Source organism: Vulpes vulpes, chromosome 14 (genome assembly GCF_048418805.1).
Source record: "Vulpes vulpes isolate BD-2025 chromosome 14, VulVul3, whole genome shotgun sequence".
NCBI lineage: Eukaryota > Metazoa > Chordata > Mammalia > Carnivora > Canidae > Vulpes > Vulpes vulpes.
The window spans coordinates 49,336,989-49,408,677 of record NC_132793.1 but is presented as its reverse complement, the minus strand read 5'-3'; the positions used below and the strand labels follow the sequence as shown (position 1 = coordinate 49,408,677).

General features: G+C 40.5%; 2 protein-coding genes across 2 annotated transcripts; both read left to right on the top strand.

Moving 5' to 3' along the window:
- The first annotated feature begins 7,136 nt into the window (after positions 1 to 7,136).
- TSLP (thymic stromal lymphopoietin) lies at positions 7,137 to 13,679 on the top strand. Its single transcript, XM_072735164.1, has 5 exons — positions 7,137 to 7,448; positions 8,735 to 8,908; positions 9,851 to 9,895; positions 10,683 to 10,817; positions 12,859 to 13,679. Exons 1-5 carry the CDS (start codon positions 7,137 to 7,139, stop codon positions 12,973 to 12,975), a joined length of 783 nt encoding a protein of 260 aa, XP_072591265.1. The 3' UTR covers positions 12,976 to 13,679.
- Positions 13,680 to 21,297: 7,618 nt separating this feature from the next.
- WDR36 (WD repeat domain 36) lies at positions 21,298 to 65,663 on the top strand. The gene is made up of 23 exons (XM_072736589.1): positions 21,298 to 21,703; positions 23,899 to 23,926; positions 25,481 to 25,581; positions 27,022 to 27,139; positions 29,023 to 29,155; positions 30,898 to 30,952; positions 31,983 to 32,115; positions 32,343 to 32,518; positions 32,841 to 32,961; positions 33,447 to 33,512; positions 34,789 to 34,875; positions 35,970 to 36,115; positions 43,936 to 44,050; positions 44,552 to 44,717; positions 44,952 to 45,060; positions 47,961 to 48,040; positions 55,112 to 55,219; positions 57,050 to 57,147; positions 57,541 to 57,686; positions 60,158 to 60,277; positions 60,438 to 60,519; positions 61,938 to 62,125; positions 63,360 to 65,663. Exons 1-23 carry the CDS (start codon positions 21,551 to 21,553, stop codon positions 63,507 to 63,509), a joined length of 2,679 nt encoding a protein of 892 aa, XP_072592690.1. The 5' UTR covers positions 21,298 to 21,550; the 3' UTR covers positions 63,510 to 65,663.
- Positions 65,664 to 71,689: the final 6,026 nt, after the last annotated feature.

Sequence of the window (71,689 nt, the reverse complement as noted above, 5' to 3'; positions counted from 1 at the left end):
TGCTTCTCTGTCTGCCTCTCTCTCTCTGTGTGTCTCTCATGAATAACTAAATAAAAATCTTTTTAAAAAATAGTAAAAATAAAAATAAATGCTAAAGAGAGTCCCTTACTGGGGCTCCTGGATGGCTCAGTCAGTTGGGCATCTGCCTTCAGCTCAGGTCATGATCCCAGGTTCCTGGGATCGAGCCCCACATTGGTCTCTCTGTTCATTGGGGAGCCTGCTTCTCCCTCTCCCACTCCCCCTGCTTGTGCTCTCTCTCTCTGTGTGAAATAAATAAAAAAGAAAGTCCCTTACCAAAGAGAGAAATATGAATATACAATATAAAGAAGGACACAGGAAATAATAACTACATGAGTAAATATATAAGGTAAATCTTTCTTATTTTAAAAACTCTTTGAAAGATAATTGCTTTTTAAACGTGATTAATGTGAAATTTAAAAAATATGTAGAAAGAATATGAGTGATTGGATGGAAGGGGGAAACAGAAATATACATTAATAACACATTACTACACATGAAATGGTGTATATATATATTATTTGAAAGTACACTATGATAATATAAAGATATGTAGTATAAATTCTAAGGCAGCCACACACAAAAGAACTAAGCAAATAAGGCAATAAAATGGAATTAAAAATACTGAATTAATTCAAAAGAAGGCAGAGAAAAAGAAAAAACAAAGGAAACAAAAAATTTTTAAATAATAATAAAATTATATGCATGCATATAATTTTCCCTGCAGGAAATGTTCTGTTCCTGCAACTTGTCAGATAGATATATATGGTATGTAATGAATGGCTGTGTCCCCCCAAATTCAAATGTTGAAGCCCTAATCCAAAATGTGAAGGTATTTGGAGATGGAGCATGTTGGAAATCATCAGGTCATGAGTGTGGAGCTCTCATGATGGCATTAGTGGCCTGTTGAATCCTAATCAGTGTCCCAGTAAATGTCCTAAAAAGACACACCAGAGAGATCACCTCTCTCTCCACCATGTGAGAATAGAGTTGTGTGCAAGCCAGGAAGAGAGCTCTAACCAAAACCCGAAGCAGCCAGCATCTTAGTCATTGACTCCCCGGCCTTTAGAACTGTGAGCAACAAATGTTAACAGTAGTTTCTTTGGTAGCAGCTCAAGCAGAGGAAAACACACTTAGCCTCACTCTGCAATTGAAAAATAATGACTCATGAAGACTGTTACTCCAAGACCTTTGCAAAAGGAGATAAAAATGCCCATGGCTGTTCATTACATAACTGCTCCAGAACTGTTTCTCAGGTGCATGTGATGCTACACACTCCCACTGAGACACCTAGTGGTGGGCAGTTTATCTGAAGACAAGAGGAGACCTGTATGCTCAGTGTTTTACATTTTTACTCATAAAATGCACAGTTGGGGCTTTCCCCAAATACTCAAAAGCTTTTGATATATTAATTTCTCTTTACATCACCCCAATGAGGCATAAAGAGAAAACAGACGGACGCCTGGGTGGCTCAAATGGTCAAGCATCTGCCTCAGGCTCAGGTCATGATCCCAGGGTCCTGGGATGGAGCCCTGCATCAGGCTCCCCGCTCAGCATGGAGTCTGCTTCTCCCTCTCCCTTTCCACACCCCCTGCTCCTGCTTATGCTCGCTCTCTCTCTTTCAAATGAATAAATAAAATCTTTTAAAAGGAGAGAGAGAAAAAAAAATGTGTAAGCAAACTTCCCTGGGCCAAAGACAGAACCATATACCTTCATCTCCTGACTCCTATACTAGTTGACTATTCATTAACTCACCACATTTAAATTTTAATTATTAATAATTAAATAATAATTTTAATTATTAACTCTCACATTTTAAAAAATCATGCATTTACAAAATAAAATTCCACATTATCTGAATCTTTGAATTTACTTTTGTGCAACTAATAGTTGCTTAAAAAACATTAACTAGAACTGAATTACATTAATATATAATGAGGCCATGTTCTAGACCCTAAACAGAATATGGATATAAGCATCATATCTGAATTCAAATACATAGGCTTAAAATTATCAAGATTATTCAAAAACTATTGTCCTCTAGAAGAAATCCTTTAAAAAATTAAGTCACCAATTGAAAAGCTCTGACTTTGCAAAAATTCAAGTATACATGGGAAAAGTCAGCTCATTGTATCAGGGAAGTTTGGGGGTTTAGAGCGAATGCAAGTTTTCTTCATTTAATTAAATTACAATAAACTTATATATTGGCACATTCTTGTAATAGGAATAATACTAACACCGTAATTTTATAAATTTCTTCTTTCGAATAGGTGAGAGAAGCCTATATCTCTAAAATATAGAGTTATTGAGGTTCATTTCTGGTTTTATATTTTATAAACTAACAAAGTATGAAGTACTTGCCGTAGATCTTTGTTTTCAAATTCTATCTCCTCTTTTCAAATGCATTTTTGAAAAGAGGCCTGTAAACATTTTCTGTAAAAGGCTAGACACCAAATATTTTAAGCTTTGCAGGCCAGATGGTTTCTGTCTCAACATGCGACTCCGTCCTTGTAGTGCAAAGGGAGCCAGAGACAATGCTGTTAAAAAAAAAAAAAAAGAAAGAAAGAAAGGGCATGTCTGTATTCCAAAAAGCTTTATTTACCAAACAGGCAGGTGAACAGAATTCAGCCTACAAGTTGTAGTTTGCTTACCTCCTGCTCTAAATTCCTAGCATCTGTTCTAGATGATAGTCCCACCTGAGGACAGGCGCCAGGTCAAACTCTTAGATCCCAAATTTCTTTGCTGTCCACTTATCTTTCTCAATCTTGCACAGCCTCCTCCTTCTTTTCTATTTCTTCCTCTCTTCACCATCACCCTGCATCTGGAATTCCCAGGCAGCCCTTTCTCAGAAACTCTGACTGGCTGTATGGGCTTTAATGAGGCAGTGCCATAAAATGGTTATTAAAGACTTATTACATTTTAGAGAGGAAATACTTAGGGTGATTATTTAACCCAGATACATCATTGAAAATAGTGGGATTCACGATAGGGCAAATACTTGGAGGGCCTCGGACATACCAGATGAGAAATATGCTAGTGGCTACCACCTGACTCACATAAGGATCACTTTTCTTAAAAGCATTTTATACATAAACAATGAGAGCTCAACTATGAAGCAAGTTACACAATAGAGCAAGTAGGTGTGTGTGTAGCTTACTTACAAATCCCAGCTGACGATATTACTAGGAAGAGATGTCATTTGGGGGAAAAAAAAAGGAAGGAAAATTGCAGAATCTCTTATAACTCATCTTTCACGCTTAAAATGAGTAGTAAATTAGAATTTAATTATATAAGAGCCACATTTCCTGTGTAAAAGTTGTAGAACTAGTATTCTGCCAAAAGGCAGACACAAAAGGTGATGAAGCTGATGATTTCAAGTGAGTAATATATTGGTGACCATTGTAGGCAACTGTATCAGTAAGGGTGCCCACAGGAAACCAATGGTGCACTCAAGCTGGGTAATTGCAGAAGAGTCTAACAAAGAATTATTTACAAAGGGCGTAAATAGGGAAGTCAACAATAATCATGTAATTTATTGTTTAAATTGTGCAACTTTTAAGGGTAAAAAGAAGCTTTATTAATAAATTATGCCAGGACATACATTATGTTCAGCCAAACTGCAACACTCAGCATAGAAGTGTACCCCTAGGCTAGAAAGAGAAAGGGGCCATTACCACCCTCAGGCCTAAAAACACAAAGAAAGGGAATGATTACCAAACTCTAGAAGGTAGCAGGGTGAAAAGATCAACCAACAGGAGATAGGGCCCTCAGAAGAGGAAAGCATCAGTCTATGAGGGGCCAACATGGAGGGAGTGGGTCAGTTAAGATCCCAACTTCATTGGTCTCCCTGGGTGCCGCCAAAATCTCCCACCGGCTGAACGTCACTTGAAGCTGTAGGTCAAGGGAGCCCATTCATGCAGTCCTTGTGGGCCAGCTTCCCTAGAGTACAAAGCAAGGTAGGGAAGGGTGGACGGTATATCTGGAGAAGAAAACAAGGTATTCGGTAGAGTGAATATCTTTGCAAAGGTATTGAAATTGGAGCTAACCTTCAGCTCTGACCTTTTCTACAGCTCTTTGGAAGCATTCTAAGGAAGCTCAACTGCTACCTTTTCCCTGAACAATCTTCTCCCTGTTCATTGCCTGTTAGATTGCAGAAGGGTAAAAGTAGGAAAGATCTTTTACCTCCAATTGGCTTAGGGTAAGATGGTTTCTTCACACAGAAATGAGTGCAAACCCTAGGTTTTCATGCATCTATTTGGCCTCTTTCATTCCCTAACTCAAAAATATCTGGGAACATTTCTTAGCCATAAGCTGATTATGTAGATATCATCAGCCTTAGAATAGAATAGAATAGAATAGAATAGAATAGGATAGAATAGAATAGAATAGAATAGAATAGAATAGAATAGAATAGAATAGAATAGATCTGTTTGCATTTGTCATAAGAAACTCCCTCACTCCACATTCTGGTCTAGAAGTGTCTCCAAAAGATCTTAGAGGAAGTATGGAGTTATGGAGTTTGCTAAAACCAATCAACAGTTCCAACCAATAGCAACACTGTTGTACAAATGCTTAATGCAAATTTTTTTTTTTTTTTTTTTTTGGAGGCTCCATGCACCGGGAGCCTGATATGGGATTCGATCCCGGGTCTCCAGAATCGCGCCCTGGGCCAAAGGCAGGCGCCAAACCGCTGCGCCACCCAGGGATCCCGCTTAATGCAAAATTAATGGGTGAATGGACATGTGCCAGAGTCATCACAAATCATACACTTCACATCACATAAACACTGCACCTGACTGTGACCAATGAAGGGAGAATATAAAGAAAGAATGTTTACTTCTGCAAAGTGTGGTCCTTTCTGCATAAGTGTGTGAGAACCAAGAGTTGGAGTGATTATATGACCAGCACCCTGGAAAATCCATTGAAATCACTTTACTTCCAGACTCAACTACTGGAGAAAGTGCATTTTCACACTTCCTAAAATACTACCAAGCAAAGGTTGGTGTCATCCACTTTTCTTACTCCACAGAAGATCTCTCCCCTTTCATCAGTAACCTATATGACATCCTTTTCATTTTTTAAGTCCAATGACAACAGGCACTAATAAAGTAAAAAGTTTTAATTTAAAAAAAAGCACCTCTCTTTCCTGACAGCTTGGATCTATGTCTTCAAACACAGACTGAATTTTGCATGAGGACTAGACTACCTTAAATATTCAGGATTGTTATAAGAAGAGGAGGAAGAAAGTAAGTTTAAAAGGAGGCAGGGAAAGAATAAGAGTAAGAGAATGAAAAAGAAAGAGAACTATTATTAAAAACAATAACAAAAATACTAAGAAAAGAAATGAATGACAGATGTTTCTAGTGAAGGTAAGAGAAAAGAGCTGTGTAACTGGTCATTTTCTGGCCCAGTTCTTGGGTAATCTGAGTAATCAGAGTGCTGCAAATGAACTTGCTTCTGTTTCCTAACATAAGAAAGTCACCATTCTTGACCTAACCTAGTATTTCCCTAACTACACATAGAGATACTGCTCACACCTTCAGCATGTGAACAAATGGAAAGAGAAAAAAAAAAAACAGAAATTTATTCAGCCCACCAGGAATTTTCAAAGATTCCCTTATCCGAATGGTAGCCTTAGCAAGCCATCAATGGATACTAGCAGGAAGACAGCAAAATGTTAGAAAGATCTCTCTAGAGAGATTCTTTAATATGAAATAATTTGCTTCCTAACAATGACCTTCACAGAAGGGTAATGTACTTTAATTGAGGATTTATTGAGTATCTACTACATGCAGCGCAGAAGACCAACCCCTTTGGTGGCTATGATGACAACCACAGGCATAAGATCAATTGGCTTCCCCAACAAACTTGTAGGGCCTTCCTTCCCATTGTCTCCTTTGCAGTAGTTGCTTGGAAAATTGGAACCATTTTTGAGCTTGTCTTAATTCTCCAGTTTTTTTTTTTTTAATTCGAGTATAGCTGACACGTGGTGTTACATTGGTTTCAGGAGTACAACATAGTTATTTGAACCTTTGACTATATTCCCTGTGCTGTACCTTTTATTCTCATGACTTATTCATCCATAACTGGACTCCTGTATCTCCCACTCCCCTTCACCCTTAATTCTCTAGTTCATAATAATGTTTTTCTACAGCTTCTTGTACCCAATCCACACTTCCTTTAGTTCTTTGGTTTCTTTCTTTTGCCTTATCTTGATGGTTTCTTACCTTCTGATACCAGTACATGTACTCCAAGTCACTTCAAATGGTTTTGTTAAAGGTAAATGGATGTCGAACAAATCATTTATCGTAAAACATTTCTTGCTTCTAAAGAACTCAAAGTCTAATAAAAAAAATTACATCAAAAATATTATTGAAATATTACATCATGAATGGAGATCATAAAAGAGAAGCCCAAAATAAATATGTCGGGGATCCCTGGGTGGCTCAGCGGTTTAGTGCCTGCCTTCGGCCCAGGGCATGGTCCTGGAGACCCGGGATCAAGTCCGACGACGGGCTCCCTGCATGGAAAACCTGCTTCTCCCTCTGCCTGTGTTTCTGCCTCTGTGTGTGTGTGTGTCTCCCACGAATAAAAAAAATAAAATCTTAAAAAAAAAATAAGTATGTCTTAAAGGGGAGTGACACCACATCCAGGTGGGAGACCATTTTTGGAGATGTCCAGTGAAACCAGCGTCGAATGACAGGAGAATATCAACACCTGAGGGTGTGAGGCTGGGAAGAAGAAAGCTGAGGGTTTATGTGGAGCCTATTGAAGTTGGATACTATTTGGCAGAAGCCTAAGAGAATGAAGGAGCTAAGGCTGGAAAGACAGCTTGGAGTCCAGCAATTGGAGACGTCAAGGCAACTGGGAGCCTATCAAGAGTTTGTAAGCAGAAAAGTAATCTGATCAAAGTCATCTGAGAGCTCACATAATTACAGACAAGGAGATTGGGGGTCCTGGGCATAAGGGTTTAGCAGTGTGTGTAACAGGCAAAGAGATGACTTCCAGGATGCCTGAGGAGGAGGCACTCTGCATCATCTCTACAAAGACCCCCATGGATGCAAAGTTGTAAAAGAAGCAGCAAAGGGAGGGAGGCCACTCATTCACACCCTGGAGGAATGCAAGTGGAACCTCCAGGAAGGCTGCTTTCTTCTGCCCCTACTCCCATCCGCATAGCCCAGCCTAGTGAAGAAATCCGTCTGCAGCTCCTGCTTGCTGACCTCTTGCTTGCACCTCTGATGTCACAGCAGATGAATCAAGCTTTGGCATCGTCCCACAACACCCTGGGTGTTGACGGGGGCGAGGGGCAGCCAGATTTCTTTCCCAAAAGATGCTGCCATGACCCCCCAAAAATACAACCTTGGACTTGGAAGATTCCAGAAAAGCCCGTTTGTCAGTCATGGTTGAATCAGCAGCTTACTAGGACCCGGGTTAGAGCCCCGGGCTTTCTCCCGGGGGCCTAACCAGCGACTGGGGCCAGCTGCACCGGTGCAGCTGCTGAGCGCCTGCTGCGGGGAAAGCGCCCTTCTGGCCCGAATCCCCCCACCCCCACCCCCGCCGCTGTCCCCAAGCACCCCGTGGCCCGTGACCTTTGCCGGGACTCTCGCGGGGGCCCTGCCTCGGCGGCCCGGCCGATTCCTAGGAACTTCCCCAGGACCTGGGCTCCGCAGCGGGGGGGGGGGGGGGGGGGGGGGGGGGGGGCGAGGGAGGGTGGACATCCCCGGAGCCGCTGCACCGGCCTGTCGCTCCGACCCCGCTGGCGGGCTCCTCCGGGCGCCCCCCGACTCCCTCCGCTGGGCTCCAGCTCCCTCGGTCCGCGTAGACCCGCCGCCCGCCGCCCCGCGGTCCGCGCGCTGGACAGCACCCTCCGCCGCGCCCCGCCTGGAGCGCCCAGGAGTCTCTCGACCCCTGTAGCACGTGCTAGGAGAGACCGCAGCCCCCAAGGGACCCCCAGTCACCCAAGAGCAGGCGCGCCTCGCCCCAAGATTGGTAAGGGCGGAGAGAACCAGCTGGACGTGGCCCAGAGAAGTGCTCAGGAGGCGCAGCAGGCGCGAGCATCCCTACCTGGCCCCTTGAAGTGTTTTCTAACCACGACAAAGGGGCTTAGCCATGGAAGTGGCCCCGGAGGAGAAAGGACAGGTACCTGTTTCCTAAAGCAGCTTCAGGTACAAGAGAGGGGCTTAGCCATGGAAGTGGCCCCAGAGGAGAAAGGACAGGTACCTGTTTCCTAAAGCAGCTTCAGGTACAAGAAAGGGGCTTAGCCATGGAAGTGGCCCCAGAGGAGAAAGATACAGGTATCTGTTTCCTAAAGCACCTCCAGGTACATATCAATGGTTTAGGGCCAAGATAAAAGGAGGAAGGTGAGGGAAATTCCTGATGATTTTACCAATGTGAAAATGCCACAGATTTGGCTAGTTCTATCTTTTCTTTCATGTAATCAATTGAGAATTCTATAAAGAAAGGGAATGACATCAAGGAAAATCATTGGCCTAGAAGAAAAGAGCCCGTAGGCGTTTAGGTGTTATATATGTGGAGCCAGAAAGCTCTGGAGCATCAGGGAGACTCCAACTTAAGGCAACAGCATGGGTAAATATGGGCTTCAGGAGGCAAAGAGTGGTGTCTGGGCACACACCCCTAAGGCAGGCCTCGCAGATCTAGGGGTGATGCAGGGCGGTTGGAAAGTTTCATGTGAAACTGGAGTTGAACTGGGTTTCAGAGTGTATTGCCTGATGCCTTATTATCTGTTCTGTCAGTGTTTTTCAGGAAGATCTTCGTCTTGCAGCTGGTAGGGCTGGTGCTAACCTACAATTTCATTGACTGTGACTTTGAGAAGATTAGACGGAAGTATCAGGAAGTCATTTACCAAGCCCTGGAGAAATACATGGATGGGGTAAGTGAATTAAACATTAAACATTTTTTAAAGATTATATTTATTCATGATAGACATAGAGAGGGAGAGAGAGAGAGAGAGAGGCAGAGACACAGGCAGAGGGAGAGGCAGGCTCCACGTGGGGAGCCTGACGTGGGATTCCATCCTGGAACTCCAGGATCACGCCCTGGGCCAAAGGCAGGCGCTAAACCGCTGAGCCTCCCAGGGATCCCCGAATAAACATTTTTTTAAAAAACAAATGTGTTTTCATCAAAAGAACGGGTATACACAAATATAAACTACAATCTAATTTTTAAGGAAAGAAAAATAATCTGGAAAAAGATCGCGGCCTAGCATTCTGTCAAAAACTTTTTTACAAGTGACACTTAAATATATTGGCCTCTCAAAGGACGACCTAGAAATCGGTGCACATGAGGTGTGCAGATATTGATGAGGAGCAATAGTGACAGATAACACATATCCAGGTGTGTTTTCTGGGCCCCAGCGCTGCTCCCCCAGGTGCAGGAGAGAAGACCGTGGGTGAGGGCCGGAGAGAAAAGGGAGGGTAAAAAAAAGAGGGAATTCCTGTGAGCCAAGCCCTGGCCAGGGATCGCAGCCCTGGGTTTCTAGTGTTCCAGAAGCCTCGGACTGCCGTTATGGGATACGGTGCGCTTCAGAGTTTTAATAGACAGCAGCGATCATTTTCCCCGATTATTGGTTTCTGGATGGGGCACGCATGTGAATGCACCGGTGGCCACGAGGCAGGAGGCCTCCCGGCTCCCCGGTGCCGTCGGACGGCGGCCAGCGTGCCCGGGGCGCTGGGGAGGGCGCTGTGGGCCTGGCGTCCCGGGCCCTTCCCACCGCCACGCGCGGAGGCACCGCGACGCCGGGGGGCGCGGGCGGCGGCCTCGCCAGGGACCCGGCGCCTGACCCGCGTGCCGCACACGCTTCTCCTTCCTGCAGACCAGGAGCACGGAGTTCAGCCACGCCGTGTACTGCGCGGACCCGGTGAGCGGGCGGGCTGCGCGGGCGGCGGGGGGCGGGCCGCGGGGGCACGGGCGGGGCGGGCCGCGGGGGGCGGGGCGGGCCGCGGGGGGCGGGGCGGGCCGCGGGGGGCGGGGCGGGCCGCGGGGGGCGGGGCGGGCCGCGGGGGGCGGGGCGGGCCGCGGGGGGCGGGGCGGGGCCGGCCGGGCGCTGAGTCCTGCGGCGGTCGGGGAGGGCGGGCGGAGCGGGCGCCGAGGGCGGGGAGCGGGGAGGGGCGCGGGGCGGGCGGGGACCAGGGACCAGGCTTGGAGCAAGGAGGGGCAGGGGGGGAGCGAGGAGGGGCGCGGAGCGGGAGGGGCGCGGGGAGCGGGCGGGCACCGGGGACCCACCCGGCGCGGAGCAGGGGGGAGCGGGGAGGGGCGCCAAGGGGCGGGGCCCGGGGAGCGGGCGCGGAGCAGGGGGGAGCGGGGAGGGGCGCCAAGGGGCGGGGCCCGGGGAGCGGGCGCGGAGCAGGGGGGAGCGGGGAGGGGCGCCAGGGGGCGGGGCCCGGGGAGCGGGCGCGGAGCAGGGGGGAGCGGGGAGGGGCGCCAAGGGGCGGGGCCCGGGGAGCGGGCGCGGAGCAGGGGCGCCCCTGCGGCGGAAGCGCGGTCTGGGCGCGGCGGGTGGGCTGCCGCGGGGAGCGGGGAGCGGGAACGGGCGCGGAGCGAGCCCCGCGCCGCTCCCTGCCGCTCCGGCCGTGCCCCCCGCGCCCCCACCGGTCTCCCGCCGACCGCCGCTCTCGCCCCCGCCGGGCCCCGCCCGCGCCCCGCAGCCCGACTGCCTGGCCAGGATCGAGCGGCTCACCCTGCACCGCATCCGCGGCTGCGCGTCGGGCGCCCGGGAGGCCTTCGCCGAGGGGACGGTCGCCGCGCTCGCCGCCGAGTGCCCGGGCTACGCCGCAGCGCCGGTAAGCCGCGGGCCGCGGGTCGCGCTGGGGCCTGGGCCGGGGCCGTAGGAGCCCGAGGCCCCCTGCAGGAGCAGGCCAGCGGGCGACAGCTGGCAACCAGCCCCTGGCTCGCGCGGGGACCCACACCACCTGTTTCGGGGCTTCCGAGTCTTTCGGCAGAATTAGAATTCTGAACCTCGGGCAGCGTCTCAGGCTGTCCTCAGCGAGCCGCCTACCTCCCGGCCGCCCGAGCCGGAGAGGGTGATCGTCCAAAATGCTGCCTCCCAAGGACCCAACCTTGCACGGGCCCCTAATGCCATCCTTACCCGCTGCACGCCTCGAGCGGCATTGCTTGGGTTTATCACCGACAATGCGTGCTGCTTTCTTACAATGTTAGATGATACATCAAGTCTCTACCCACACCTGCTTACTTTCTGGTACGGCTGGCTCTTTGCACAATGGATTTTTGCACACGCAGTTACCTGCCTCTGAATGGATGTGTAGCTTTAACTAGAAATAGTAGTGCGGAGTTAGGAGCAGGAAGTCTGCAGAAGGTCTGGCCTGACTTTGAATCCTAGCCCCCAAACTTTTTTTTTTTTTTTAAAGATTTTATTTATTCATGAGAGACACGGAGAGAGGCAGAGACACAGGCAGAGGGAGAAGCAGGCTCCCTAGGGTATCCAACCTGCCGGATCCCGCTCCGAGCCAAAGGCAGACACTTAACCGCTGAGCCACACCCAGGCATCCCTGGCTCCCAAACTTCTAACTTGACATCTATATGTTCAATTTCATCTGCAAAACGAGGGTCATAATAGCAAGTCCCATATAGTGTTTATGTGGATTCAATGAGTCAATAGACGTAAAAGTACCTAAGGTAGTGCCTGGCAACATAACAAGTATTCGGTAAATATTTCCATAGGCAAGCAAAATAGGGCATTTATCTCTCTGATGACAAATTTTAAAAAGACAAAAGAGACGTGAGGATATGCATGATTACTGCCTATTAACGGGTGACTTTTCTCAGTCACTATTTTAGGGATTGAAGATTGAGCCATATGGCCCATCTGGATAGGGCTTGAGTTAAGCACTCAATACCCAACAGCCATATAAAAAAGCCTGTTTGGATCAATGCCTTCTATCAGAGATCCTGACAAATCTACAAATGGCCATAGTAGCATTAGTCTATGAAAGAAGAGTATAGAAGACAGTCTAGATCAGGTTCTGGACAGCATGTGATAAAGAGAAAGTCTCAGTAATTTATTTCAGCCCTCTCCTGAGCGCAAAGGGAGAGCCTAAGACCAATAATACTCAGGACTCAGCACATTTAAGATTATAAGATTTTTGTTTAGTAACCTGATGAATTTGATTGCTCTGAACACTGTGTTTCTAGAAGGCCTACTCTGCTGCTACCCAAGAGTAATTCAGCTGAAGGAATAGGTAGGAAGATTATCACAATCTTTTCTTTTTTTTTTTTTTAAGTTTAGACTCCACCTTAGTCTTGGGCACATGTGGGTGGTAGGCGATGGGAGGGACAGAAAGCAGGAGCACTTGGGGTCCAAATTATAGTCTACTGAATTATATCCATGAAGAGGTATATACACCCTGTTTGGCAAGAACTTACGATCTTGTCAGGGAGATCATGAAACCATTAACTGAGTCATTTATTTAGCCAATCAGTAAATATTCAATGCTTCCCATGTAAAAGACATGCTCAGCACTACAGGGAATATCCATGATGCAATAGTAAAAACAGCACGTAAGTGAGAGCCCCGTTAAGTGAAACACACTCTGAAGCACCAGAAGAGTTTCCAAAAGAAAATTCTGAGCAATTAGCAGAGGCCTTGTAACAGAGGTGGAACTTGGCCCACCTCTGGCGGTAGATGAGGTAGATGGGTGAAGAGATGGCAGGGCTTCCTCTGGAGAAAGCACACTGGAGCAGCGGGGGAGCAGGTGTTCAGGGGACACGCTCGCTGAGAGATTGATTTGCATAAAGAAGACCCTGCCATTCAAGGGCTTGTTAAAGGTAGTGACAGTCCTGATGATTGATTCTCCTATTCCACAGATAAATAATACCCAGGCAAAGAAGAAAAGAAAAAAAAGAGAAGTCACAGCAAATAAATGCCAGGAACAAGTCGCACACTTAATAGGACTGTGGCGTCGTTTCAGTCGCATTTCATAGAAACAAAATACACCTTCCTTAAGGCTATATTTCACAGCAACAGAATAAATCATCTTTTATTAGGTAGATGTAATGTTAACTCTGTGACACCTGAAAGACCACCGATGTTTATTTTTTCATTGCGGTAGGGTTTCTTAACTTATTTTTGTAAGCTTTTATTGTTTGATGTACACATATAAGGCAGGGGAAATACTACCCCTCAAATGGAGGGGGAGACTCTTGTAGGGGTGATGCCTGGGGCACTGACCGTGTGTCAGTTTTCGGCTGCAACTGCAAAAGCCTTTACTTCAAGGGAAGAAACTAAATGTGTAGTAGGAGGGGAAAGGAGAAGGTCAAGGAAGGAAAAGTTTATAAAGGCAGGTGCTGCTTCTACATGTACTGATGCTTCTCGTGTTCTCATTCCAAAAGTATACAAAAGAAGAAAATAAAAGCAAAAGGGGGTGCACAAAAAAGTTGTATGTATAATGAAGCAATTTGTAAGAATTTCCAAGCAAAATATTGTGGGCATATTGTAAATCAAGTTCTAAAAATTATCTGACAAGAGTGATATGCAAATAGATCCTAAAGAAGTGCCTTTGTTAAAGCTAAAATATATATATTTTTAAATTTATGGAATATATTTTTAACTTATTTGTAAGCACTTTTTAAAAATGTACATATTACTTTGTAATTGACACTACATATTTCTTAATAAAACAGTTCTCAAATTAGCTTCTTACAAATGGTCTTTTTGATGTAGTTTGTAGACAGTCTCACACCATTTTCTGAGGGGCATCACTTTTCTTCAGTTCTTTTTTTTGTGGTCTAGCTTTAATTTTAATTTGTTCTAATTAAAAATGTTCTTTATGGAGGTATAATTGACATATAATATTATATCAGTTTCAAGTATAAGCACAGTGAATCTGTATTTGTGTGTACTGCAAAATGATCAGCACACTAAGTCTGGTCACTGTCTGCCAACGTACACAGTTAGGGACTTTTTTCTTGCGGTGATTTTTTTTTCTTCAGTTCTTTGCAGCCCCCTGGCTACTCCCCGCTTGCTTTGTGGCTTGGTCCTGCCCTTTGGAGAGAATATTAGGGGATAGGTGGCTTCCAGATGCATCCCAGTGTCCTTTCTCCTAAATTGTGCCTTTAGTCCTCTCTCCCCGTTTAATGTCCCCCACATCTAGAAGAGACAGTGGAGTCTAAGGTCAACAATGCCAAATGCTTTCTCCTATTCTGGAATGCCTGCTGCACCCTATCAATCACCTTCCAGGGGGAGGGGCCGCCCCAGCCCGGGAGCCCAGGCCAAAATAGAGCAGAGAGCAGTAGTTATTTGTTGAATTTTTCCTGGGGTGGGGGGGGGGGGGGAAACTTGTCCCTGACCACTGCCAGGAGGGCTGATGCTCACAGAAGAGGAGAGGTTTAAGGTCCCTAAATCCATCTTAACCTGCCAACAGGTAAAAGGAAGCCTACTTACATTAGGTATCCATAATGCATTTACGGAGCACCTACTGTGTGCCATGCCTTCAGCCAAGTACCAGGGATACAAAAGTAGATAGAACACAGCTTTCACCCAGGGAAGCTGAGAGTGTTATTCAATAGGCAGTTCCCTTGGCCCTGAGGGACTTTTCTTTGCCTTCTTTCCAAAGTCAAGTCCTTCAAAGAAAGACCGAGCAGGGGGCCCTAAATGCCACATAAGAGAAACTCCTTTGGGTCTAGTGAAGGCTAGTTGGTACTCATTAATTTCCAAAGTACAAGGTGGGGAAACAGATGGCAGTTTAAGTCCATTAACCCCATTTTACTAGGGGTTAACTGATGAGATTTTAGTAACCCATGGAAAGAAATGCTTTCAGAATTTTTCTCAAGGTTTTTTCCAATCCCCTTATGAACAGAGAGGAGTGAAGAACTGAGGATAGATGAGGCCGCTCACAGTCATCCGATTGAATGCAGTTTCTTTGAGTTTTCTGCTTTATCTTTAAAATCCTGGGTGATTTATATATTTTATTTTTCTATGTTTTAATATAAAAATAATCATTTAAATTACTATCAATAAAAGTAATGTGCAAGAAGACACGCCACATTAATCTACTAAGAGCTTTTCCAAATATAAAGAAAGTGTGGCAGATGTGCCTACTTTTTAATTTTTTTTTATGTGTCTACTTTTGAAATGCACTGAGGTTTCCCGGGTGGATTCATATACAGTCAGTTTTATTTCCGTGGTCAGTGGAAAGTAGGTTGCAAATTGTGGTTTAAGCATATACCTACTGGGGATCCTTTGTTAATCAGGCTGTTGACATCATCTGGATCCTCATCTCATGAGCTGGAAACAACCATGTCACAGCAATTGCAGGTGGCAGTTACTCTATGATCATCTTTCAGATGAAGCTGTGGATGGCAGAGAAATAAGATGGAAAGGACCTGAGGCTTCAGGTGTACAATTGAATGGGCAGATCAACCAAACTTGAAGTTCACCCTGTTTCTTCATTTGCCGTTGTGGGAGCTAGCTGAGTTGAGTAAAGGTTTTGTTTCCTCTTTGGTTTTGAACCTGTGTGGTTATTGTTACTTCTTGCTGAAAGATGCAATTTATCCAAATGCAGACAAGAGATAAGTGAGGCTTTGGTTTAAGGAATAATTTGAATTGAGGTGGGAGGTAGGAGGTGGTGAGTATCATGGGGAGCAAAGCCTCCTCCTCCGTGACCTGGGATGGGAGGGGTGGTATGAGACAAGTTTGCATGTGAGAGGATACCTCTCTTTAGCATATTTCATCTTGCTTCCTCTAAACAAGTCTCTTTTTGCCTTGGAGAGCATAGCCAAGCTGCTACTTTTCCAGAATGTGCCCACTGGTGCACTGCTTTTGGGAACCTGTTCCTCCCCTTCTATTCTCCGTTCCACTATTTAAGCTTCTTCTGAGGAAGGAGACAGTAAGGGATTTCAGATTGTGTTGAGGATGAATTTAGACTGTTTGGAGCAGATATCTTGGATAGGAAAATTGGTGGAGTCATTGGGAGTAAATAGATCACATGGATGTGGACTTTGAGGAAGACCTGGTGAAATCTTAGGAGTATGGCTCACACTTAATCCTGAAACAATATCTAATACATAGTGGATTCTCAGTAAATATGCCAGGTAAATGAATACATGAATTAAACTGAAATTGAAAGTTAAATACCTGTGTCCCAAGAACAAACTGTTCCTTAAAGGCTGTCATGTATCAGAAATGGAACTGGCGGTGGCAGCAGCTATCAGATAGATGAGCTATCTGGTGTCTGCCACTTGCTTTCTCTCCCCACCCCATTACTTCTGTATGTATCTAAAAGATAAAAAGAAAAAAATTATCATATTACAAAATGAATCAATGTTGTTGCAGTCTGCCTGTATTCTCCACAGGCTTTTTTTTTTTTTCTTAACAACCCTCCTCTATAAACTTCAAAGGCAAAGTCAGTCAATAGAGGTCTCCCTGGCTTCCCTCGTCAAGAATCACTACTCCACCCACACCAGTGGCACAGACTTGGGCCACACTGTTGTGCTGCTGCAATACATACCTACGTTGAGCACATCTACATTAAATTGACAATTAGTGCCAGTGAATGAAAACTAATATTGCAAGAGAAATTTGGAATCATGAATAATGTTGCCTTTGTAGGTGATGTGCTTGCTCGTACTGAGTCAGAACACAACATCACATTGTTAAAATAAAGTAGCATTTTATTTTCAACTGTTGAGAACATTCAACTGTTCTTAACCAGTTGGTATGAAAAAACGCCTACTGCAAAAGTATTTTCTCAGTTTTCCATAAATAGTGTTAATTTTAACATTCTTTTAGGGGCGCCTGGGTGGTTCAGTCTGATTTTGGCTCACGTCGTGACCTCAGGGTCAAAAGATGGAGCCCTGCATCAGGCTCCATGATCAATGCAGTCTGCTTGAGATTCTCTCTCTCTCTCTCTCCCTCTCCCTCTACTTCTCCCCCAGGTCATGCTTGCTCATGTGCTCACACTCTCTCTCTCTCAAATACATACATACATACACACATACATAAAATCTTTTAAAAATATATGAATTTTTTACTAGAAAAAGAGAAATCATATTCAACTCTATTTCTGCAAGTTAAATTGACCTCTATAGCTCATCTCTGTGTTGCTAATGCTAACTAATAAAACCTCAGAGTCTAGCCTTAAAATGCAACAATGTAGAATGCATTTTTTAAAAAAGATTATTTATTTCTTCATGAGAGACAGAGAGAAAGGCAGAGACACAAGCAGAGGGAGAAGCAGGCCCCATGCAGGGAGCCCAAAGTGGGACTCGATCCTGGGACTCCAGGATCACACCCTGGGCCAAAGGCAGATGTTAAGCCACTGAGTCACCCAGGGATCCCCCAGAATGCTTTTTATATTACAGAAGGAAGCTTAGACAAAGATGAAGGAGCTCTCTCAACCCTGTACCCACAGAGGAGGAGAGATCATTCTTTGTCATTAAGTATTCCAAAGAATTTTATTTGAAAGAACATTGTAATATATATTTGTACAAGAATAATCTGATTTTCCTATGAAATATTTGGATGTAAGTAAATAATCATAAATTTTATCAATGTCTTTTTTTCCCTTGTTACTATCAATCTGGTTTTGGAAGTAGTTTTTGGTTGGAAAGCTCTTGTAAGATTGAAAATTTTAGAAATTGTCAGGATCCCTGGGTGGCTCAGTGGTGGAGTGTCTACCTTCGGCTCAGGGCGTGATCCTGGAGTCCCGGGTTCGAGTCCCACGTCGGGCTCCCTGCATGGAGCCTGCTTCTCCTTCTGCCTGTGTCTCTGCCTCTCTGTGTGTGTCTCTCATGAATAAATAAATACAATCTTAAAGAAAAAAAAGAAGGGAAAGAGAGTGTGTATCTGTCCCAGAAAACGAGCACTGGAGGAAGTGATACTTGGAAGTTCAGAGAAAGGAGAGCTTCTTACGGGCTGAAAAACTCATAGAAGCCTTTGTGGAGGAGGGAGAACTTGAGCTGGGTTTGGAATAAAAGGGAGACTCTTATCCAGAAGGAAGGGGTGAGGACGCTGCGCAGAGAACAGAGCCTAAGCCACGGCCTGAATGTGGTAACGGGATGTGTCGAGTGTCCCAGGCACCGCCGCTGCAGGATAAGCCACTCTGGAACACACACCGTGTCGTGTTACGGCTCCTGTGTGCAGAAAGAGCACAGCAGAGATGCTGTGCCAGCTGAGAGAGCAGAAATCTGGGGGTGGCTCAGCACCCCCCCCCCCCCCCCCCCCCCCGGTCTGAAACAGTCTAGAGGCATCGGAGCTGTCGCACCTCGTAGTTAGCGCTGGTTGTGAGCTGCGACCACGGCTGGTGACAGGGCGTAGGACCTGTCCACGCTCTTCACAGGGTCTCTCCACGCGAGTTTGGGCTTTCTCTCTGCATGGAGGCTGGCTCTGACAGTGGGCACCGCCAGGGAGCAAGGTGGGAATGCAAGGGGTTTTTATGATCCGATCTTGAAAGTCACATGCTCACCACGCTTCATTATTCAAAGCAGTTAAAAAGATTCACCAGGCTCAAAGGGGAGGAGATAAAGATACCAAGACTGGATAGTAGTAGTGTCAAGATCACATTTTCGTAGGAGTGTAAGGATGGGCAATTGTGTTGCCATCACTTTTGGAATCTCAATCTGCTACAGCATGAAACTTCTTCTAAAGTCTCAAAGCTGGGAACAAGTAACTCTTCTCTCTCCCTGTCTAAGGAAACCTTGCAAGTCATTAATTGAGGACTTGCTTAAGAGATGGCCAGTGACTGTAACCAGATCACGACCCGAGAAAGACAGTTGTAATTAGAGGATTCTTTTAAAGAGAATTTGTAGATGTAGGGAGAGCTGTGGTTTCCCCAGCAATCCTTACCAAGAAGGGGGTACCTGCGTTGCCCAGTGCCTGCAATTCTTAAGCTAAATGATGTGCCCTCTCCAAAAAATTATAGAGATTAAGGGTATGGACAAGCAAGTGAGACTGATGATTTACTCCCGGTCTACTAGGCTGTAGAATTTTGTAGGCTCACCCCAAGCCTACCTAAACAAAACACAAGATGGTACTTGGAAGATCTTGTATTTTGAGGATGAGTCAGAGTACATTAAAAAAAAAAAGTTCTCATTGGGAGAATTCAATGGGGGGAAAACTAGTCATAATAGACTGCAATGCCTAGGATCTTGAGCTAGATCAAGAGTTGGTCAAGATGCATGAGACAGAGGACACTTGACAGTCAAGAGAGCACTACCAAGAGTACCTCGTGAATATGATGTCTGCTTTACATTTTCCTTTTCCTGATCCAAACGGAGCGGACTCAAAGTCGTGGGGGCAAGGAGAGTAGAAGAAGACGTTAGTAGGAGTGGGTCCAGCTCCTGTCCTTCTGAAGCATGGTTCTCTAATTTTTCCTTTGGTTCTGTAAGCATTCTCAGCCCTTACTCCCACCTCATGGATGAGGCAGAATCATTTTGTTTTAAAGTTTGCTTGCTTCTCTATGCTTCTGACCCAGACATTTCTAACCAATACGGATATAAGGGATATTAGGAGGGTGGGGAGGATGTGGGGGTGAAACAAGAGAGTCTTAGGAAAATTAGTTTCTTATTTTTGAAATATTTGGATATATCTCTCCTGTAGCGTGAGGTTGCTGTCAAGACGTGTCAACAAGGCAGCTGTCATCTGAAGCCTACAGGCTTGATGGGGGCTGAAGGATCTGGCCTCAGGGTGCTTCTATTCACATATCTAGCAAGGTGTCCTGGTGGGTGGCAGGAGGCTCTCAATGCCTTGCCATGCGGAACCCTCTGTGGGACTCCTTGAGTATCCTCCCAACACGGCTGTTGAGTTCCTTCAGAGCAACTGACCCAAAAGGGAGCAAGTCAACATCTTGAATTGTCTTCATCTGTTGTGCTCAAGATTGCGAATCCGAGACACCACCAAAGAGCCGACACCAATGCAAGTACACGAGGGTTTATTAACAAGCTCGAGCTTGGGTCCAAGTATACCCAACACAGCGGAGCAGGGACTTGGACCCCAAGGTAGGTTACAGCTGGGTTTTTATGGGCTGGTCTAGGGGGTTTTCAGGTGGAGGAATTTTTTTCATTCTGATATGGGGGAAAGGGTGGGGGAGTTTCTTAAGATCTGTTTTCCTTCCAACACAGGACTTTCTGTCTCTTCTTTCTGATATAGGACTCTCTGTCAAGGGCGTTCTGCGGTTTTTCCTGTAAAGTTCAGCTCTTATTCACAGGGGCCTGAGATGGCTGTACTTGTGCTAATGTTAAACTTGAGATGGAATGGCCTTAATTTTCTCGGCCTCCACATACCTTCATCGTCTTTTACAACCCAGCCTGGTTACACAAACCAACCCTATTTTGTGTGAGAGGGAACGAGGGCATTGAATACCAGGAGGTAAGAATCACGCAGGGCCATCTTGGAGGCTGGTGGTCACCATCCATTGAGTCACCCTCAGAAAAAAAAGAAATGGTCTTTGTTATATACCCTACTCAGAAACCGTCCTATTTAACCTTTTTTAAAAAGCTGGAAATGACTACATAGCACAGCTGTAGACTTAATGTACCTAAATATTGTGAAGCCCTAGTGTGTTGAATCAAATTGGAAATGATCATTTGCCAACGGTCTACTATGCACACATTTTCTTGTATTCTAACTGGGGGGCGTCTCTAAGCAAAGAGTGAGAGCTGGTCCTTTCTCCCACTGCACATTCACACAGGTCACTGGCAGCTGAAGAGCAAGCAACTAAGGGAGCCCACTGATGGGAAGGGGCGACCTGGGGCCCTTGTTGACCCAGTTAAGCCATCAGCCTGCCACCCTCCCCGTAAGAGCTCGCTGCTGTGCTGCATCATCTGTCACTGTGCCCATGCTCCTGTACATCCCTATACTACTGGATTTTCCAGGATAACTCTCATTTTTTAGACTTTTGCCTTCCTGTCCAGATGTAGGTTAAAGAACATGAATGTGATTGTGGGAGAGACCCCAGTTCAAACTGCTACACGACCGTCAAGTAAGCGACCCTCCACAGGTTAGGTAATCTCCGGGCACTTCGGTTCCTTGTCTTTTTCTTTTTCTCTTTTCTTTTCTTTTCTTTCTCTCTCTTTTCTTTCTTTCTTTTTCTTTCTCTCTCTTTCATTTCATTTCATTTCATTTCATTTCATTTCATTTCATTTCATTATTTCATTTCATATTTATTCCCGAGACCCCCAGAGAGAGGCAGGGTCCCCGCGGGAGCCTGGCGCGGGGCTTGATCCCGGGACCCCGAGGGCGGAGGCTCCGCTGAGCGCCCGCGCCGGCCTCCCTCCCGGTTTTCTGCAGGTGTGACCAGGCCCCTAACGTGGCTGCACGTGTCGGGCCCCCCGCGACCGCCCGCTGCCGGCGCGACCCCTCCCATCGGCGGGGGCGGAGGCACAGCCCTGGGCCGTGGCGCGGAACCCAGGTCGCGCGGCCCTGGGCGCTCGGGGGAGCGGTTTGTCGGGCGCACGGGGCACCGCCCCCGCGGAGGTCATTGGCCGGGGCCCCGGAAGTGCGGTGCGGCGCGCGAGGCGGGGTCGGGCCGCCGCTTCCGCCGGGCCGGGCGCGGAGGCCGCCATGGAGCGCGGCGGCGCGGGCAGCGCGCTCTTCGCGGGGTTCCGGGCCTTGGGGCTCTTCAGCACCGACGTCGCGCACGTGCTGCGGTTCAGTGCGCTGAAGCGCCGCTTCTTCGTGACCACCTGCGTGGGCAAGAGCTTCCACACCTATGACGTGAGTGGCCTCCCGCGTCGCCCGCTGCCCGGGACCCCGCGCCTCCCCGCTCCCCCCCCCCCCCACCTGCCCTGGGTCAGCCCCTCCCTCCTCCATGCCCTGGGTCAGCCCTTCCTCCTCCCCGGTCAGCCCCTCCCCCCACCCCCCGCCCTGTCAGCCCGCCTCCCTTCCTGGTGCTGCCGGCCAGGCCCAGGCGGGCCACGGGGCCGCGGGGGAACCCCACGGGGACACCCGGTTCCGTGACGTCACGGCTGTTCCTCACACCTGTGAAGGTGTCCTGAAGGTGTACATGTGATCCTGGGCACACACACACCCCGAGTTCTGCACGAGAAACACTCGTAAGACACTCGGCTGTGCAGCTCTGACCCAGGCTGGATTAGGCCCCCACGTGGGAGAGCGGGAGGGGGAGGCCCTCCTCCCGGAGGCCCCCTGCGTCCGTCCTCCCACGTGCAGTGTCTGGCCCCCAGCCTCCTGGCCTAAGCCGGGCAGCGATTTCTCTTTACCATACGGGTGGTCCTTCCGGAGCGCCCTGCTGTAAATCCCGAAAACGTTTCAGAAATCAAGGTGCCTGCCCCGGGCCCTCCTGCCTGTGAGTTGAGGGCTTTTCTCCTTTAACTTCTCTCGGTCAGTTGTCCTAATCACCTTTGTTGCTGTTTCCCTTTATCTGCAAGTAAATGTGTGGGGCCGACAGCCAGTGTTGTGGTTTTTTTTTTTCTTTTTTTTACGATTTCATTTATTTATTCATGAGACGCAGAGATGGAGAGGAAGAGACGCAGGCAGACGGAGGAGCAGGGAGCCCGATGCAGGTCTCCATCCGAGGACCCGGGGTCAGGTCCTGAGCCGAAGGCAGACGCTCCCCGGATGAGCCCCCAGGTGCCCCGAGCCAGTGTCAATTAAGTACTTTTTCTGGAAACCAAGCTGCAATCCTTCTTTGAAGGATTGTGGAAAGCAAAGGGGTTATTAGTAAGAAGAGGTGGTTGCTGGTAGCTGTTTGGGGTAGCGGAAGAGGAAAGGAAAGTGAGGGCCATGCCCACCGTGCAGGTGGCGCTGGTGATGGCAGCTGAGGTTTATTGGGCATTAGCTATGACTAGCTCCTTTCTAACTGTTCAACACAAATTTTACACAAGAATACTGCTAATCTAATAACCCCATAAGGCAGAAGTCTGTTTTAATTCTTATTTTATAGTTGAGGACTTTGAGGAGGGGGGCGGGGGGTGGTTCGGGTAACTGTCCAGGTCCTACTGCTGGGTCAGTAACCAAAGACTGGGGTCAGCCAACTACAGGCTGCAAGCCAGTGCTGCCCACCATTTGTTTTTGTATACTCCTGACATTTTTATTTATTTTACAGGTATGTTGGTGTTTTTCTAATATTAACACTCCCCCAGTAAAATTTGCATGCTAGTAGGATGCAGTGTAATTAAGCTTTGTCTTGGGATGGAGACTTGCGTCTACCTCATTTAAAAAATAAGATCTGGGACGCCTGGGTGGCTCAGTGGTTGGGCATCTGCCTTTGGCTCAGGGCATGATCCTGGAGTTCTGGGATCGAGTCCCACATCGGGCTCCCTGCATGGAGCCTGCTTCTCCCTCTGCCTGTGTCTCTGCCTCTCTCTCTGTCTCTCGTGAATAAATAAATAAAATCCTAAAAAAATAAAAATAAAAAATAAGGTATTTAATATGACCTCCAAGGGCCTTTTCAATCTTAGGATCCTATCAGATCTGGGATTTGAATTTCCATTTATACCCCTCCGAGCTCTGTGCTTCAGAGATGGGTGGTTTTGACATTTATAAATGCCTGGGGAAAAAGTCAGAAGACGAGTCATATGTCATGGCATATACAAGTTACGTGAAAATCAAATTTCTGTATTCATAATTGGAATAGAGCCATACACATTTATTTATAAGTGGTTGTTTTCATGTTTTATTAGCAGTTCAGGAAAGACCAGATAGCCTATGAAGCCCTAAATATTTACTGTATGACTCATTATAGAAAACGTTTGCCTATACCTTCCATTAGTACTCCTGATGAAATAGTGGAAAAAATACGCTTTTCTAATAATGAAAAATTAGGATCAGTAAGTGTCTTTTTGACGAAAGATAGCATAGCAAACTTATGTATGAGATTATATTTCAGTTTTCAGGTGTTCAGTTTTCATTAACAAAAGCAATTACATTCTAATTTTTTTTTTTTTAAACAGGTTCAGAAACTTAGTCTGGTTGCAGTGAGTAAGTGTAAACTCTTTTGAATTTATACGTTTGGTGTCTTTTAAAAATCTTAGAAATGTTGACATTAATTTAAGACTTAGAAGTATATAAGAAATCTAGTATTTAGTTCTGATAAACTTACATAGTGAAAAAAAGAATCCAGGGTAGGATCATATGTTGGATTTAGTTGTCCTGTCTCCTGAGTGTCTTTAAATTTGTGTTTCACAGCATTGACACTTTTAGAATATGGGTTCTTTTTTAGAATGTCCTTCAATTGGACTTTTTTAATGTTTCCTCATGATTAGATTCAGGTTATGCCCTGTGGCAAGAAGAACATAGAAATAATGCAGAATTCTCAGTGAATTGTATCAGCAGGCATATGCTGTTGGTTAGTTCTTTTCCTGGCAGTGATAACTGATCATTTTATTAAGGTGACATTTGTCAGGTGGCTCCATTTTAAAGTTTTAGCTGTTGTAATTAATAAGTATCTTGTGGTAAGATCCACTGATCAATACCCTATTACTCTTCAAAGTTTTACTCATTTAGGGATGATTCTTGCTGGAGCCAGGTATTATAATGATGATTACCAAATAGTGATTTTCTGATTCCATTATTCCTTCTACTGTAAGGAAGAGTTTTCCCTTTTCCTCCATTTTGATATTTTTTCCAATAGAAGGAGCATTTATTTTTTTTGAAAACTATTGAACAGAATAAAGGGCTTGCTGGGGCTAAGAGAGTAGTTTTACCATCAAATATCACTGTAACAGAAACAGGATTTTTATAAGTCTGATAAACAGGAAATTTAAAAAAGATTATAAAAGGCAAAGAAGGGCACTGTAACTTAAGTTGAATACAAAGTGAATAATAAACTTATAAAAGTAGTATTTGGGAAGTGGAATATGCAGCATGAAAAATACTTGAAACAATCTTTTATCTTTAACTCTCTTCCCAAAACAGGTAATAAAAAGAAAAGGCCAGGGTGAGCATGATAGAGAAGAGTGAAAAAATCACATCCTCTGAGAAATGGCTAGAGATGATAGGCATATTTACCTTGGAGACTGAATAGATACCGTATTGTTCACTTTAAGGTCAGAAGGTAGAGTATCATAGAGTTTTTCTGAGGTTTTTCCAAAAGATCAAGTTAAATAGGGTTCTAGGTTTTGATTAACTTTAAAAATTTTCTTTGAGTGTTAGTTTGATATTCCTGAAGGCATTTATATGAAAGGTGGATGACTGTCTGCCAGTTTTTTTATATTAAGTGAGGATATTTTTTCATAGAACCTCAAAAAACTTCTCATTTCTTTAGGATTGTTTTTATGTCTGTAAGTCCTATACATTAACTCTCTTAGGGAAGGTCAAGATGATTTTATATTCTCAATCTGGTAGTTAATATTAGATGCATAAAATAACATTAAAGTCAAGTTTATCCTGATTCTCAGCTTTTACTTATATATACACACATTTAGATTTTTAAAAAATTATAGACATGAAAAATGTTCTGTGTGTATTATTGAGGTTTCTATTTGTGCCAAGATCTTAAAATTTCATATTTATTTCATATTTCTCTTTACCTAGGTAACTCTCTTCCACAGGATATCTGCTGTATGGCAGCTGATGGGAGGCTAGTCTTTGCTGCTTATGGGAATGTTTTCTCTGCATTTGCCCGTAATAAAGAGGTTTGTATCACTGAACTATTTAAATTGTCCTTTGCAGTCAATAGTTGTCATAAAAGTAGGAGAAACTTTATTGTTGGCATTCTTCATCTGGGACATTCTGGACATGTACTTTTTTTAATGTAAACATTTATTTTTCTGGAAGAGGAGAAAGCTGATTTCATCAAATTCTCAAAATTAGTTAAAGCTTGTGCTTAAGTTCAGTTTTATTTGTCATGGATGAACATCAGAATTATTTGGGCAGCTTCTTCAAACTTTTCTTGCCCAGTTGGGTCCCATCTCTTGAGCTCTCTACTTTGTATATTGGGTTGAAATAGGATTTAGGAAATGCCTTTGAAAATGCTTTCCCCCAAGAGTTTCATATTTATACCACTGTTTTATGTGGATTGACTTTTTCATTATAAACAACTCAACCCATGACTCCTTTTCTAAGAACCAAATGCTTCTTTTCTGTGGAGAGAAAACTAGCTTCTTTCTTGTACCCTGGTCTTTTCTAGTCTTAATTTATCAGCTGGCTTTTAAGTTTGTCCTGAAACAACTGATTTGAGAGATGACCTGGCTCTGGTGGCCCAGAATGAAAGGGAAAGTAGTAGTAGAGCTGCCTAAATAGCCAAGTAATTGAATCACTGTACTTGTGAAGTCCTGACTTGGACTGACATTTGTTCCCAGAGTCCTCCATCATCACTGTCTGTGGCAGAGGGAGGTAGTTTACCTGTGGAATGCTTTAATGGGACTTGTTTGGGTTTTTAGAGAGTCGGGGAAAATGTCCTCTTCTCCGCTCCGCCCCCCCCCCCCCCCCCTACTCAAGTTTGTAGTTTCCCCTGTCTATATATAGAGAGAAGGGAGGAGGGCGGGGGAAATAAGGTTGGCAAGGCATCAGAGACTTAACTGTAGGAATCTAGGGTCAGAAGGACAAGGAGAAGAAATAGTGTTTCTGGACCCTGGTGTGAACTGAATCCATGGTGTGAACTGAATCCATGGCTGTAGTTCTTGAGGGATGTAGCTGCTGTAAAGATAAGGATCTCTGTCTAAACAGAAAGCTATGCAGAAGAAGTGCTCTATCTCCCCCATCATCTGGAAGCCAGCGTGGTGATGGAGTCTGTAATGGTCAGCCTTTTAGAACATAACCACTATATTAGGATGCATGGAGTTGTGCTGGTTGGATCAGGTGAAAGACCCAGCTATGTGGAGGCGTCCTCCCTAAGCTCAGAGGTCTCATTTCGGTGTTTCTACTCCATGCCTCCTCATTATTGGACTGACTGAGGAAGCAGGTGAAAATGCCTGGTTCCTTGCTATTTGTTAATCTAACCTTGGACAGTCAAAAGTTGGACCTCATTTCTCAGCATAAGCATCTTTAAGATTAGCATGTTTTTGGTTAATATGAATAATACTACATGGTGAATGAGTAATAATATGAAATTCTTTTGAACTTTGACATTGTAGGTAGTACACACCTATAAGGGTCATAAGGCAGAGATCCGTCTTTTGCAACCTTTTGGGGATCATGTTATTTCGGTTGATACCGACAGCGTTATTATTATTTGGCACATATATTCAGAAGGTAAGAATGAACTAATTTATTGCATTAAATTGGTGGGTAGTATATGTATAGCTAAAGTTAAAAACGTATGTAGGGCAGCCCAGGTGGCTCAGCGGTTTAGTGCCACCTTCAGTCCAGGGCCTGATCCTGGAGACCCAGGATCGAGTCCTGCATTGGGCTCCCTGCATGGAGCCTGCTTCTCCTTCTGTCTGTGTTCCTGCCCCCCGCCCCCCACTCTCTCTGTGTGTGTGTCTCATGAATAAATAAATAAAATCTTAAAAAAAAAAAGGTATGTAAACACAACTTCCATGTCAAAGGTTTCACATGTAATCAGAAAAAAATTCAGACTTTTTAATGTGTATTAGGAAAAAGATTTTAAGTAAAAAAATGCATAAAGTTTTAGTCAGCCAGTGAGCTCACCTTTATAATCTGCTTAATGTGTTTCTCTCAGCTAAAAACATTTTCTATTGCAGTTCTCCAAGTTTAGGGACATGTTAATTATTTTCTTTGTGGAGTGAATTTTGGTATATGTTCTTAGTTCGTATTTTCAACTTTCAGTAAAGGAGATTATAGTAGTAAACTAAGATCCTATAATCTGAAGAAAAGAACCCATCTTTTTTCTGAGAATATGAATCCATGTCCTTTAACTGTGATACTCTTCTACGGTGGCCCTGAGCTATGTCTGTAGGACGGTGTTACCCTCAAAGAATTTATCCCTAAAATATCCCTGGCTTTCCTCAGTAAAGGACTGTGGCTCTCCCATGAATTCAAGCTTTTATGTTTTTAAAATCTGTTTATATTTTTTAGCTTATATTACCTCTTGTTTAACCCATGGTTCTATGAGGTATATTTTTAGTAAAAATTGCTCTCCTGGGAGTTAATCCATGTTCTTCAAATTAGACCTTCTTTGTTCTGTCTTTGCCCAGGTAAGAGAGCAGAATTCCTGAAGTAGTCCTTGTGCAGATGGGTGTTAAGAGGTCTTAATAAAGTCAGAGAATTGGTTTCTTATAGTCCAGGAGGCTTTCTGTTGTTGCTGGTGCTAGCTTTTTATTATTAGAGCAGCGCATTGAACCAGTGTCTTCAGGGAGCTATTTATATTGGTTATAAGTAAAATTGCTTGCAAATAGAGGCAAAGATCTTACAAAGTTTAAATGATTTTCATCATTTTCTTTGCTTTTTAAACTGAAGACAAATATCTCTGGGAAAGTGAAGCAGTGTGCTAAACTAAAAATTAAGTGAAATTTACCTTTGATACTGAAATTTTGGGGAAAATTCAGTGAAAAATAGTTTTCATCATGTATGAACTATGAAGTAGGAATAAAAATTTACACGTAAGAATTTTAAATATAGATAAGATTTCAAAAAATGACTGGATTTACTATTTTCTACTCCACAAGGCTGTAAGTTTTTTCTCACATTTATTAGAGGCTCTATGGAAATGTTTGAAAAGCACTATTCTTAGTTTCACCAGGGTTTGCCTCTTTCTTTTTACATCTTTGAGTGGTCCGTCAATCTCCCTAGATATTTGAGAGCTCAGTACAATACAAGCACTTCACTTAGAATATTCACTCTGCCTCTTGATCAAATTAGAAATATGGCAAAGCTGATCCCTAAAGTCACTTCTTTTAATCCTTGTTTTTTATTCCTGTAAACCAGTTTAGCAATAAGTGAAATTTTTAATAGTATTGATATCAGAACTTTTAGAAAAATTTTTGACAGTCCGTTATAGTTACAAGTTGCTCCTCATCATGTTTAATTTTTTCAAGGAATGTGGGAATGGGTTAGTATATAAGTCTTTGGTTTATATTAGGACATAAATTTTTTATATGGTAGACTTACGTTAAGGACTAAATATACAGGTACATGAAAAATAATTACGTTATTTTTAACTTTTACTTTTGTAGAGGAATATCTACAATTGACTTTTGATAAATCAGTATTTAAAATTTCTGCAATTTTGCACCCAAGTACCTACTTGAATAAAATACTTCTTGGCAGTGAACAAGGAACCCTACAGCTGTGGAATATAAAATCCAAGTAAGTTATTTAGAATATAACGTGAGTGGTTCCCATCTTATCCTTATCTATTACTCCCTAATGCGTACTTAAGTCTTACAGTTCTCCCTGACTTTATATGTTTACTTGAAGGGCTTTCAATAAATATATCTGCTTTTGGAGTTGTTACTCATGACATGTGAAAGGTGGCACATGGTCCTGACACAGGGCAGCTTCATAATACCCATTGAAAAGTATATACTTAGAGCTCTAATCTGCTGTAAAGAGTCCGTATAGCTATAGAGAAGACTCTGGCAAGGTAAGTTAAGAAAATAATTATGCTGGACAGCATCTAGTTTTCAATAAACTGAAAAGTTTGAAGAAGCCAAAGTAGGTCAGTGTTAATTTAGTATTAGCATTTAGGAATCATTTTTAGGGTAAAAGTACATTTGTTACCAACCACAAACTTGATGGACATCTATTATTATATTATTGGTAAAATTAGCTAGAGGGCTAGATAAATGGTTTTGAGTAACCTCTGCCTCTTACTTGAACATTTATCTGGAGCAAAAAGTGACAGCTCAGTTTTTGTATAGCATTAAAAAAACAAATATTTACCATCCAAATTGTTTTTTTTAAAGCCCTTATAAATTTGAAAAGGAAAAAAATTATTAGAGGTTTATCCTAATTCTTAGATTTTTTTAAAAAATTATTTTTTATTTTTTTTAAAAGATTTTATTTATTTATTCATGAGAGACACAGAGAGAGACAGAGACACAGGCAGAGGGAGAAGCAGGCTCCATGCAGGGAGCCTGATGTGGGACTTGATTCCAGGACTTCAGGATCACGCCCTGAGCTCTAGGCAGGCGCTTAACTGCTGAGCCACCCAGGCGTCCCTAATTCTTAGTTTTAAATCTGTGTTTTTAGTTTAACAAATAACGTTGGCTATCTACTCTGTGCTCAGCTTCAGTGATAATGACTGAGAGATATTTTCTCTGCCCCTAATGTTATCTGTTGAGACTCTTTATGTGATGTTTAGACTATTATGCATTAAGTATCCCTTGGATAATCATTGAGTAAACTAATTTGTGCCCACTTACTGAATTTACTACGTGACTTAATACTTTATTGAATATTGATATAATTTCAGAATATCTGTTTCTTCAAGGACTTATATATCATTTGTGGCTTGATTCTGAAATTTAGAGCACCATCACTACTGTCATGCAGCAGTTCTACAACATTATGTATATGATACATTATATCATATATATGATACATTATATTGTATACAGTTATACAATATATAACAAGTTATACAATATGTAACAAGATTACAGTTATAATCCTTTCTGTAATATTTTCCTAGAGATCTGTCTACAGAGTATGATGGTTTTTTATGATCTGTAATACAAAATGGATTTTAGTCATGTTTTTTTCTTTTTTTTCTTTTTTTTTTCTATTTCCTACAGAGTTGGTATAGTATAATAGTTACTAGCAGCATGGGGCATTGGATCTGGAATTGTCTGTCTGGGCTCTGAATTGTTAGCCATATAACCTTAGCTTGATTGTGTCACATAAATTTTCTTAGTTTCTGTGTCTGAAAAATGGTGATAGTATCTATCTTGTATTTTTTTTTTTGAGTATTAAATAAGTTAACATGTATACTTAGAATAGTGTGGGGCAGAGTAATAACTTAGATGTCTTCTATTATTTCACTTTTTAATATGTAGTAGATTTTGTTTTCCTAAAATTAAAACTTTTCACCTATTTTCTTCTTGTAGTAAACTACTATATACATTTCAGGGATGGAAGTTTGGAGTAACAGCTCTCCAGCAGGTAAGAAAAATACTTTTCTTGTTAAGTCAACCATATTTTTAGACCTGAAGACAAAAATAACATACAAAACTAGCTTATTTTTACAAATATTACCTAAAAAATTGTATTTTGGAAATGTAATTGAAAACAAATAATAATGCTTTTGCCTATAAACATTTGTGGAAATCTTTTTGCCTGGAATTAGGCTCTAAACATATAGTTGGTATGGGACTGTGTTTACCAATCATTTTGCAAGCTTGTAGTCCAGGGCCTGTGTAGAGTAAAGATGATAGAGATGAGTTAGTTGTTCAGTAAAGCAATCTAATGATTAGGTACCTTGAGGACAAGGAGTCATAACTTGTTTTAGAAAACAAAACAAAACAAAAACTTGTTTTAGTATCCCCAGGGTCTAGTGCATAATAGTCACTTGATGGTAAATTAATAAAATATTGAGACTGATTCTATTCTGTAATAGTGTGGGACATTGATCTTCTGTGCTAAAATAGAGATTTTATTATGGAGCCTGTTCGTAAGACCATTGTATAAAATGAAGATTATAGTCATAGAATATTAGAGCTGGAACAGACTAATTGTAAAACTTTTTTGCCTTTTAATGTATTTTATAGGCTTTTCCTGTTTTCCTTGGATAAGTAATTCTCCACTTTCTTTATAGTTGGCCTTTTATGGCATTTATGTTATGTTTTCTAAGAGTTGTCTCTTTTTTCTGTTTCCATCCAGTTCGTGATCTGTAGTGATATATAGGAGATTCTTTTTCTTTTACAGTTGTTTTCTGTGTCAACTATGTTTTAGTGGTAAGGAGGTTGATGGTGGCTACCAGATTTGAAACTGGAAAGTAACTTCAAAACATCATTCTTTAAAACATGTGAAATAGCAATCAAAGTATGCTAGAGTGGTAATGTTGTTTTTTTGCCATCCTTCAGAGGGTATTTCATTATTTGTTTCAATAACACACAAGTAATGACTGTTAACATCAGGATTATTAAAGCTGTTTTGATTAAGAAAATAAAAAGCTGAGTAATTTAATTTTCAGGCACCAGCTGTGGATGTTGTTGCTGTTGGTCTTACATCAGGTCAGGTTATCATTCACAACATTAAATTTGATGAAACATTAATGAAATTTCGTCAAGACTGGGGACCTATTACTTCAATTTCATTTCGCACAGGTAACTTTTAATTTATTGATAAATATTAACATTTAAAATGCATAACTTCGAGGCTCATGGAAGTTTTCCAAATGGTTGTTTTCTTAGAATTTAATATATTTGGAAGAAATGAGTGAAATATTACATCACAAATAGCCAAAGGAATAAGAATAGTTTAATAGTAGATAGTAATAGTTCGGTTGTTTTATGGTGCATTTTTTTTTAATGTATTTTATTTTTGGTAACAGATGGTCATCCAATAATGGCAGCTGGAAGCCCGTGTGGCCACATTGGACTCTGGGATCTAGAAGACAAAAAATTAATCAATCAAATGAGAAATGCACATTCTACAGCAATTGCCGGGCTGACATTTCTCCATAGAGAGCCACTTCTTGTCACAAATGGTGCTGACAATGCTCTGAGGGTATTATGATTATTATTATCATTTTCTTGGCTTCTATCCTTGGAATTATAATAAGGCTATTGTAATGTATCAGCCTGAAACTTAGAAGATGAAAGGAAAATGGAATAAGATAGTGGTATAGATGAAACAAAAAGCATAGCAGGTTACATGATTGTAGTGAAGTGAGACAGTTACAGTTTATCTTTTCCCCCTGCCCCCCTCTCCAGGGTCAGAAGCCTGGCAAGCACTACCCAGTGCCAGTTGATATATGTGAAATTGATCTCACTGCTTGAAGATCATTTAACACATTGCAGAATAACTCTGTCTTTTTATTTCTTGGCAGATATGGATATTTGATGGTCCCATGGGTGAAGGTCGGCTTTTGAGATTCAGAATGGGGCATAGTGCTCCTCTTACCAAAATCAGATATTATGGACAAAACGGACAGCAAATTCTTAGTGCAAGTGAGTTTCTGCTTTGTGCTTTTAGTTTATTCAAACAATTATTGAGAATAATTTAATTTGATTAATATTTATTAGGTTTGACATTTATGAATTTTTGAGTTTAGGTACTCCTTAGAGTGATTTGGAAATCTGGGGAAATGAGATTTTTTTGGAATACTTCAGGAAGCATTGTAAATTATATTATCTTCATTTGGAGTGTTATTTTATTTACTAATTCTCAGAGATGGTCAGATTCTGAAACTGCGGCCCTTCCCTAGTGTAATAATCTGAAAATTATTAGTACCTCATTTTATCCTTTGTTCTTACTAAATGGCATTCTGTGCACAGGTGAATATGGTAATGAAGTAGTTGCAACACAGCTCTCCTTTTAAAGTGTCCCAGACTGTAACTTCAGGTTTTAATAATCTAATTTTATAAGATCTGTCATTCAAATGATCCACTGTTGTGATGAAGTTTGACTAGGTATTTTCTGTCTGTATCAACAGGTCAAGATGGAACTCTTCAATCATTTTCCACAATACATGAGAAATTTAACAAGAGTTTGGGACATGGTAGGTCACTTGCTAGGTGAAAATAAAGCTGCTGGTCATAAAAGAAACATTTCAAGATACTAGGAGACAACCAGAGGAGGTTTCATTGATAAATTTCCCCTTTTCTTGGATAAAATTAAAAAACCTCTGTATAGAAGAGTAGTAGTAAGACTCTTAAGATCAGTGTTGCTATAGAAGTGGTTGACGTATTGCGATAAGATTATTGAAAAGAATTAGATTTCTTGGGTGGTAAAAACATACTCCTGCCACCCAGAAGATACCAGTGGTCTCACTGGACCCATGTTTAGAGTGCACAATTTTAAACATGGAAGGGACCTTAGAGAAAGCATCAAAGTAAGCAGTGTCCCATCTTTTTGCAGAAAGGACTTTATTCTTTCTTTCTCTATCCCTTCCCATTGTTTCCAACATTTGAAAGATTTTGTATATTAAACAAAAATGTTTTTCTGTTTTATTCATAATTAGCCTTCTTTTTAGCTACTATCCTGGCTATTCATGCATATATGTACTTCCAAATGAGTTTCAAAGTCTTTTTTTTTTTTTTTCTTTTTTTTGGATCACTTTTTAATAATCCAAAGTGATACTTGAAATTACGTTGGAGAGATTTGCTATCTTTAAGAATCTTCACATCTAGGGATACAATATATCCTCATTCAAGTTGTGTTTTACATTCCTTAGTGAAGTTCTTTTAGTTTTCCTCTTGTTGGTCCTACGTATTTGAGATAATTCAGTGGTATTTTATGTATTTTACTATAATTTTCTAATTTTCTTTTTTTGCTAGTATTATGGGTGTGATCTTTGCTCATTATATTTCGACCTTGCAGTATTTAATATTTAGTAACTAGTATATAAGAATACATAATATTATTATAATTACAAAATAATTGTATAATTACAAAATAATAATTATAATATTAAATACTGCATCATAGGGAACTCACTGTTTTTTTATTTCTGTGTTTGGTTATAAAATGATTGATTATGAAATGATTGTTACTGCAAATAGTTATTTGATTGTTTATCTTAATTGACATGACTATGTGACCATCATCTAAAAAATTATTTTTACCTTTGTTTTTCAATTTATATTTTCTTATGCAATTATATGCATTAAATTTCATAAATGATTAACTAATAGTGGTAATAACATCTTTATTTGGCTCTTGACTTAAATAAGAATATCTTGAACTTTATAATTCTGTGATAAGGAATAGCTTTCTGTTACGTACATTTTTCATTAGGAAGAGTTCATAGCTATATTCCCTCCTTCAACCCCCAGGATTAATAAATAAAAAAAAAGTCAAGCGGAAAGGACTTCAGAATGCCATGTCAATGAGGCTTCCACCCATCACAAAGTTTGCAGCTGGTAAGTAACTTCTTTGTTTCAAGAAGTTCTGCTTTTTTTATTTTTCCCACTATTTATGTTTAAATTTTCTTCATTTTAAAAAATGTTTTTGCAAGTGTTTGAAAATAATGCAAGTGCGTGCAAATCTAATGTGAAGACTAAAGTTATTTATTTATTTTTTCTAAAGTTATTTATAATTTGAAATTATTACCTTTTAATTTCAATTTGTTCTTTGTAAGACCTATTGATAAACAGTATTTGATATTCCATTTTGTAACCTTTCTTATTGTATTATATGGTTTGTATAATGAAAGTGACTAATGTTAAAATGGTAAGAATGGAGAACATGTATCTCTAATCAAAATCAAAATATACTGAGGTCTTAGTATGCTACATCACTTGAGCAATGTTTCATTCAAAGAAGTGATTTTAAGGAAAATGTAGGTAGGTGATGGGATTGTTGAGTGAAAGCTATCATAGATAAAGTTCAAATAAAGTTGAGGTTGTTGTATCAACCACATGATGGTTTTTTCCTTTTTTTAACTTTAGTTTTGACCACCCTCCTGTCTTTTTTATCTTAGAGCCTGAGTGATCTTCCTAAAACATCTAAATCCTGTCATTCACCTGCTTAAAAATCTTTTAGACTCCCCTTATTACTTGTAGGATGCATTCTCCTCTCTTTAACATGGCTTTCAAGACAACTTTTGTGATGTGTGGCCCCAGTTGCCTTGCCTGCTACCCATCCTTCTCAGGAAGATGCATCACTTAACTTGCTGGGCTTCATTTTGTTCAAGTTACTCTTGGACCTGTTTGTCCCCCTGCTTCCCCGTTAATTGCTGTTGGTTTGACTGCTTCTTTCAGGAAGCCATTTATTACTGTCCTCCTATCTTCTTAGTAAACTCTTCCTGAGTGCTTTTATAAGATACTATCATTTTTTTTATTATAGTTTTTTCTAATCAGAATCTCTTGTTATATTGGAAGCTCAGAGCTATCTAAAATTACCTGTAAACCATCAATCATATCTCTAGTGCTTAATGGTAACATAAATATTATATGTTTTATAAATAATGAGGGAATGAAAAATAATGTGATTTATGATTTTTATTATGTTTTAGAGGAAGCTCGTGAAAGTGACTGGGATAGTATCATTGCTTGCCATCAAGGTAAATTATCATGTTCAACCTGGAACTATCAGAGATCTACAATAGGCGCTTACTTTCTCAAACCAAAAGAGCTGAAGAAAGATGACATAACTGCAACAGTAAGTGAGCTTGTTGATAAGAGCATTTCCTCCTATAAAACTGTCCGGTAGTAATCTTGTTATACTCAAGTTTATTAATGATAATGTTGGTTGAAAGAACATAGTTTAACATTTTGAAATTATTCCCTAATAATGTTATGTTTTGCAACTATAGAGAATTACTTTTGGTTTAAGTTAAGCTTTGATTAATCAGATGTAGTATATTATTTTAGTCTTATAATTAATATAGGATTACTCAGAATACCCTTTGAAGATTTGGAGGGAATTCAGCATTTATCAGTGAACTTCTTACCTTAATTATATTGAGTATACAGTACTGTACTCAATGAATGTGTATCTTCAGGTTTCTTTTTTTTTTTTTCTTGATTTCCTTTGACAATAGGGATTAAGATTTAGCCAACTCTTGAAAGAGTTATAGATGTAGAAGTTATTTAAAGCCTTTATGTCTTTTCTTATGTTTGTCTCTTGAGAAGTGCCTTGAAGAGAAATTCTGAGTCCTAAACTTTTCTTAAATATAGCTTTTAAATGCCAGTGTTTACTTAAAAGTTTATTTCCATTAAATTTTGTTTTTGTTTGCTTTTGTTAATACGTATGTCTACTTTTGTTGAGTTCAGATTTTAAGATATAAAGTAGTAGTGTCAAATTTGGTTTGCAGAATTGTTGCTCCTGTTTTTTAATAAAGTTAATTGATATAATTCACATACTAGAAAATTCTCTCATTTAAAGTGTATACAGTTCAGTGATTCTTAGTATATTTATAGGATTGTGTGGGTCATCACTATAATCAGTCTAATTTTAGAACATTCTTATCACCTCAAAAAGAAACCCCATTCTCTCACTTCCCTTTTTGTATCTCCTTTTTTTGTTTTATTATTATTTTAGCTTTTTAAAAAATTTATTTAAATTCAGTTAATTAACATATAATGTATCATTGGTTTCAGAGGTAGAGTTCAGTGATTCATCAGTCTTATATAACCCTGGTGCTCATCACATCACGTGCCTTCCTTAATGTCCATCCCCCAGGTACCCCATCCCCTCCCCTCCCTCCCCTCCAGTGATCCTGTTTGTTTCCAATGATTAAGAGTCTCTTATGGTTTGTCTCCCTCTGATTTTGTCTTGTTTTATTTTTTTCCTCTCTTCCCCTTTGTTTGTTAAATTCCACGTGAGTAAGATCATAAAATTGTCTTTGATTGACTTATTTTACTTAGCATAATACCGTCTAGTTCCATCCACATCATTGCAAATGGCAAGATTTTTTTTGATGGCTGAGTAGTAGTCCATTATATATGTATATACCACATCTTTATCCATTCATCTGTCATTGGACATCAGGGCTCTTTCCATAGTTTGACTATTGTGGACATTGCTGCTGTAAACATTGGGGTGCAGGATCCCCTTCACATCACTACATTTGTATCTTTGGGGTAAATATCTAGTAGAGCAATTGCTGGGTCATAGGGTAGCTCTATTCTCAACTCTTTAAGGAACCCCCATACTGTTTTCCAGACTGACTGCACCAGCTTGCATTCCCACCAGCAGTGTAAGAGAATCCTCTTTTCTCTGCCTCCTTGCCAACGTCTGTCATTTCCTGATTTGTTACTTTTAGCCATTCTGACTGGTGTGAGGCAGTATCATTGTGGCTGTGATTAGTATTTCCCTAATGAGAGATGTCGAGCATTTTTTCATGTTTTGTTGGCCATTTGTATCTTTGGAGAAATGTCTGTTCATGTCTTTTGCCCATTTCTTTTTTTTTTTTTCTTTTGCCCATTTCTTGACTGGATTATTTGTTCTGTAGGTGTTGAGTTTGAGAAGTTCTTTATAGATTTTAGATACTAGACCTTTAATACATCATTTGCAAGTATCTTCTCCCATTCTGTTGGTTATCTTTTGGTTTTGTCAACTGTTTTCTTCGCTGTGTAAAAGCTTTTTATCCTGATGAAGTGCCAATAGTTCATTTTTGCCTTTGTTTCTGTTGCCTTTGGAAGTGTGTCTAACAAGAAATTGCTGTGGCCAAGGGCAGAGTTTGCTGCCTGTGTTCTCCTTTAGGTTTTTGATGGATTCCTGTCTCACATTTAGGTCTTTCATCCATTTTGAGTCCGTTTTTGTGTATGGCATAAGAAAGTGGCTCAATTTCATTCTTCTGCATGTGGCTGTCCAATTTTCCCAACACTATTTGTTGAAGAGATTGTCCTTTTTCCAGTGGATTTTCTTTCCTGCTTTGTTGAAGATTAGTTGACCGTAGAGTTGAAGGCCCATTTCTGAGTTCTCTGTTCTGTTCCACTGATCTATGTGTCTGCTTTTGTGCCAAATACCATACTGTCTTGATGATCACAGCTTTGAAATACAGTTTGAAATCTGGAATTGTGATGCCACCAGTTTTGGTTTACTTTTTCAACATTCCTTTGGCTATTTGGGGTCTTTCCTGGTTCCATACAAATTTTAGGATTATTTGTTCCAACTCTGTGAAATAAGTTGATGGTATTTTGATAGGGATTACATTGAATGTATAGATCGCTCTAGGTAATATAGACATTTTAACAATATTTGTTCTTCCAATCCATGAGCATGGAACATTTTTCCGTTTCTTTGTGTCTACCTCAATTTCTTCCATGAATGTTCTATAGTTTTCTGAATATAGATCTTTTGCCTCCTTGGTTAGATTTATTCCTAGATGTCTTAAGGTTCTGACTGCACTTGTAAATAGGATTGACTCCTTAATTTCGCTATATTCTCATTGTTAGTGTTCTGTGCAGTGATTTTATATCCTGCCATTTTTCTGAATTCCTGTATGAGTTCCAGCAATTTTAGGGTGGAGTCTTTTGGATTTTCCATATAGAGTATCATGTCATCTGTGAAGAATGAGAGTTTAATTTCTTTGCCGATTCGGATGCCCTTTATTTCTTTTTATTGTCTGATGCTGAGGCTAGGACTTCTAGTACTACGTTGTGTAGCAGTGGTGAGAGTGGATGTCCTTGCTGTGTTCTTGACCTTGGGGGATAAGCTCTCAGTTTTTCCCCATTGAGAATGGTATTGACTGTGGGCTTTTTCTATATGGCTCTTATGATATTGTGGTATGTTCCTTCTATCCTTACACTGTGAAGAGCTTCAATCAAGAAAGGATACTGTACTTCATCAAATGCATTTTCTGCATCCATTGAGAAGATTGTATGGTTCTTGTCCTTTCTTTTATTAAAGTAGTGTATCACATTGGTTGATTTGCAGATGTTGAACCACATTGTAGCCCAGGAATAAATTCCACTTTGTCGTGGTAAATAATCCTTTTAATGTACTGTAGGATACTATTGGCTAGTATTTTGGTGAGAATTTTGGCATCCACGTTCATCAGAGATACTGGTCTGTAATTCTCCTTTTTTGTGGCATCTTTGTCTAGTTTTGGGATCAGGTAATGCTGGCCACATAGAGTTTGGAAGTTTTCCTTCCATTTCTGTTTTTTTGAAACAGCTTCAGAAGAATAGGTATTAATTGTTTTTTAAATGTTTGGTAGAATTCCCCTGGGAAGCCTTCTAGCCCTGGACTCTTGTTTGTTGGGAGATTTTTGATTACTGCTTCAATATCCTTGCTGGTTATGGGTGTGTTCAGATTTTCTATTTCTTCCTGTTTCAGTTTTGGTAGTTTATATGTATCTAGGAACGCATCCATTTCTTCCAGATTGCCTAATTTGTTGGCTTATAGTTGGTCATAATATGTTCTTATAATTGTTTGTATTTATTTGGTGTTGGTTGTGATCTCTCCTCTTTCATTCACGATTATATTTATTTGGGTCCTTTTTCTTTTCTTTTTTTTTTTTTGATAAGTCCATGGGTTTATCAATCTTATTATTTCTTTCAAAGAACCAGCTCTTAGTTTCATTGATCTTTTTTCTACTGTTCTTTTGGTTTCTATTTCATTGATTTCTGTTTTAATCTTTATTACTTCTCTCTCCTGCTAGGTTTATGCTTTATTTGCTGTTCCTCCTCCAGCCCCTTTAGCTGTAAAGTTAGGTGTGTATTTGAGACCTTTCTTATTTTTTGAGAAAGGCTTGTATTGCTATGTACTTCCCTCTTAGGACCATTAGGACCACCTTTTGCTGCATCTGAAAGATTTTGAACCATTATGCTTTCATTTTCATTTGTTTCATGGTTGACCCACTCATTCTTTAATAGGATGCTCTTTAGTGTCCATGTACTTGAGTTCTTTCCAAATTTCCTCTTGTGATTAAGTTAAGGTTTTAAAGCATGTGGCCCAAAAATATGCAGGGAATGATCCCAGTCTTTTGGTGCCAGTTGAGACTGATTTGTGATCCAGTATGTGATCTATTCTGGAGAATGTGCGATGTGCACTAGAGAATGTGTATTCTGTTGCTGTAGAATGGAATGTTCTGAATATATCCGTGAAGTCCATCTGGCCCTGCATGTCATTCAAAGCCCTTGGTTTCCTTGATTTTCTGCTTAGATGCTTTGTCCATTGATGTTAAAGTCCTCTACTATTATTGTATTATTATCAATGTGTTTCTTTAATTTTATTATTAATTGGCCTGTATAACTGGCTGCTTCCGTGTTAGGGGCATAAATATGTACAGTTGTTAGATCTTCTTGTTGGATAGAACCATTAATTATGATATAGTGTCTTTCCGCGTCTCTTATTACAGTCTTTGGTTTTAAATTTAGTTTGTCTGATAGAAGGTTTACCACACCAGTTTCCTTTTGATATCCATTATCATGAGAAATGGTTTTCCACCCCCTCACTTTAAATCTGGAGGTGTCCTTGGGTCTGAAATGAGTCTCTTACAGACAGCATGCATATCGATGGGTCTTGCTTTCTTATCCAATCTGATACCCTATGTCTTTTGATTGGGGCATTTAGCCCATTTACGTTCAGAGTAACTATTGAAAAGTATGAATTTAGTGCCTTGTATTACCTGTAAAGTCACTGTTTCTGTATATTGTCTCTGTTCCTTTCTGGTCTGTGTTACTTTTGAGCTCTCTTCATTTAAAGGATCATTTTTAATATTTCTTATAGGGCTGGTTTAGTGATCACAAATTCTTTTAGTTTGTTTGTCCTGGAAGCTTTTTATCTCTCCTTCTATTTGAATAACATCCTAGTGGGATAAAGTATTCTTGGCTGTATGTTTTTCTCATTTAGCACCCTGAATATATCATGCCAGTCCTTTCTGGCCTGCCAGGTCTCTGTGGAGAGGTCTGCTGCCAGTCTATTGTTTCTACCCTTGTAGGTTATGGACCTCTTGTCCCAAGCTGCTTTCAGGATTTTCTCTTTGATTCTGAGATTTGCAAGTTTCACCATTATATGTCAGGGCATGGACCTATTTTTATTGATTTTAACGGGGGGCGGGGGGGATTCTCTGTGCCTCCTAGACTCAGATGCCTGTTTCCTTTCCCAGATTAGGGAAGTTCTCTACTATGATTTGCTCCAGTATACCTTCTGCCCCTCTCTCTTTGATTTTCTTCTGGGATCCCAATTATTGTAATATTGTTTTGTTTTATGTTATCACTTGTCTTTTGGATTCTCCCCTCATCCAGTATTTGTTTCTTTTTCTCAGCTTCTTTATTCTCCATCATTTTGTCTTCTGTATCATTAATTCTCTCTTCTGCCTCATTTATCCTGCCTGTTAGAGCCTCCATTTGTTATTGCATCTCATTACTAGCCTTTTTTATTTGACTTGGTTAGTTCTTTTATTTCTCCAGAAAGGGATTCTCTGGTGTCTTTTATGCTTTTTTTCAAGCTCTGCTAGTATCTTTATAATTGTGATTCTGAACTCTACTTCTGACATCTACTTATATTCTTATTGATTAGGTCCTTGGCAGTAAGTATTATCTCTTGTTCTCTTTTTTTTGAGATAAATTTTTCCATCTTGTCATCCTGCCCAGTGGAGAATAGATGAAGGAGAGAACAAAATACTAAAATGGCAACAGTGATCCCAGAGAAATATGCACTAAACAAATCAGGAGAGACTTGAAACCGAAAAACAAAAAACAACCAAGAATTTAGACAGACAGGTGAACAGAATAGTATAATACACTGGATCCAGCATGTATTTTGGTCCATTTGTTAGAAAACTGGATCCCAAAATTGTAATGAGAAAAACTTCTATGTACAAAATAAATAAATATAATGAAAGGATAGAATGTAACTGTAAAAATGAAACTTTAAAGACAAAAAAAGAATATAAACAGATGAATAAAACAGAGCAATACACTATATCCAGAGTATGTTTTGGTTGGTTTTTTAGAAGAAAGTGTATCCCAAAATTGTAAAGAAAGAAAAGTGTGTGTGTGTGTGTGTGTGTGTGTGTGTGTGTGTGTGTGTGTTAAAAACAACGAAAGAGTAGAACGTAACCGTAAAAATGGGGGGGAAAGGAGAGAGAACAAAGTAAAAATGGAAGGACTAAACAGTCGGGGTGGGGACCCCATGAATTCTATATGCTCTCTTCCCCCTAGCGCTGGAGTTTTGCAGCTGTCAGTGATCAGTAAACTTGGTCTTGGCTGGATCTTCTTGCAGATCTTCTGGAGGAGGGACCTGTTGTGTTGATTCTCAAGTGTCTGCCCCGGGCAGAACTGCACTGCTCTTGCCAGGGGCCAGGGGAAGTCATCTGCTCTGGATTGCTTAATGTGGCTTGTGTTCCCTGAAGGCTTTCTGTGCCGCTTTAGAGGAGGAGAGGAAAATGGGGGCCTCCCAGTCTCTATCCTCAGAGCCAAAGGTCCCGGCCCCACTCTTCAGCATGACCTCAGGAAAAAGCAATCATTCTCATCTCCCTGGTCTCCATCTACACCCTAGGACTGAGCATTTCTAAGATCTCAGGCACATGACCAGGTTTGGAGTCCCCAAACCGTGCAGACTCCTGTCGTGCGCTTCCCTGCCACTCTTCCCTGGGGTCTCGCTGGTTCTGCCACTTGCTGGGCTCCTGTGTGGAGAGTGGTGGTCACCTGACTGTGCTGTGGTTTGTGGTTTATGGCAACGCTGAGCTGAAAGCCCCCCCGCGCCGCCCCCCCCTCGCCCCGGCCTGCTGATGGCAGTTCTCAGATTCCTGGGAATCTGCCGCACACAGGCACCCCCGGTATTCCTGTGATCCTGAGACTACACTGTCCCACCTAGGATTCCCCATCCCCGCTTCGCTGCTTGAGCACCTTTCAGGCAAGTTTGTCCCGGGAGCAGACTTTTAAAAATTCTGATTTGCTCTTTGCTGCTATGTACTTTCCAATGGCCAGCTTACAGAAGCTCCCTACCCCTCCCCCGTTTATTTTCCATATATCATTTTGGATTCACTTCTCCACACCTCCTACCTTGCAGAAAGTGGTCACTTTTCAGTTGGTAGAGTTGCAGCGATTCTCTTCTTAGATCGCCAGTTGAGTTCACAGGTGTTCAGAATGACTCAATAGCCATCCAGCCGAATTCCTGGGACCAGATGAAACAAAGGTCTCCTAGTCCTCTGCCATCTTGGACTCTCCCGTGTCCCATCTCCTTAACCTAGGCAACCACAATGTGCTTTTTATTTCTATAGATTTTCCTCTTTTCAAGGTTTATTCATGTTGTAGTATGTATCAGTACTTTGCTCCTTTTATTGCTAAATCATATTCAATTTTGTGAATAAACCACGTTTTATTTAGGCATAGATCAGTTGATGGCATATATGTTGTTTCTATATGCCCAAGTGTAATTACATTATGTTTAAGAAAATTAGACAATTCATTTAACATGTTTTTTTTAATGAGATAATTGGTAGATAAAAAGATATTTGGGAAATCATACAGTACAGTAAAAATGTTATTTTCTGTATCATTTGTCTTTAAATTTTGTTTTCTAAGGCGGTAGATATAACTTCTTGCGGAAACTTTGCTGTAATTGGTCTCTCATCAGGAACAGTAGATGTATATAACATGCAGTCTGGTATACATCGAGGAAGTTTTGGAGAGGATCAAGGTATTGAATTTATTTCCTTTTTCTTACTTAAAAAATAATAATATGGAAAGAAACAAAGCTAATGACTGTCTCTGGCATTTATTAAATTCTTGAGTGAGTGCCAGGCATTTTGCCAAGGTTATAGATGGGTTATTGTCAAACCTACCTGGCGGTTACTGCCATTACACTTACTATATAAACCATGTTGAAATACTTAAAGAGAATGAAGCCATTGATAGATTAGGGAAAGCAGATATTAGACAGAATTAAAATTTTTGTTTTCTTCCCGTTGCACGAAACAGAAAATCTTAACCTTTGTGGCATCAACCTGATGGGTGTGTTTTCACTAGAGCAATATAATAACTTTCTCCTTATTCCCTGAAATCCAGCTTAATTTTAAGATTTTAAGGGAACTAAATAGTAGGAACTTAGATATTTAATTGAACGAATCATTCTTTGTGTACTGTTCAGAGAGGCAGTGCCAATTCTTACTTCTTTTTTCTTTTAAACATATGCTTAAAGCTCATAAAGGATCTGTTAGAGGTGTTGCAGTGGATGGATTAAACCAGTTGATTATTACAGCTGGTAGTGAAGGATTACTCAAGTTCTGGAACTTTAAAAACAAAATTTTAATCCATTCTATGAGCCTCAATTCATCTCCAAATATGATGCTGCTACATAGAGACAGGTAAAGTTTTTCCTTTAATGATTATGGATTTTCTTCTTGATGTTTTTGGTAAAAGTCTTAATGTGAGTACGTAATTTTCCAAGTGAGAAAATCAGACATTTAATGTAAAAGGACAGAATTTTGCTTAATTTCCCCACAGATATACTTGAATATTAGCAAAATTAAAATGACTATGAGATTTTAGTTAAAAGTTTGTTGGTTTGTTTACTAAAACTAGTATATTTATCTTACTAGTGGCATTCTGGGACTTGCCTTGGATGACTTCTCCATTTGTGTTCTGGACATTGAAACTAGGAAGATTGTCAGAGAGTTTTCTGGACATCAAGGCCAAATAAATGACCTGGTAAAATGAATGAACCTTTGATGTTTAAATACAACTTGAATAATTTGTTTCTATTTGGGTTAAAAATTTTCAGATTAATGAAATTGTTATCTTTTGGTAGCATTAAATTTATCATGAGGTATTCAAAATAAATAATTCAGAAACTAATTTTTACAGAATAGATTTTTAAAGAAAATTTAGAAGTTAAAGAAGTTTAATATTTCTTAGGGAGTTAATGCTATCAGGTTAAAGCATAAATCCCAGAGTTCATCTTTTTCTGTTAAACTCTAAACAAAGCTGAAGTATACTTTGGAGAATGAATGACCTATTGAAACATCAGTATATCATTTTTAGCTTAATATTAATCTAGGGTGAAAGAACTCATTTCTGATTTTTTGCATGCATAACAAATTAATAGTAGGGAACCTGCAGTATCTGATACCTGGTTTATTCTACTTTAGTGTAACTTCTAGTTTATATTTAACTGTAAAAGTTTAATCAATAAAAATGTATTTTAGCTTACTATTAGGTACTTAAAGTGGGATGAACGGTATATGTGATATGACATTTTATTCTTATAGTGGGATATGTAATTACATGATACAATGTAGTGGGATATGATAGTTGGAAAACTATATATTGAGAACTACATTAAGTATATATTGTAACTTTTTATTAATCACAGTCACTGTGATTTACTTGAAAACAAAAAAGTTAAAATCTGAGCGATTCAATGGCAATTCCAATAGCTACATTATGTATCTGTTCTCGCATCAAAAATCAGAACTTGCAGTGGTTATCCATTCCCTTAAAAATATGGGGAAAAGGGCAGCCTGGGTGGCTCAGCGGTTTAGCGCCACCCTCAGCCCAGGGTGTGATCCTGGAGACCCGGGATTGAGTCCCACGAGTCCCACGCCGGGCTCCCTGCAGGGAGCCTGCTTCTTCCTCTGCCTGTGTCTCTGCCTCTCTCCCTTTGACTCTCATGAATAAATAAATAAAATCTTTAAAGTGGGGGGTGGTCAGGAAATCGTGTTGTTCTGCAGGTGGAGATTGGCAGGACTACCTGTTGACAGAATATGTTGTGATAGCCTCTATAGAAATGAAAGCAGGAGTGGAGTAATTTTTTTTTTTATTTTATTATTATTTTTTTATTATAAATTTATTTTTTATTGGTGTTCAATTTGCCAACATATAGAATAACACCCAGTGCTCATCCTGTCAAGTGCCCACCTCAGTGCCCATCACCCAGTCACCCCCCACCCCCTGCCCACACCTCCCCTTTCACCACCCCTAGTTTGTTTCCCAGAGTTAGGAGTCTTTCGTGTTCTGTCTGGAGTGGAGTAATTTGGAGTGGAGTAATTTTGATGAAAATCTTTTTAAAACTTTTCTTTCATCTTTTTTTTTAAGGATTTTATTTATTTATTCATGGGAGACCCAGAGAGAGAGGAGGCAGAGACATAGGCAGAGGGAGAAGCAGTCCCCCATGTGGGACTTGATCCCGGGACCCCAGGGTCACGCCCTGAGTTGAAGGCAGACGCTCAACCTCTGAGCCACCCAGGTGTCCCTTGATGAAATTTTTTGAGGCATTTTTGAAACCAGACAGTGTCAGCTTGTTCTTTGTATTTCTTTCCTTTTCAAACCTTACTTTGACCTTGTGTATCTGGAATATCTCCTACTTAATAATAAGTTACTCCTAAAAAAAAAAAAAAATAATAATAATAAGTTACTCCTGTTTAATTAAACCTCTGAGCATTTATAACATGACTTTACCTATCAGCGTCATTTTTCCTCTTCCTTTGTTAATGTGCACTATTTTGTAAATTGAGTTCATTGTACCTTAAGATTTGCGTTTCCACAGTATCACTGCAACCCGGTGAACATCTGTTCATCTGTTTAGCCCATTATCATCTGTCAGTATTGAAGGTCATAATCCTGGTGGTATTTAGACTCCTGGATAAAAATTAAATAAAATTTTGTTTTGGGTCTTGTTTCACATACGATCTGATCTAAGCTTCACAATACTTTTATGCTACAGGGAAATGAGAACGGTTTCTCCACTATGTCAATAAAATAGATACAGCTTCTTTAAGGTGACATAAGTAATCTATTATTTATTTTGAAATTCTGATTATTACAGGTTTTTTTTTTTAAGATTTTATCTATCTATTCATGAGAGATACAGAGAGAGGCAGAGGCACAGGCAGAGGGAGAAGCAGGCTCCATGTGGGGAATTTGATGGTGGGACTCAATCCCAGGACCTGGGATCACAACCCTGAGCTGAAGGCAGACGCTCAACCACTGAGCCACCCAGAAGTCCCAGATTATTATAGTTTTAAATTTTATTTTGGAAATAAAACATCATTTATAAAAGTTTTTTAATTGAAACTACAAGAAAAAGTTACTCATTAGTAACTTTAGTATTTTAAGAGTATTTACATTCTTCAGAATCACTTTGGATTCTTAGAAAGTCAGTCGAAATATATAGACTCTTCAGTAGAACTTTTGTTTCTTCCACATAACTTTATAAATGAAATTAGGCTAACAAAATATTTGTAATGAATGTTCTTGGAATAGCAGTTTTATGCTAAAAATGTTTTGTAGTTAGTTAACTGTCTATAAGTATAGGAGACTATGGAGTAAATTGAAAATTGGATACTGTTAACTTGTAAAACTTCTTGTAATTCATATAAAAGCTTAATTATATTTATCCAACCAATGGTATATAAGAAGTGATACTTTTTTATACAATAAGGTATAGTCTAAATTTTACGCAGGCTTATTTTTAATGAAACCTACATCTTGTTTTTATTTCTTACATTTTTTAAGCTTTAAATATACAGACACAAGCATATGTATGTAAATACGCACACATGTTGTATATATATATTCTTTTTTTTTTTTTTTTTTTTTTTAATTTGAAGGCTTTCAGTCCTGATGGTCGTTGGTTAATAAGTGCTTCAATGGATTGTTCTGTTAGAACTTGGGACCTTCCATCTGGGTGGTGAGTTTATTTTTAAATCCCTAACCTCTGTCAGAAGATTTCTCAATAATTGTCTTTACATGTAACTTTTACCTATAGTTCAATAATTGTATGCCTTTGAATGTAAATATATTTGGAGATTTTTCTGACCTTACTCTATTTTGTCCTTGGAGTGTTTTTGATCTTTTAAACAGCAGGGAGTAGTGCTGTAAAAGATAGTAGTAAGGAAATGCGGTGTCTCTTAGGTTTTCTGTTCCTGCAGAATTGAGATACAGAAGTGAGTTGCATAAACTTTAAGAAAGCTTACTTGACCCTTTTGATACTCCAGATACTGGTAGAGTTCAGATTTTAGAACTGCAAACTTCTGTTGAGTGTGTTTTTGTTGTTTATAGTGAATTTAGTTAAAAGGCCAAAAACCCTAACTTTCCTTTGTGTATATTATATCTTTTCTGAAAAGATTCTAACAAAATTCTTGAAAAAAGATGTTTGAGAGACCTTAAAGTAACGAAAATGTGTTAAGATTTGGGCAAAACCCGGGGCAGCCCAGGTGGCTCAGTGGTTTAGCGCCGCCTTCAGGCCAGGGCGTGATCCTGGAGACCCGGGATCAAGGCCCACATCAGACTTTCCTGCACAGAGTCTGCTTCTCCCTCTGCCTGTGTTTCTGCCCCCCCCCCCCCCCATGTGTCTCTCATGAATAAATAAATAAAATCTTTAAAAGAAAAGAAAAAAAGATTTGGGCAAAACCCAGCAGTGTTCAGAAATCTGTTTCACATGAAACTTGTTAGAAAAAGAAGCACTTAGAAAAATTATCTACTTCTGTTACATAATTGGAACAGTGGAGACCTACAGAAAAGAGCAAGGGAGCTAGCTTTGTTGTTAAAAATTATGTAGGAATAGACAGAGTTTAAAATCATCTCACTTAACAGAATTGCTTGGACGAATATGAAGATGTTGATGGGAATAGTGAAGTGTCCATTTTAACAGGAACATAGTTTAAGGAAATGTGGGGAAAATGAGAAGGAAGATGGCACTTTCTAAGCCTCTGAAATATTCCTAAATTAATCTCTGTCCAATTGTACTTCCTCTTTTCTTAGGAATTGATAAGTTTATACCTGAAAGCAACTTGACCTTTAGAAAGGAAAAACCCTGATGTGCTCATTTCCCTTTAACTTTGATGCAGGAATGAGGCACAGCTACTGTCTAGAACACGTAAAAGATTTGGAATATGCACTTCAACAGTGTCTAATGGGTCCAGCCCTAATAACAGGGACCTTTGTCCACAGGGCTCTTTTTCACTTAAAATACAGTAAAACAAAATATAACTAGTTGGTTGTGTCTTCTGGCTTTAAAAAGTTCACATAAAGTTGGTATTTTCTTATTTTTAAAACCTTTTTTCGAAGGCTACATTAGAAATGCTAGTAGTCCTTTGTTTCTTGGAGTTTCACTGTCTTCTAAAAATGAATATTATAATTGAATTTCTTTACAGTAGAAAAGTTGTAGAAGTAGTAGAGTTAGTATAATTTACCTTTCACTTACCTTTTTCACATTAGATGGGAGAGATGGGTTAATATTTTTAAAGTGGTAAGCTTATATTTGGATCTGAAAGTAGTATTCAAACCCACCAGTCTTTGACTCAACCTTAGCCTTTTTGCTGAATTTCTTCAGTAGAAAGTTGAACACATTTAAATCTGGCAGGTTTTCCACTCTGATATCTTACTTTTAGATGAGCACTGAGATAGTATTAAGTGAATACAGAGGGAAGCTAGGAGACACACATGAGCAAGAAATGAGTCACAAAGAGATAGTTAAAAGAAAATGTAATAATTTCTACACCGGTTGATTGAACCAAAATATATTTTAATAAAGAAAAACATTATTAAGTGCTTTTTGGTTCAGCCATGAGGCAGGTCGAATGAGAGTTTGAAAAGCAGTATCACATAGCTGCTGCTGCTGCCTGATTTCAACTAAGCTGAAGTTTACCATGAGTGCTAGGCACTTAATATAGCTGTAGATACTACTACTGTTATTAGTTCCATTTTACATATGAGGAAATGGAGGCTCAGAGAGAAGTGATTTTACCCAAGGTAGCATAGTTTGTAAGTGACATTTTGCTATAATAAGCGTAGGAGAAAGAAACAGATTTCCCAATAGTTGGTGATAATCAACTTTGGTTGCATCATGTTCTAAGGATGAATTACTTTTGTTGATGTAGAAGATAATAAGGAAGTGAGGATTAGTATTTCATCATATGACCATAGGTTACTGTTGGGTTTTTTGGTTTCCCCCCCTTTTTAAAAACATAATTACTGGAGCAATCCTTGAATACTCCTAGTTCTTTTTTCAGTAAGCAGGTTCATCATTTACCTAACATGTTAAAGAGTGAGTTTACTTATTACATAGTCTGAAAAGTGAAGCCATCTGTGAGCAGACCTTTGAGTGTGGTTACATACAGGTGTATCCATTTGTTGTAATACCTATCTAAAGCAGATTGCATGGATTTTGAACTGTTTCCATAAAATGTTTTTAAGTGCTGAAAATTTTCATGTGTTTGTAGGATTCTCAGAGAAGCAGAGTTGAAATTTTTTATCCCTGAAATTATCTGGCATCCCCTATCACTACCACCTCTTATTTCTGGTTGTTTTTAACCTATTAAGAAGTTCAAATTGAACCCCTTTGGAGTGAGAAAAATGTAAAAGGAAATAGTTTAATAGAAATTTACATTTTCTTCTTTCTCACCCTCTGACCTCTGCTTTCAATGGAGCATTACATGAATATAGTTGGAATAGAACATTGTTTTGGGTTTCTCACTGAGGCAAAACCATCCCTTTTGTTCTGTTCATTAAAGATACCAGTGTGAGATAATTCTGATACTTTGGAGATTGAACATCTAGACGCTGTTTACATTAGTTTAGAATATAGTAAAAAATTACTTAAGGGTGCCTGGGTGGCACAGTTAGTTAAGCAAAAAGGTTCAGTCCAATGTGAGCTTTGTATAATACTGAGTTAATAATGGTCAAATGAATCTTAAGGTAAACAGAATTGCAAAAAGACAAAAGCACTTTAAGAAAAGATTAGCGGAGTTTGGGTAGATCATCAATTTTAACAGAAACTTGCCATAAGGGCAGCCTGGGTGGCTCAGTGGTTTAGCGCCACCTTCAGCCCAGAGCATGATCCTGGAGACCCGGGATCGAGTACCACATCGGGCTCCCTGCATGGAGCCTGCTTCTCCCTCTACCTGTGTCTCTGCCCCTCTCTCTCTGTGTCGGTCTCTCATGAATAAATTTAAAAAAGAGAGAGAGAAACTTGCCATAAATACTCCCTTTCCAACCACCACTGATTTTTTGGGTAGCAGAGAGCCATTGGAATCTTACAGCAGTAAATGGATACAGGGAATGGGATGACTGTAGTTAAGTGACCATACATGGGGAGTTCAGGCAGATAAGGCAAAAGGGAAGAGGCAGGGAGTGAAAACCAAACTCAAAGAGATACTCTTCAAACACAAGGCTGTCCTATCATTGTCTGTACAGCACTGAAGCTGTGCTTGCATGTGGTGGAAACAAGCATCAGCTCGCATGTGGACCGAAGTGAAGTGAAATAAAGCAAAGCTTTATTTTAAAGAGAACAGAAACATGGGAACAAAACAAATAATGGCTCAACAGTCAGTGTTGGAATGAAAAACAAATTGAACTGGGATAAGAAACTTTTATAACCAAATAATAAAGCAACAGTAAGATCAAATTTCTGATTGCAAGTACAAGCAAAGTTGCAGTGACCAAGGCAACATAAAACCAATCCAGGGGCACCTCGGTGATGCAGTCAGTTAAGTGGCTGACCCCAGATTTTGGCTGGGATCAGGATCTGGGGGTCATGAGATCAAGCCCCATGTGGGACTCCACACTCAGGAGTTTGCTTGAGATTCTCTCTCTCTCTCTCTCTCTGCCCCTCCTGCTCATGCTCTCTCTCTCTCTAAAAATAAATAAATCTTAAAAAAATTACTTCCTTAATGTTACTTGTATATGCAATTTTCTGTGCTTAAAAATCTGATCCCTTAGAATGGGAATTTTAATGTTCTCAAAAATATGTATCATTTACCTAGGGCATTTCATTTTGTGGGATTAGCAGAAGACTATGTGGTAGTTTGGTGTAGCATTAAGCCTGTTCACTTAAACTTTATGAACTAATGTGGCAATGTAAAATAAGCTGTGTATGTGGAAATCACCTTTCTCTGTTTGATATTTTTACATAATGTAGAGCCAATCCACACAAAACAGCTGTGGAACCCAGGTTACACAATGAATTTGGTGAAATAATTTCAGTATCAAGTAAAATAAATTTGTTCAAGCATTAGATTCTCTTTTTAACAGATTGTAAATATGTTAGGAAGTTTTAATGTTCACGGAAGTTTTAATGATCAAATATTGATCGAGACACAAGAAATGGTAAGATCTGAAATTGTGTTTAGTTTTGATCTTCATCTATATACACTGAGGTAATGTTTCTGTTCTGGATTGCTAGGATTAAGTGAATTAGTATAAATAATTTAACTGCTTCTGTTAATATAGTAATTGTTTAGCACATGTTTTGTTTTTCCCCAAATCCCCTTGATTTCTAAGAGAAGCCATTCTTATGAGCTTCCAAAGTAGGTTTGAACAGAAATTAGACAGGTTCTTACTCACTTTTTTCCCATAACTAACAATTAAACATTGTCCTGAGCACACTTTGCTGTGTGTTTGTGTGTGTGTGTGTGTGTGTCTTTAGTACTAATTTTAGTCTTATTTTCCTGTCTTGCGTTCATTACTGAAAGTTACATTTTTAATCATTCTGAACAAATTCAGAAAGATTTTGTCATGAAAAAGTCACTTAATATCATCACTGGAGAATCTTCATTTACATTTGAGCTGTTTAGAGTATGTTCCAGGGATCACCAGTGTAAGGATCCTCTGGGTCTCTATATGCCCTTGAACTGTTTATTGTATCTTTAGTTTTAGTAGTTTTGCTGAGTTTATAGAGATGAAGAGTTCAGCTGCTTGGATGACAGTCCTTAGCTCAGTTGCTTTCTACCTTGAGCCGGTTTTTAAATCTTACTAGACCTCATTTTTCTGATCTATGTAGGACAGATCTGCCTCAGAGAGTTGTAAGGATTAAATTAAGTGGACTCAAGCACTCAGGTTACTTCCTAGCATGGAGCACTAAAAAAGTGTTCACTGCTATTAATTTTTTCTTGAAATAATGTTTTATTTCATGTGGATTTTTTCTTTGTTTTAGAGAGGTGAGGAGAAAAGGGAGGGGTGGGCAGGAGGAGAGACAGAACCTTAAGCAGGTGCCACATTCAGCGTGGAGCCTGACACGGGTCTCCATCTCCGGACTCCGAGATCATGACCCGAGCTGAAATCAAGAGTCAGACACTTAGCTGACAGCCACCCAGGCGCCCCTTAATGTGGATTTTAAACTTCAGTCACTTTGCAGAGTTTTCCCATGGATAATGTATTGACTTCAGTGAATAACGTAGTTTGCTGTGATTAAAACCAGTATGCTTCTCTTAAAATACAAAGTATTCACACTCAGCCAGCGTAAGAAGCCTCCTTTACAAGATGCCAGTGGGTTAGACTTTTCTTTACTCCTTAGATCCACCTTGTTTCATTTCCTCCTGCCGCCATTGGTCAGGTGACTACTACCATAATCTCACTGTACTTCCTGTTCAGATGTATTCGACATTTTGATGGCAGATTTTCTTAGGAAGGTGAAGATTACACCACTATCTGCTGAAAAGCCTTTAGTGACTTTTCCATTGATTTAAAGATAAACTCATATGGTTGAATTCAAGGTGCCGTACTCAGCCTTATGCTTATGCACCTGTTTATATACCAAACCAACACTCACTTGTACCTATTTGCATTTTCCTTCCCTTTGTGCCCACATTTTCCTCAGCCAGGAAGTACTTTCTGTATCAACAACATCTGTGGAGACCTTGTTCATATGTAAGGCTCAATCTCAATCTCTTTGAGATTTGAGATGGGCAACTTACCGACTGAGCCACGATGGGGGCGGGGGGTGGGGACGACGGGGGATGACTGGCTATCATATTTGGCTTTTATTTGCAGAATAGCTCAGTGAATTTTACAATGTTAGGGAAAAGGAGTCTCTAGCCAGGCCCTGGCCTTCAAGCCACAGCCCAGGACTACTTTATGACTTTGGCCAACTTTTTAACTCCTCTCTGTTCTTTGAAAAATCCTCTTTTGGGGATCCCTGGGTGGCTCAGCGGTTTGGCACCTGCCTTTGGCCCAGGGCCCGATCCTGGAGTCCTGGGATCGAGTCCTGCGTCAGGCTCCCAGCATGGAGCCTGCTTCTCCCTCTGCCTATGTCTCTGCCTCTCTCTCTCTCTCTCTCTCTCATAAATAAAAAATAAAAAAATCTTAAAAAAAGAAAATCCTCTTTTGTGTCTCCTACAGAGGTGTGATCACTCCCTTTTCCTCCCCAATTTTTAACTCTTTCAGCATTTTAAAGTTGTGAGACTGGCTTCCATAAGCTGTTCTGCGGTTATGGTCTGCAAACCGAATTTTCATGTTTCGCATATAGTACAGTTACCTATTTGAAAAATAGTTAGAATTACTCAAAAAGTTTTTTCCATTATTATTTTCTTATTCTTACTTACAGCTATTTTATTTTATTACTTCCTTGTGTTGACTAAGCCTTTTTAAAATTTCAATGGAATAACAAATATACAGGAGAATACTGGTAATCAGATTTATTTTAAATGTGTTACATCTTCAGAATTTGTCTCCAATTCAGTCTACCAAAATGGTATTCCAGAAAAATAGAGCATTTCCTTTAGTACACAGTAGGGAATATTGTTCAAACTTTCTTCAGTTAATTGGTCTGTTTAGTGTTCTTGGTCTTACTCATCAAGAGAAATTATTATTACATATTAACTTAATAAAGCTCTTTGTTAGTGATGGCTTTCTGGTGTTCATTTGTGAACGTCAAAAATGAGTTTTCTTCATCTCTGATCCCTTGTTCTTTTACAAAGATATATTTTGTGAGTTATTTCCTTGTTTGGTACAAATACTTTATAATTTTTTTTTTTTTTTATAGCCTTATAGACAGCTTTTTGGTGGACTCCGCTCCTCTCAATGTTACCATGTCCCCTACTGGAGACTTTCTGGCCACTTCCCATGTGGACCACCTTGGAATTTATCTCTGGTAAGTTATTTCATACATTTTTGTTCTAGGTAAGGAGGATGACGATATTGTCAGAAAGTCATGTTGCTAACATTGTCATTTAGTTTTGGCTTTTTTAATTTATAAAATAGAAATTTCACATAGAGTTAATTGACCATAAGTTTGTGACTGATTCAGCATCTGCTTGATAATTTAGGTATCTTTGCCTGTGTGTGAAATTCTAAACCATATGACTGATTTTTATTTATCATGTTTGGCTTTTTTTTTTTTTTTTTTTTTTTTTAAGATTTGTCAGTCTTAGAGCTGACTCCCTGCTGAGTGTAGAGCTCCAACCATGGCTCAATCCCAGGATTCCAAGACTTGAAGCAAAATCAAGAGTCGGCCACTTAACGACTGAGCCACGGGGCGTGGGGGGGGACGATGGGGGATCACTGGTTATCATATTTGGCTTTTATTTGCAGAATAGCTCAAGTGAATTTTACAATGTTAGGGAAAGGGAGTCCCTAGCCAGGCCCTGGCCTTCTGCCACAGCCCAGGACTACTTTATGTCTTTGGCCAACTTTTCAACTCAGCCTTCTTTATCTACAAAGTAAGCTATAAGTATGGGCAAAATGCTTTCTAAGATTCATTCTTTCTAGTTACGTAACTCTTCATAACCATGTAAAGATATTTATGGTGGTGATGATGAACACTGAGTTCATCAATGATGAACACCAAGAGTTCAAGGTAAGTGGTCCATCATCTGAGTCTAGAAAAATTTTACCTATTTTCTGAATTCAGATGTCTAATTCCTTTAATTCTTATTAAAGAGAAAAAAGTGGATTCCTTTAAAATTTTATGGATTTTTAGGATGTGAAAATAAAGGTGCCATTTAGGATGTGAAAATAAATATATAATAGAAATAGACTCTGGCCACTCTAATATACAAAATAGAGTATCTGCTAGAATCTAAGAAGCTTGAACAGTCAAGACAAGAGAAAAATAGTAGAGTACCTGTGGGACCTCAGCAAGAGTATAAGAGTATATAGTGCCACTATTAATGAAACTCAGGATCTGATATTCCCAATTGTTATTTTATATTCCAGATTTATAATGTATGGGAAAGAGAATCTGATTAGCCCACTTTGGGAGAGTTCTCTACATCTTGATTAGTCATCCAAGGCCATGGTACAGGGTTAACACATGACCACTTTAGAGGATCATCCTAAAGAAGGGAAAGTCCGTAACTTCAGCAACGCAAAGTATCTAATCAGCATATTCTCTCTCTGACTTAATTCTCTGAGTCCATCTTTCCTTCAGTAATGATTTCCCTAAATGGAGGTGTTGCCATTTGTCAAAACAATACAGATATATGTTATCTTATAAAATTTTATCTATTACTGATCTCTCAAAAAAATACTTTTTGTATTACATTGAAAATAAAGACTCTGGGGATCCCTGGGTGGCGCAGCGATTTAGCGCCTGCCTTTGGCCCAGGGCACGATCCTGGAGACCCGGGATCAAATCCCATGTCGGGCTCCCGGTGCATGGAGCCTGCTTCTCCCTCTGCCTGTGTGTGTCTCTGCCTCTCTCTCTCTCTCTCTCTCTCTCTCTCTCTCTCTGTGACTATCATAAATAAATAAATAAATAAGACTCTGTTTATAATGTTTATGCACAGCTTTCTTGTGATGACATCTGTGACACAAATTGAGGCATTTTCAAAATAATACTTTGAGATTTTTTTTTTTTACTTCAAAATGATGGAATCTGACGCTGAGCGCAGGATAGTAGAGATTATTGCCAGTAACTGAAGTTTCTCAGAAAAATCTATTTTTGTAAGTTTTTAAAATTGTTTATATGTTTATTTCTCAGGTCCAATATTTCCCTGTATTCAGTTGTTTCACTACGGCCACTTCCCACAGATTATGTTCCTTTAGTAGTGATGCTTCCTGGTACTTGTCAAAACGAAGGTAATCACAAAATAGTAGTTTTGAAGTATAATATCATAAACCTAACATGAGGGATATTACTACTGAAGGCAAAGTTTAATGCATTCCTTCAAAGTATTTTCTAACTGTTAGGAAATATTTTGAATGACTTCATGAATTAATTGCAAAAATATAATTGATACAGTATTGATAAGAAATTAAATAGTATACCAGTGGATAAGTGTTTTGGAACTGGTCATGGGAGTTGTAGACAATATGAGAAGGTCAGGAAATGAAGTCAGTAGAGTTTATAAGGCTATGCTCAGTTAACATGGTATGAAATACTAATGGATTTAGAATAAATAAGTTGCTTTTTATCTGACAGAAATCTTATTCTGCATTAATTTGTTTCACCTGAAAATTTTTTGTTTTAAGATGTGGAATTTTCAGAAGAAACCATAGAACCAAGTGATGAAATGATAGAGTATGATTCCCCAGAACAGTTGAATGAGCAGTTGGTGACACTGTCACTCCTCCCTGAATCACGGTGGAAAAATCTTCTTAATCTTGATGTTATTAAGGTAATGCTTAGAACGCTTAATATTGTCTCCTAAAGACACATTCCAGAAGCATTTTCTTTAGTAGAGATAGCTCCTCTATTTGGAGAGTTTCAGAAGGAACAGTTAATGCCTAAGGTAGTAGAAAATACTAGTTGAATACTGTTTGATCCAATATGATTATTATAGGATTCTTTCCCTATAGAAATTGACTTTGAGGGCCCTGAACAAAAGTACAGCCTACAACTAGAGAACCATTAAAAATTGGGTGTTTTAAATCTAATAAACTTTTTTTGACTTTTTTTTTTTTTTTTAAATGGCTGCTATGATGTGTGATATTTCTATTGCTAGGTACTTGGGGATGAAAAGAAGACTTTTGCTGGTCTTTTAATTAAGCTTCATTTACTATTCCATATCTGTCAACTCCAAGAATATTTTTATAGCTTGCTGTGTTGAGTCCAGGCACATAAATTAATATGAACTAAGTACTGGGTAATGTCCTAAGGACAACAGCAGTGAAAAAAATCCTAGTTCCTTTGTCCTTGAGGAATTTATAGTTTTACATGAGAAATGGAAAATTATGGCATAAGTTAGTATTTTCCAAAGCATATTTTATGACTCCATATTTGTGAGTAGCAAAAATAATTTAATAGAATAGAAAACTTCAAAGATTATCCTCTGATAGTAAGGATAAATGTTGTTTTATGAAACTTGATTGTTTAGATATACATCTCCACATGCATTAGAGGTTATGTGTATACTAAGTGACATGGTGGGCCGGGCATAAAATAGTGTGAGAACTGACATAGATAACTATGACAAGATAGGGTGTTTTTGTAATTGATTACTTAGCACCAAAAAAGATAGGTGTGTCTTGGATAAGAAGAGTTTTCATGTGTTAATTTTTCTCTCAGAAGTTAAATATTCTTGTTTCTACTTGCTCACTTTGTGAGAGATTAGGCATTAGCTTTAGTGTGCATCGTGTCGGAACATAGTTATGAAATCTGTCCATCATGTTGCCCAGGGTGTCAGCTGTAAAGGGAATACTTTATGGGATAGCTTTAAAAGCAATGCATTAAGAAGTCCCAAGTAGACTAGTGTGAAGGGAGCAATCAGAATAATGCCCAATTCATTGAGCTAAGGTGTTGGACAGCTCTGTTCTGTGCTCAGATACAGTTTTGTTCTGCATAAAAACTTACCTAGAAACCTGAGTGAAGGGACCCTTGGGGAGCTCAGCGGTTGAGTGTCTGCCTTTGGCCTGGGACATGATCCGGGGTCATGGGATCGAGTCCTGCATCGGGCTCCCTGCATGGAGCCTACTTCTCCCTCTGCCTGTGTCTCTGCCTCTCTCTCTCTGTCTCTCATGAATAAATAAAATCTTCAAAAAACAAAACAAAACAAAACAACAACAAAAGCCCCTGAGTGAATGATCTTTATGGGAGAAATATGCTAAAAACCCCAATATTTTTATTTCTTATTGAATGAAAGAAGTTAGAATTTTTACATTTGCCCTGTGGGTAACTTTTCTCCTTTTGGTTTTCCTTGTGAGGTTAGATAATTTCTAGAGCCCTATGGAGCACCTGCAGAAGCCTTTTGTTCTTATTTACATCTCGGTGTCTCTCCTTTCTAACTCAGTGTGACTGTGATCCTTATTGCAGTCTCCACCGTCATCAGGAAGGGCTGTGCTTACGCTGCAGACAGCAGTACCTTGTCCTGCTTGCGCGCAGGAATTTTCTTTTATGATATGCCTCCACAAGGACACCAGTATCCCTGGTGATAGCCCTGGTGGAATCAGGGCTATTCTTCACACACACAAAAAATTTCACCAAATTTTTTCTAGTGGCAAAGTCTACCCCTGGTTCCAAATTTCTTTTGGAGAAAAAAAAAAAAATTGAGAAACTGTTGAGCACTTATCTAAGTTTTGCTTTCTAGCCCATTTTGCGAAAAAGGTTGTAAAAGTTCAAAATTACTTGATTGTTACTTGTTTACCAAAATATTCCTATAAATATGTTTGAGGAAAATGAGAACGCTCAGAACTTCTCCACAACCCTGTCATTCTTCTTCTCCCTCGTCAGCAAGGGCACTGGAGGTCTGCCTTGAGAAGCCCAGTTTATTTTTTTACTTATTTTTTATTTATTTTTTTTTAAAGATTTTATTTATTTATTAATGAGACACAGAGAGAAAGAGGCAGACAGGGAAGCAGGCTCCACACAGGAAGCCTGACGCGGAACCCGATCCCGGGTCCCCAGGATCACATCCCGGGCTGAAGGCAGCACCAAAACCGCTGAGCCACCTGGGCTGCCTGAGACGCCCAGTTTAATCTGTAATCTTGGTCAGTTGGGACTTTATTTTGGTATTCGAATTTGAGGAAGTTCATTCCTTCCGTTTACTTTTTGCACTTTGTTTTAAAATTGATTTGGAATTAAATATTAGAAACTGTTGGCAAGGTAATTACTAATTAGTCCTTTTTCCCTTTCTCATTTCCTTTTAATCAGAAAAAGAATAAACCAAAGGAACCACCCAAAGTACCCAAATCAGCACCATTTTTTATTCCAACAGTTCCTGGCCTTGTACCCAGATATGCTGTACCTGAGCAAAATAATGATCCCCATCAGGTAAAAACGAAATTGAAGCATTCTGTGTTCTACATTTATAGTTCTTTATCAAGACCTAGTTTTACAGATATAAAGCAAAATGTATGACAGCTTTTAATTATAAGCTATAATTTTGTTACACTCGTATTCTTGGAATAATGTATTTTTGCTTTTGTTTAAGTCTAAAGTGGTAAATCTTGGAGTTTTAGCTCAAAAATCAGATTTCTGCTTGAAACTTGAAGAAGGACTGGTAAATAATAAATGTAAGTTAAATTATGAAATCTTTCACCAAATATCATCAATGTATTATATGATACATTTTATGAAGAGAAACTGAGTGAAATATTAGCAAGTTTTCCAGTAGTTGAAGAAAGATAGTAAAAATTTGAAAGGAGTGAAATTTTGATTTTAATATGAAATAATTTTAGCTTTTGTATTGTTAATGTTAGACAAGTGACACTAAACACAAATGAGTATCAATATTATAATAACCTTTTGAGAACCTTTCACATTTTCCATACGGAAAATTAGTGGGTTTTTTCTTCCTGTCTTTTTTGTTGTTATTTACAAATACAGTTTATAATACAGTGACTTTGATCTTAGGTGATTTTTAGATAGTCCCAAGTTACCCCATTAAGACAGTTTTTAAATTTATTTATTATGATAATAGATTGAAATTTTGAAAGCTAGAGTTTGTAGCTAATGGTGATCAACAATACGAACTATAAGCAATTAACAAAATCACGGTCATTCTCCTTTTCGATTTATCCTCTTGTTTTTTGGATCCAAATCCTTTGTTTTCATACTGGCATTACTTCAGTCCACCTTGGCAAAAGTCAAATAATGGTACTGATGGGCCATTATATAGATGACTAAAGAATAGCAGAATCATTAAAGAGTAACTTGTTATATTTCTGAAGGGACAAAGAGGAAAAGCACTATTATTTAGTATAGACTGAAGGACAGAAAATAAAATTTATTAATTTTTGTCATTGGTGTTACTCCTTTTCTAAAAGCTAAAAGCATAGTTATTGCCATTATAATATCAAATGCCTGTTTTAAAAATAGTTGTAAGTGTATAGAATATGTACTTGTAGGATGCATATAAAACAAGAGTGCTTCTTTCTGGAAAAAAGGAGTAAATTTAGGTGGGTAAGAATAAGGTGTAGAGTCTTCCCCCTCTTGGATATTTCTGTATTGTTAGTGTTTCTTAATGATCATATGGTGCTTTAAAAAATTTTATAGCAATAAAAGGAAAGAAAAATAAATACCCTCACCTCATCCTGTTCTTGCAACTACTGTTAATTTGGTGTGTACCTTACAGCCTTCTTATATTTGGGTTTGTTCTGATTGATATGTGACCATCTGATTGATGTAAGACCATCTTGAAGTGTCTGTTGCTAGGCATTAATTAGATTTTAACAGCTTGAACAGCAGGGGAAAAAAACTTAGAATGCAAAAATTTTAGTGCTTTTAGTACTTTTTATTGTATTTCTCTCATCATTTGTATTGATTGTTACTTAATTTGGGGTTCATTCTACTACTTGAGTAAAAAATAAAGTCATGGGAAGACTTTCCTGTGTAATTTAAATAGATGTTGCTTGGGCATGAAATGAAACTATAGTTTTTTAAGTGAAGTGATTGTAGGTAATAACTGGATTCTTCTTCAAACTTAATGCAGATGAAGCTGCTCTTAACCTTCTAAAAGAATTAGGCCCATCAGGAATTGAAACAGAGCTGCGAAGCCTGTCTCCTGATTGTGGTGGGTCTGTAGACATTATGCAGAGCTTCTTAAAGATGATCGGGATGATGTTGGACAAGAAGCGTGACTTTGAATTAGCCCAGGCCTATCTTGCATTGTTTCTAAAGGTAAGTCCAACATAAGGCAGGAATCCTCAGCTTGCCTTCCTCTAGGGTGACGTCGTCTGATGGAATTGTCTGCAAGGATGGCAGTGTTCTCTGTCTGCTCTGTCCAGCATGCCAGCCCCTCGACACATTTCACTACCGAGCGCTGAGAAATGTAGCTAATGTGACTGAGAAACTGGATTCCTTATTTTACGGAAATTTAATTAAATAGCCATCTTTACCTAGTGATTATTGTATTGGACAGCTGAACAGCACAGCTTTGTAGTCTTTTCCTTTACTCAACACAATTTTGATACATTGCCCTGACTTTTCTGTGTCGTCCATTTGATTCAATATACTAAGCTATTAACTTTTTAAAGTCATTATATTTTGGCACTCTTTCTATTATCATGAAGAGAAAATTAGGTTTCATGTTTACTTTTTGTTTTTTTCTGCTGCTGAAATCAAGTACATCTATCCTGGTTGAAGGGGTTTTAAGTCATTTGGCAAGAACAGTGGTTTTTATGACTAACGTAATGGAGAAATCATGTTTATTTCAATAGTATATTGTATTGAAGAAAGATGATGATGTGACTTAGTGTTAACGGATGATATACTCCATATAGCCTATTAATATATATAAAATCAGTTTTCACTTGATCTAATTATTTAAAATTATTTTAAAAGTAAATATGTAGATGATACCATGTAGGTTGAAAAAACAAATGCTACAAATTTTTTCTGTATCCCTTCCCAAATTTACCAACTATAGTTCCTGAATATAAATTTACTTTAATCTTTAGAAGATAAAGCCAAAGGCCATCAGTCATTCATTACCAGTGAGTTCCAGTGAAAGGAGAAACCTAAAGATACAGAAATATGGAGTTAGTGTTAGAACTAGGACTTTGTTTCTCTATTTGTATCAGGGCGTTCCTTAGGTGGAGGAGAGTGATGACAACTTAAGTTCTCATAAGGGAGAGACAGTACCAGAAACGAACTCGTAAGAAAGTTTGATAGAGGGGCTCCTGGGTGGCTCAGTGGTTGAGCGTCTGCCTTCTGCTCAGGTCATGGTCCTGGGATCAAGTCCTGCATCGGGCTCCTCCAGGGAGCTTGCTTCTCCCTCTGCCTGTGTCTCTCATGAATAAATAAATAAATCTTAAAAAGAAAAAATAGTATCTTGCAATGTTCCTTGGTAAGAAGGTTGAATCTAGAATAAACAAAAATTTAATTTTCTCAAATGTTCTATTTTTCTTTTCAGTTACACCTTAAAATGCTTCCTTCAGAGCCAGTACTTCTAGAAGAAATAACAAAGTTATCATCACAGGTGGAAGAAAATTGGATCCATTTACAGTCACTCTTCAATCAAAGCATGTGTATTTTAAATTATATAAAAAGTGCTTTGTTATAAAAATAAAATTATGTGAGTAAATAAAGACTTTTATATTAAATGGGTTCAGTTTAACTCATGTCTTGTTTTCTAAGTTTCACCATGAAAAGAAAATAATTGTCAAAACTACTAACTAGTAGTCACTTTTCACTCTAAATGCTAAATAGTTTCTTGAAATAAAATGATACCCACCTTTTGTTTTAAATACTTACAGAATCTAGTCAAAATACTTATTTTCTGAGTCTCTTCACATCAGTTACTTGTGTATGACTTCTTTGAACTGTTGTCATCGGCTCCTGTTTTTTGAATATGTGTAACGTAAGAGGTGTTAGGTGTTTCATGTAAAATATTGCTGAATGAAGATAAAACTGGTGTTTAATAGAGTTGTAAAAGTGCCTTCATGATATGAAGTAAAAAGGCCTGTTTCTTTGGTGGCCTGTGGTGAAGACAGTTTGGATCGTGGAGTCTTAGAGCTTAGGTCCCTGACTCAGACCTTAACGCAGCCAGAGCTCTTAGAAGGCAGGAGGGGAAGTTCCCCGGTGGTTGTGGGATCTCAGCAGCAGAGCAGGTTTATGACCCTGCCCCAGGCTCTCCCACTGGAGCCCTTTCTCACAGGGACTTGTTCTAAGGAAGGTGAGAGGCACTTTCCCGAGGCAAACCCGCCTTTGCCTCTGTAGGAGAGCGCTGACTGGGTACTTAGGGCGGGGCAGGGAAATTCTGAATTCCACTGGAGAGGTGGTTCTTCCTCACGGATGACCTCTTCATTTGGGAGAAACTACTGCCCATATACTTTCTCTCCTAACCGTTGTGAAACCAGATCGTTCTGGCAGGGTCTCTTACCTTTATTTTCGTGAGTTAAGACTTCAGCAATACACGAATTCAAAGTCAGCAATTCCTCTGCCTGGAAAAGTGCTAGAGGTCATCACGGCAGCTGCTTGGGCCTGCTGTGTGTGTCCCCTTTCCCTGCTGCCAAAGAAGTCTTCCAAGGGTGCAGCTAAGGTCACCAATGAGTGAACAAGCTGTCAGTCTTTGCATCTATTAACTGAAGCTCCCTCAGAATGAGAGGTTGATAGAGGACTTTATGGTGGGATTGTGCTGTCCCAAACATAGATACTTTCCTAATTAGCAGAAAAAGGCGGGGACAAGTTACGCTAGTTACACTGCAGGTCTTCAAGATACAATAGGACTGCTGTGGTGGTGTCTTAACTCGGTCCCTATTGCTACAGGCAATTTATTTAGTAATTGGAAACCATATTGTTAATGGATGTATTAATATTTGTCAAGTTTAATCTACTTAAAGTGATTCTAAGAGCACAGTCCTCTGAAAACAATTTTTAGTTTATACATTCAAGTGTAGTGTTATTCATAAAATGCAGCTTGTACTCGAATGCCAGTGTCATTCTCATTAGAATAAGGTTTTACAGAATAATCTCCAGAAAGAACAATGCTCACAAGGAGTTGATCAGTTGGTGACTTTAAATATCAAAGGATTTTTGTTTAAATGGTTGAGGTGGAATTAGTAAACTGCTAAAGAAATACGCCAATCTGGATTTCAGAGATGTGTATAAATTTAATAAAAAACTGACTGAAATGCTCATGACTTAAGTTTAGCCTTAAAAATTGTATTTCCCTCTGCCCCAAATACTGCCTTCTAAATATAAGCAGAATTTCAGTGTACAATCATGTACGTGGATGTCAGAAATCACTAAAAATAATAGGAGCTCTAAACAGATCATGTATTGCTTTTACAAATCTTGAACTGAATTTTCCTTTCTTTCAAATAAGAATATAGGAGTTGAGTGTATCATTTCTACTGGAGATATCTTTGTACAGAATTAGCATCATTGTGGCAGGTAATCTCCCAGAACCTCACCTGTATGTTTACATCAAGGAAGGAAAGGAGGAAGAAATACAAATAATTCTGTGTATTTGTTTCTTAAAATGTGTGTTTGTGCCTACTGCTTTTTCTTTACCTTTGAAATTACAAATGTAGTATTATGACTACACTTTACTAGTAAAAACATCAGAGATAAATCTATTTTCGGCCATCACCTTCAATCCTAATGCCTTCCCTGTAAGTACCAGTCGTTAACTTTCTACCTAGACCTTTGTCCATGGATGTACATACATGTTCTATGTAAGCACAGGAAATAAAATATATAGTTTCCATTTTTACATAAATGTATGCTTTTTGTTCTGCAACTTTTCTACTTGGCTTATTTCAGTATAATCACACCTAATCTCTTTACTTTTATAAAAATAAGTTGTTCCGTAATCTAGTCTAAAATGGACGCTTAAGAGAGTTTCCCCATTTTTGTCCGGAATTACAAATGATACTGAAAGAACACAGCACATCATCCTGTATGGCTCTTCGGGTGCATATAAGGATCTCTCTGCAGGAGATAGTTTTTGAATCGTTGGACCAGAGTTAGGCAGTTTTAAAGAGATACCTCAGTTGGCTCCCAGAATGGCTTGTCAATTTATGGTTTATCTGCAGTGAGTGAGTACCCGTTCCCCATATTACTAAGCACATTTGATACCAGATTTCTTAATTTTTTATTTAATGAGTGAAAAAATATTTTTACTTTAATTACAAACTGGCACTAGTAGGGATGGGCATCTTTTCATGTTTATTTTAGACCATTTTTATGTTAGGTGAAGTGCCTTTTCTAACATGACCCATTTTTCTGTTGAATGATTGTCTTTCTCTTTTTTGTTGGTTTTTTCATATAGTGTAGAGATTAGTCTTTTATGTTACCCATGTTTACTGATTGGTCACTTGTATTTGACTTATGCGGTCTTTTTTTTTAATAGATGTTTTATATTTCTGTGTATTCAGATGGATACATTTTTTACTAATTTCAAAATATGAAGTATATTCTCTAAGACATCATGTATGCATCCAGCTAGATCTTCATCAAGAATTGATTTTTTTTAAAGATTTTAAAATTTTATTTATTCATGACGGGGGGGGGGGGGGCGGGCAGAGACACAGGCAGAGGCAAAGGGAGAGGGAGAGAAGCAGGTTCCATGGAGGGAGCCTGATGTGGGACTCGATCCCGGGCCTCCAGGATCACATCCCGAGCTGAAGGCAGCGCTAAACCACTGGGCTACTGGGGCTGCCCAAGAATTGATTTTTTGAAGAGTAAGGTATAGAGCTATTGTTATTCAAAAGTTCAAAAACCAATTATTGAAGTCCACTCTTCTGATTTGAAATGCTATTATGTACTAAATTCTTTGAGGTATTTGATATCCCAAATAAAATAATTGCTTTGATTCTGGTTTTCTGGTGTATTGTCAGATTTGATGGAGATAACACCCTACTAATGTATTTTGCGAAAATTTTCTTGACTATTGGTGAACATATCTTGGGAGGTTTTTGGTTGTGCTAATAAATTCATGGGATTTGGAGAGATTTACAATCGTATTTCTCTTGAAGAACAACATACGTTTTCATTAAACCAGAGCTTTTTGTGGGCTTGGTTTTGTAAGATTTCTTACATTTTGTAACATTTTCTGGGCATTTAATTTTTGTTGCTGTACTGAAATATACCTTTTTCCTAATATATCTTATAACTGGCCATTGCTGTCATGGTAAAAGCAGTTTGGTTTTTATGCTAATCCGTTAAACTGCAGAACTCTTGTGAACATACTCTTACCTAGAAAATCCAAAAGAATCCCACCTTTCGCAATTGATGAAACTTTATTTCCTATATGATATTTTATTTAAGTGTTCTTAGGATTGCTTTAGCTATGGTCTGGCACAGATAACTGGATACTAGCAGTGTTTGACAAATACTTGCTTTGCTACAGACTTCCGCGGAAATGCTTTTAATGCTCCACTATTAACGATAATAAATGCTCTGAATTTCTTGCAGATACCCTTTCGTTAAATTCTATTAATAACTACTTTTAAAAATTTAAACTAGAAAGAATAAAATTTATCAGGTTATTTTTCAGCATATATTGGAGGATCGGTATCTGCCTTAACTGGTGTAATTTGGTGAATTTTATTCAAATATTCTTAAAAAATTATTTGAGAAAGAGCACAAGCTGGGAGGAAGGGCAGAGGAAGAGAGCAGCTCTCCCCGCTGAGCAGGGAGCCTGATCCAGGGCCAAAGCCAGACTCTGGGGTCATGACCCGAGCAGAAGGCAGCTGCCTACATGACTGAGACCCCCGGAGCTCCTAGTCAAAGACTTACTCTTCACTTTTATTCTTGGGATAGAATTTGTAAGTAAGGTGAAACTGGTGGATTTTCTGTTCCATAGAGTCATCCTTGATTTTTCTTGTTTTTAAGTAATCTTTACACCCATCGTGGGTGGGGCTTGGACTCCTTACCCTGAGGTCACGCGTGGCGTGCTGTACTGAGCCAGCCAGGTGCCCCTGACCTTGATAGGTCTTTAAAACTTGTTTAATCAAAGGGAAAAAAGTCTTGGACAAAGTCTTTATTGAGATTTTTGCCTAGTTTTTTTCCTATGGTTACTGAACGGGGTTTTCTGTCTCTTAGCCCCTATGGGTAAATTACATCCTCCTTACACGTCAGGACTTTATTATTTTTAAAAATATTTTATTTATTTATTCATGACAGACACAGAGGAGGAGGAGGGGGGGGGGCGACAGAGACCCAGGCAGAGGGAGGAGCAGGCCCCACGCAGGAGCCCGACGCGGGCCTCCATCCCGGACCCCGGGGTCACGCCCTGGGCCGAGGGCGGCGCTGAACCACTCGGCCACGGGGGCTGCCCCACGTCAGGACTTTAGATTGACTTTGAAACTTACTCGTGTAGGTTCTGTGAGGATCACGCTTTTTAATCAATCACTGGGTTGCGACTGTCCGGAACGGCAGGCCTGCGTGGGCGCCGCAAGCCCAGGGCTAACGGAACCTGCTGTTCTAGCCGTTCCTCGGGACCCCCACGTCGCGCCTGGCCCAGGAACGCTCCCGCTCCTCCCCGGGGGCCGGAGGGTGCGCTGCGGCCGCGGCTCCGCGGCTCCGAGTCTACACGTCCTCTCCTTACCTCAGTACAAAGCGGTTCCCTTCAGACGGACCCGGGGTAGGACCCGCCTTGAGCTTGCCCCGCGGCGGCGGAGGGAGCAGCCTGTGAGGGGCCGCGGCCGCGACCCGGTGACCCCTGGGGAGGGCGGCGGGTCCCGCGTGCGGCCCGAGAGGCAGTGCGGCCCGAGGGGAGGCCGGGGCGGCGGCCGGTGGGCACGAGGGCACCGGCGGGGTGAAGCCCGGAAGCAGGCGGCTGCCCCGCCCCCCCCTGCCAGGCCCTCCGGGAAGGAGCCGCGAGCGCCTGCGCTGAGCAGACGTCCCAACGCGAACGTCACCTTGCCCTGCTCAGGCCCAGGCCGGCGAGGGCGGGGCGCGTGCGAGGGCGCCTATGTGGCAGCCCCGTGTGAGGGCGTGTGAGGGCGTGTGCGTGACAGGAGTGCTTGGGACGCGTGTGTGAGGGCGTGTGCGCGAGGGCGCGCGCGCGTGCGCAGGCGGGAGGGTGTTGCGTGAGGACGCGTGCGAGGGAGCGCGTGCGTGACTGACGCGCGTGAGGGCCAGGGTCCGTGCGTGCGCCCATGCGTGAGGGGCGTGCGTGAGGGGCGTGCGTGGGGGCGCGGGGTAGCGCGTGCGTGACTGACGTGCGTGAGGCGCGCGGACAGGCGCTGTCGGGCGGCCTGGGAGCATCGGCGTGCCGTCGGCGGCGCGAGGCCCGGGTGCGGCGGGTCGGGGCCGCGTGCGAGCTGCGGGCGGCCGCTGTCGTTCTGCCCAGGGAGTCCTGAGCAGGAGCCAGGCGTCCGAAGCGACGACGTGCGGTCGCGGAAGGCCTCGCGTGGCTGCCGCCGGAGTCCCCAGGGCCAAGCGCCCTTGCTCTTGGGTGATGGAGGCGCGGCCCGCGGGCGTGTGGAGGCGGCGGCAGGCTGGGAGCCCGGCGGGCCCCGAAGGTTGCGGAGAAGATGGCGGCTGCCGCGGGTCCGGAGGAAAGGTGGGCGCGGGGACGAGAGGCGGGGGGGGGGGCGGGAGAGCGGGCGGCTGACCACGTGCTCGTCCTTACCTGTCAGGGCGCGAGCCCGAGGTCCCGCAGTCTCCATCGCGGGATTCAGGGAAAATCAGACAAAACAGGAAATAACGTGAACTGCAGACTCTGGGCTTTGTAATATCTGCGTTTCAGAATTCTCCGGTTGTTTTAAGTTTTTATGTCATTTTTCTCATGAAACGTGCACACACCCGCCCGCCCGCCCGCGCTCGCATCCCGGCACGTGCGTACATCCCGCGGCTCCAGCGGCGCTGCTCCTTCTGGAAGGTGACCCCTGCGCAGACCCGCAGGTACCCCGGCCTGAACCAGGGCGGCCCCTGCACGCGGTCACGGCCCCCCGGGCGCCCGGCGCCGTCCTTGGCGTTTCGAGGGAGCGCGTGGTGCCCAGGCCCGCTCCTCGCCCCCTCGCCCCCTCGCCCCCTCGCCCCCTATCTCCTCGCCTGGCGCCTGGCGGACGCGAGCTGAGGCTTAGAAGGCGCCACGACGACGACGACGACGACGACGACGACGACGCGCCCTGAGTCACCGGGAGCCCGGCGAGCCTGGAGCTCCTCCAGGAGGCGGTGGGAAGGGCAGCTCTTGGCAGAAGCGATCCTCACCTGCATGGCGGGGTTTCCCAAGAAGCCGGAGGAATATTGAGGTGGAGAGTTTCACTTTCTTTCAGCGATAAACAGAAATAATCCGCTTGATTGCAGATGAGGTAAATGTCAAAGGGAGACTTAATCCCAATTAGCTTATCTCCTTACCCTTTACCAGAGCGCAAAGCAGGAAATTACCATTTCCCTTCCTGCTGGGAAATGACAGTCACCTAACAGATACACCACACCTTTGTATCCCTGGAAACCAATTTCGTCTTTAAAAAATGACTAATCTGTAAGAAAAATGTTGACTTTTTTTTAAAACCAAAGTTCCTTTTTTTTAAAAAAAAAAGTTCTTATGTGCAAAATCCCTAGACAAATAGCACTGCCTGGAGGCACTTGGGATAAATTTAGATCGGACACGAAAGTATCTCTCTTTTTTTTTTCTCCTCTTCACAGTGGCTGGTTTCCTCCATTACTGCCAGTGTGGCAGCCACATTCTCACGCCTCTCCTTCGTGTGTGCCCTCGCATGAGCTGCACATTTGCTAGAGGCCGTTTCGATGTAGGGCAAACAACAGATGTTCAATAAATACCTAATTTCGTGGTTTTTGTACAGTGAGCCAGTGTTCCCTGGGGGTTCTCGAAATTCAGAGGATCAGTAAAAGTATTATGAAAAAGTTTCATAAGAAAGTAAAGTATTATGAAAAAGTTTCATAAGTTTTTTGACTCTTTGTGATCTCATGATCTCAGTATTTCAAATACAGGAAATATCAGTAGATATAATCTGTATAACTAAAGCTTGGTGAAGTCCTTAGTAACTTTTAAGACTGAAGGAATGCTGAGACCAAAAATATTGAAAATTACTGCCCTAAATGATTAGTGAATGAAACATACAACTTGACCAAGATGTGCTAATATATATGTAGTATAAGCTACACGATACCTAATGCCCATCTGTGAGAATGCCTTAAATCCCGATGTTCTGAGATACAGAATATGAATCAGTGTTACTCTCAGATCCTGAGAGGGCTAGTGGGGCCAGGGCAGCTCTCAGGTTTTGGGATCCAATTCACTTGCAGATCCATTGGGATCAGTGGTTTGTTGAGTTCAGTTAGTACTAGATAGATGGCTGACTTTGGGCTAGGACAAATGATAAATTAAGAATGTTTAAATTGTTAATATAATGAGATCCATCAGTCTGGGTGTTTAGAATCAGTTTTAGCTATATTCAGCTGTATGTAAATTTATTAGAGAACATTAGTAATCTTTCCAAAATTTTTCTGACTTTGTGGCTGAGAACAGTGTCTGGATCATCTGAAGGCACTTGTATGGCAGCACTGGCCCCGGGTTGCTGGGTATCCCTGATACCTCTGAACGCTGGTGGTCTTGGCCACTACCTCCCTGGAACAGATTGCACACAGTGCCTCCTCCATACCAACGGCTTATAATTCATATTGTCCTGAGGGTACATCCAGTTGGGAACAGGCTAAGGCTCACAAGCCTTTGTGACCCAAGTCACAAAGGAAGCCAAGAGAGTGAGGTTCTGAGTTCTATGTTGGGGATGCAGGAATTTTAAGTGGGAAATTCTCCAAACATAG

Coding starts and splice junctions, on each gene's coding strand:
- TSLP (XM_072735164.1), top strand. CDS start 7,137: ATGCAAGTGGAACCTCCAGGAAGGCTGCTTTCTTCTGCCCCTACTCCC. Junction 8,909..9,850: donor TGGAGAAATACATGGATGGG/GTAAGTGAATTA, acceptor TCCTTCCTGCAG/ACCAGGAGCACGGAGTTCAG. Junction 9,896..10,682: donor CCGTGTACTGCGCGGACCCG/GTGAGCGGGCGG, acceptor CGCGCCCCGCAG/CCCGACTGCCTGGCCAGGAT.
- WDR36 (XM_072736589.1), top strand. CDS start 21,551: ATGGAGCGCGGCGGCGCGGGCAGCGCGCTCTTCGCGGGGTTCCGGGCC. Junction 32,519..32,840: donor GTGCTGACAATGCTCTGAGG/GTATTATGATTA, acceptor ATTTCTTGGCAG/ATATGGATATTTGATGGTCC. Junction 60,278..60,437: donor AAAATAATGATCCCCATCAG/GTAAAAACGAAA, acceptor CTTTTGTTTAAG/TCTAAAGTGGTAAATCTTGG.